Raw genomic sequence first — 58,811 nt, 5'->3', positions numbered from 1 at the left:
TGCTCTGTGGAAGATCTGAACAACTAATGTGTTTCTAAGATCTGAAGAACTTATCTGTCCTCACTGAGGAAAACCTGAGTTGCTGCAGAGGCTAGTAAGAATTTGTCTTTATTACTAAAGAAAACATTCTCACGACTCTTTAACAGTTGAAAATTTGCCTAGTCACTTCTTTCTTACACAAAGTCATACAGAAGTAATTTCAAGGTAAGCTTATCACACCTTTATTCTAACTCTGAAAGTGACTGTGATTTAAGCCACATACATGTTGGTGGGAATAAAGTACTGTTCCTTACCCGATAAATGCTTCAAACTTCATGTTTTGTGCTTTTTGGAAATGCTTTATTAACCAGTTTCTTGCAATATGAAGTAGGCCTTTTAATCCAATCTGAATACTTTTAATTAATACCTACCTGGAATATTCTAGGCATATGCAGCTTCAGAGGCTGAAGAGGAGCTCCCTGTTCTGCTTCTCTATTTGCAAGCATGTTTTATGAGCAGGAAGAAACGATGCAAGTCCATCTCTCTTGGCTTTTAATCTGTTTCATTTTTGTTTAATGTGCTTATATTCAGTGGTGTTGACTTCAAATTAGCTGCAGGCCATTTTAGAATTGAAGATTGTTCAGGAGAAAGTAAGCCAGCTGGTCAAGAGACACATTTCTAATGTGAATTTGTAGAATGAGAGAATCCAGCAGTTACTGCAGGCAAGGGAACTTGGAGTAATGATACCTGAATACTGTGCCTCCTCTTAGGCCGTAAGTAGAGGTCTTGACTGGACACAGTTTCCCTTTTTGGATGAACTTATTTCTGATGTTGCTGAAAGCAAAAAACAATTTTATTAGGGATGTGATACTAAAGACAGGCTTTTATTAAACAAGATAGTTTTAATTTCTTGTTCAATAAAATCACAGTATAAAGCAAGTTTGAAGGGATGGTTTCATTTATTCAGACTAGTAAGTTTTTTTTCCTAGGTAGGTGTTGAGCACATACAGAAGAACAGTGATACCTAGCAATATAAAAGTGATATACACTTTCTCTATTTGCTGTGTTAATTAAAAGATAAGCATTGGAGTCTTTTCTTGTTCATAGTATATCTTCATAACTTTAACTGACAGTTTCTAGAATATTGTATAAACTCTTGAAGTACTAAGGTAAGGCTTCTGTAAAAGTCTGTCTCAGAGAAGTGTCTCTAGTATCCTCTTACCTTTCTGTCTTCGTTTTTTTGTTTGCTCCTGGTCTCTTAGGAATGTCTGTGAGTGGAATGTATGTAAGAAGTTTCTTTAGGCAAGACAGAAGGGAGCTGCCTTCCCAGGCTGAGAGCTGCTAGCTGTTTCTGCATAGACTATCCAAATGTACACTTATGTGAGCAGTCTGATACAGTGTTATAGAGGGATTAAAGCAAAGAGGCTTTTTGGTCAAATCATAGACCCAAATGTTGCAGCTGCTGCAGTGAAAATCTCTCTGTGTAAACAATAGGCGCTGTTGGAAGAAAGATGGTATCCTCTGTGCTCTGAGGTGGGGGGCTCCTGCCTGTGTTTCTGTAGCACTTTCCTTACTGATCTTCTGCACTCTTGGGGCTTGTCTACCCCATGTCGTTTCTGAAGTTCCAGTGACACAATGAAGACAGCAAGGGATTTAATGCTCACTCTTCAGCTAGTATTAAGTTAGATGTCCTACAGGTTTTTTTCAGTGGTAAACTATGTCAAAAACAATATTAGACAGTGATCACAGGGCAAGTTGCTGTGAAAGATCAACCAGTATGGAACAGAAAATGCAAAAATTATCTCAAGTTAATTGCCTTTTGTTTGCAGAGTATTACCACTTTTTAGATTAAATGCTTAGTTTTGCTGTTCTTTTGAATGTTATACAAAGATACCCCCACTTTCTGAACTGATTTGTTTGCAGCTAGGCTTTTGTCCTTTTTCTTTCTGCTTCCTTAGTTTCTTGTATCCTGGGATCCCAGCCTGTATCCTAGGTATGCTATTCCTATTTTGTTATCTTAGAACTGCCCTTGAGAGTTAATATTTTATTTTAAAGAATAATATTGGTGAGAAAAGCAATCTGAAAAAAAAAACCCAAACAAACACCAAAAACTTCACCCCAGAACCAAATCCTCATCCAAAAAACTTGTAGTAGAGAAGGAATAAAACAAAGTCTGCAAAGACAGAATGCATTTTACTGATCTGTACTTCCAGGTGTGATCAGGATATAGCTTATCAGTGTTTCACAAGCAGCCGATTTCAAAGGCTTATGCATACCAGATCTACTGAAGAATATTTGTTAGTACTGATGGAGTTTTTGTAGTGAACCTTTCTGAAGTTTATTCATAACAGAAATGTTATTAGTTATTTGAGGTGACTAAGAGCCCTTTGTTCATTCCAGCTAAAAGCTCGAGCTGCTGTCCTAGAAGAGAAGTTCAATTCTGCTTACTGTCAAGGCTATTTAAAATTTAAGGACTTGACCTGTGAAGAAGAGTCCTAGCTCAAAAAAAAAGAAAAAAAAAAAAAGTTGAAGTTATCAAATCACTTTTTTAAAAGACATTTTATCAGCCTTCCCAAATTATGGTTTCTACTTCTCTAATGGGAAGCAGGTTTCTTTGAAAAGATTTATCTGCCCCATTTAATTTTCAAAACATATGGAATACGATCCTCTTTCTGTGACTCTGGGAACTGCTGCCACCAACAGTAGGACAGGAAACTCGAAGTGACTCATCAACCTGGAAGGTGTTGTTGTCCTTGCTACTGTGATACAGCAGTTGTATTTCTGAGACAGTGGCACCAAGCAAATTGACCTTGTGAATCCCTGTCCTTTGAAAAAGAGCACTGCTGGATGGCTGAAGCACCGTACTGCTGAAGTGCTAGCTACTAAAGAGGAAGGCATGCATTTATTATGGGAATGTCATGCTATGAACCTTTTGTGGGTATTTCCTTTGTGCTGTCTGCCGCTGTCAGCTGTCCAAGAGAAGCTGTTGTGGTACAAGGTCAGGAAACTTTAATACATGGCTGAAACAGATGAATCTGTGGCATAACACAAGAGCTCATTCTAATACAACGAAGCCCTTTCCATAGGGAAAATGTTTTAAAGGTGTGTCCAGTTTTTTGGTGGCTTTTCCATTTTTAGTGCTATAAAGCATACTTTCATTGTAATGCAGCAGCTCTGCATCAGAAAGTCCAGCATTACAAAAACATTTTACCTCAGAAGAATGAACTGTAACAAAGAACAGTAATCACTCTGTGAGGGTCATTAATCATTCTTATCAACAGATGTTTAGACAGGGAAGCTATTATAAAAGCTGCCATGAACATAACTGATGTGTGTTAGCTGTTGGTCTGTATGCTCATGGATAGTGAGGCATGCACCATGGTTTTCATTGGCCTGCTTCTCTCTGAAAGAGCTAGCCTGCTGCAGGTGAACTATAATGCAGGCATGTGTGAGTCTGTGCACATCAGGATTGTCAGACCTGGGGGTAAGTTGTTCTTCCATCTGAGCCTAGCATCTCTTGAATGAAACACCTTAGAGAAGTCAGAAAGATTATTCTTATGAGAAGTAGGTGCTTATGTTGCTTTATTGCCTCTTTCAAGAGTCTGGGGGAAATACAGAAGAGCCAGTACATCAGGTTGTCTGTGGAGATCTTGGATACTCTTCTAGTAACTTAGTGTAGTGATAATATAATTTTCCTTGTATTTTTATTTAATGACTTGCACTAGTCAACTTCTGACTTAATGTGTGCTAAGAGTCTTGACATAGAACAGTTAATTGCATAGTCTTATGTCTGCTTGCAGAAATAAGTTGACCAATGCTCTTGGTTATTTTTTTCTCTTGGATTTTAGTATTTTGGGAAGAAATGGGGAGGTACTTGGTTCAGACAGAAGTAAGTCATGGAGGAAAGGTAAATCTCATCTGGGTCTGCAGAGGAGTAACACTCTAGGTACTGCTTTTCAGTGTAAAGCATCTTGTGTTCTAATATGTTGAGATATGATTACTATTACCATTCTAAAAATATAGTGATAATGGTTGATTGCAATGCTTAGAGTTTCTAGGAGTTGAGAGGCTTTGCACTGTAAATCAGTAAATCTGTACATTGCAGAACTGCAGTCCAGGTGTGACTAGAGCTGGTAGAACAAGCTCTAAAGAATGGTAGTGTAACACTGAGAATTACTGCTTTCCTTAGTATTTTCTTATTATTACCATCTAAATGTCTATGCCCATACTGCTGAAAAGCTCATTTTCCTGTAAGGAGGAATGCTTATTGGTTTCTCCCTGGTGTCAACTTGGCGAGAACTGCCAGCTCCCTCTCATTCCAGAGAAACTGCCGTTTGCTGCAGAGATGCTGTGGATCAGGGAGCACTTTCCTCTTTGGCATGCTTTGTGCTGGGGTTCTGCTGAATCTGTGCTGGTCTTTTCTGACATGAGAAAGCATGAGGTGAGTGTCAGGATGTGCTACCAACTCCTGGTGCAGGTGTAGGAAGGTCTGCTGCCTGCTAAGCAAAGGGAGGCAGTAGTTGTATATACAATGACTAGGTCTGCTTTCTGGTCAGTGAAATCTATTCAAACTTTTTTGGGATGGCAGTACTTTTTCTCAAAGGATCTGACAAAGCAACTTCAGAATCCAGAGCTGGTTATATCTTGGTGCGTGTAGTTGGGGAGGAAGTAAATGCAGCCAGTAAAATAAACTTATATTCTTATAACTAATAGATTGATTGGCGATTCTTACTTGTTTTGTAGATTTGCAGTATTCTGTGAGTGAAGCAATGACCTTTATTCCACTAATGAAATGTTGAATTTCTGAAGTTCCTGTAGTTCTGGAATAATTCTATCCCTTGTGAAGCACAACAGTTCATGTAACAGGTTTACATTGGTGTTTTTTTATTATTTATTTAAAACCTGTATTTTGCCTTTGTGGTATTTATTCTGTGATCTTTTGGATTTGTCAGATTCGCATTTTATAGATATTCAAAACGACCATAAACTTAGACCTAATTTTCGATGCACATATTGTGGTGTCCAGGAGCCAAAATCCTTTTCTTGAGAAACGCTTTCTGCTTTCCATGCCCATGTACTATTTAGCATAAGTGGGAAAGATCTGTCTCTAAGCTGTAGCTAATACTTGGATCAAATGTAAATGGCTAGTGAAGAGGGAAATGTTTATTCCAAAACCATACCATTTTCTTTTTTATAGTATTTTGCAAATGATTGTAAAAAATGTAAATATGGTTGGGACTGATGCCTCTGTCCAGGGAAAGGCTAGAAGGTTTTCCATTGTTAACAATGCACTTAGTAAGCTGAGTTTTGTAGTATTGTGATTTTTTTAAAATTTATTTTCCAATTCTTAAAGTTAGTAAGGCAAAAGTTCTTAGGCTTGTAATTGTTTTCCCCTCTTCTGCTTTTGAAAAAGGCATCCAGAGTAGGTGAATAGACAGACTTTGGCACCGTGATGTTATTAAATTTTGTATGTTTCTCTTGGTCTTTCCTTCCCTACAAGTTGAATACTTCCAGATTTTTCAGAGTAACTTTATTTCCCTGCTACATTTGGAGAACCTGGTATTTGTGTCTATTCTTTTATGAGACACAAGTGTATCTTACCTTTCCAGTCTAGTCACTACTGTGGGTTGTTTTCCTGAAGGCTGGTCAAGTCTGCCCTTGTCCTGGTGAACTTTCATTCTATAAGTAAAAGCAAAAGCTTAACACTGTGGTCTACTACTTGAAGAAGGCTAAGAAGGCTCCCTGGTTAAGAAAGCTGCTTTCCCTGTCATTGAGATGCTTGACATATGAGCATTGTTACAATCACATGCAACATATTAACATATTAACATATTAATGTTAACAATATGTAACATATTAATAACCTATTGTAAAAAGCACACACTCAACACCTTCATCCACTGCTGTTGAGGAGAGAGGCCTGGAGGGTGGCACTCTTTACACACCTTAAAATACTGTGTTTCTAAAGGTTTGCTGCTTCAGTTCACTTCTTAAGGGAAGTAAGGCAGGGTTGTTTTTTTTTTTGTTTGTATGGAGGCCTGATATTCTGCTGGAAGGAAAGCACTTAGTGTTATTAGTGAAAACTGTTTTCTCTTCATCTTGGTTTTACATGGCATAATCTGAAAGTGCAGAAAGCCTCAGTTCTAAGGGAAAAGCTTTCATGCCAAGGAAGCATTCCAAGTGCTTGGGATTTTTCAGCCATGTTGTGCTTCTAGAAGCAGAGAAGATCAAGTGCTTGATTTGTTGTGCACATCATTCAGTATTAGCATTGCCAGCTGAACTACAACTCAGCTTTTTTTTTTCTCTGCTTTGTTTACACTGAAGTAAAGTATCTTTTGACTAGCCATAAGTATTTTCACATGATACTTATGAAATGAAAATGTGGAAAGTTTTATGTTTTTTCTGGTTTTATGTCTGAAGAAGGGATCATAACTTTCAGTTTTGAGACAGGCAAGGCTTGATTATGAATGTCTGTCCTCTGGTATTTTTTTTCCCTGTCACATAACTTGCTTTCAACAGAAATAATTATTTTACTATAATCTTTATGGAAGCAACAATTAGGTCTGGGGTTTGTTTTCTTTCCCCTGACCTACAAGCACAAGAAGGACCTCATTGCTATACACAGTGTCTAATGTTCTTAGTTACACCATTATTAAATTATTTTTCTTGAATTTAGGTTTTTAACTTGCAGAAACAAATCCTACTTCTGTATGAGCTGAGTTAACTAAAGCATGCCTTACTGGTGAGAATGAGACTTTATCTTTGCCTCTTTCAGGATGTGCTAGAGAAGTTTTTGGTTCCTGATACAAAGTTTCTGCTGCTCTTTATGAGCTGGAGAAATAAGGTCTATGATGTAATCTTATCTTGAGTATTGATATTCTTTGTATAACTGTCAGTACTGTCTGTTAAAGTATGTATTTTCTCTGTTTTCCTGACCTTTAGTCTAGCCTTCCCTTTGGCTGCTCTTTGATACTTCAGCAATGGTATTAATCAGATAAAATAATGTATTAGTCCTTTCTGGGACACCTGGCTAATATAAAGACTTGAGGTGTGCATAATAAGCCTTATCTTTTTTAAGTTCTAGTGCCATGCTCATTTTTTTTAAGGATTGAAAAAGAGATTTTTGTGGTCAAATTTAAAGTTATCTAATATATCACTTGAAATGGAAAGCTAAAATTTCTACTCTAGATCTTACTCTTGAGAGTCTAGATGAAATACACTTGGTTTTTCTCTGCATCCTTTTCAACAGTTTGAGAGAAAATAGTCACCTTGTAGTTTCTGAAAGCTTTCTCTACTTTTAGATCAGAAAATAATTTAATAGAAGACAATGAAAAGATGTTTGGGAATACAATTCTTAGGCCATGTCACAATTCTTTGTATAAAGAAGCAGAACGAGTCTTTAAATGTTAGACAACTTTGTCAGTTTGTCAAACATAACGTTTCTCCATGTAGCATAATAGCAGAGTCAGTACACAGCAAAGCCTTTGTGTGTCTAAACACTTAAAAATTGTGTTGGTTTTGTTTTTCCTTGCCTTCCCATGCCAATATGTAACAGGCCTGCTCTCACTGTGCGTTTGTATAGTTCCTTCTGCATACAAAGAGTCTTAAAGCATAATTTCACATGTTGCAGCAGTGGTTACTTACATCTGCAATTACTTGTTTTTCTTTTTCTGAATTGCCTGCTCTGTGAAATGGTTCCCTTTACCCAAACTGGAGTTGGAATCCTTTCCTTCTTCCCTTGGAAGAAGTGGTACAGTCAATAGCTGGTCTTAAACTGTGAATCCTCCTGGAAAATAATCCTAATATCTAAAAAGCTCTGCAAGAGGGGTTTCTTATCTTTTAAAGTTTGTGTTAAGTGTTCAGTTTGGAATTCAAATATAGGAAGTGTTAGCTTCCTACATGCTGAGTTGCTTTTTGTTCAGCCAGCCTTACCCAACTTACTATTTCTGCTAGTTAAGAATAAGTTGTGCTGATACTTCCTTCATTAACTCTTCTGAATAAGCTGGAAAGCTCACTGCAATATATATTATTTTTTTCCCCACATACAGGCTCGTGTTATGTATGATTTTGCTGCTGAGCCTGGAAACAATGAGCTGACTGTCACTGAAGGGGAGATCATTGTAATTACGAACCCGGTAAGAAAACAGATGGAATCAAGGCTTTTGTGCACTCTCCTGACCTACTTCTAGCAGATGGAAGAAAAAAGGTGCTAGGTGACATCTGAAAGCCATGGCTACATTCTCCTGAAGAATTAGTGAATAAACTAAACACAAAGAATTTTCTAATAGCTTTGTGGAAACAAATACAATGAGCAGTTTTGGATGACAGAGGCCCTCTCAGGTTGTGCCTACACACTAAAGAATTTACTCAGCTTTATTTTTCTCTAAACAGAGCTCAGTGCCAAGGCAGAGGAAGGAGCTATAGATGGTGATACCATCTACATCTGAATGTGTTGCATTTAAATCTGGTGTGCCAGCTCTCTTCTCTATTCAGTTCCTTAATCAGTGAATTCAGCAGTCTGAGTTTGTTCAAGTAACCTGTTAGAAAATTTTGTTTCCAAATGTTCGTGTCCTTTTATAATTAAATCAATATGGACAAGATACAGGGAGTGGTGAAAATTCTATGGTAATAATATCAGGGAGTTCTTAAGTTAATGGTACTTCTGAGCACTGACATTTGATTTGTGTGTACAATTTGTATTTGAGTGTGGTTTTATTGTCCTGTAAAATTCTTACCCTTGGTAACAAGGTGTAAGTATTATTTGATTCTGCTTTTGTTTTTTGTGTAGTGATATGTCTTAGTAAGTAGACTTTCCTTTTAAAAATGCCTTCAGACAAAAAAATGCCTGATCTTGATGCCAGGTTTTATTTATCTGGTTGTATAGGAAACAAGGGCTCTGCAGAATGAACTAATTATTTGAAGAGCCTAGTAATTAACAAACCTGATAATTTTTAGTTCCACTGACCCTAAATATTCAAAGCCAATATTTAATAGAACTGGCACCCTCTTGGACTGAACACTCTGCTGTAGCAGAGGTAACATTTTAAATGAGTTCAGGAGATTAATGTTGTTTCACAAAAGTAGGACTAAATAAATAGTTTACCACTTGTAAGATGGTTCTTGCCAAACAAGACATCTGTGTGTTAAGGCAAGATGTTTAAATCCAAGTGAAACTTTATTTTATATTGTCTGTAATTAAACTGTGGGATAAATTGCCACAAAGGCTCTTGATTATTTATGATAAGTTCAGACAATGCCAGCATAAGTCTTGAAAGTCCATTCATGATTACTCTTAAGTGCAGTGGTGCAAATTTAGACAACCTGGAATTCAATAGTCGCTGTCTAGCATATGTAGTTCAAATTTTCAGGGGTGTGTTAGTTTGACATGTAGTTGTGTTCAAGGAACAACTTGATTTAAACCAGATCTGGCTTATTCCAGATAATGTCCTAGAATTGACTTTGCTTAACTGCAAAGGTCTGCAGAAGTTTCTTAGTATATGTAGTTTTTAAACTAGTATAGTTTAAAAGGTATATGTGTTATGTGTCTTAGTATATGTGTTTTTAAAAAAACAATAACAGGATGCTCCACTGAGATCAGAACTGAACTGTTTTTTGTTTCCCAACCAGTAGCATGAGACCTGCCTCTAAAACGAAATGTAACATAGAGTGTCTCCAAATCTTTCGTGTGCCTCTCTTAATCTTGAGACTATCCTTTGTATTCTTGTGGGTTATAGCTCCCACTCATCACACATTTCTGCACCTTCAATAAATGAAGCAGAGATTTTACAGATATTACCAATAACTTAATTCCTTAAGTCTTGTTTCTTTATAATCTGTTGATTAAAATTAATGATTTGGAACTGGCATACTACTGCTTTGATGCAGTCCAGATAATTGACTGTAGTTTCATAAATGATCAAAAGTACTGAAAATCAAACTTTCCTCCACCCCCACCCTGTGCTTGTTAAAATTGAAGTCCACAATTGCTGTGTGAAACAAGCACAGTCTGTGTTCTGTTTAAATGAGTAGCTGCTGCTTCAGCAGATTTAAGCACATTTCTTTGTGGTGATACATTCATAACTGTATTTCAAACATTGCATTTGACAGCAAGGCAGTACTTCCTCCTGAGCTGTTTAAAGCATATTGTGGGCTCCATCTAGCAAAACTATTTCTATATTATTACTTTTAGGATGTTGGTGGAGGCTGGTTAGAAGGAAGAAACAGCCAAGGCGAGAGGGGACTAGTTCCAACAGATTATGTTGAGGTAAGTGACCGTCCCCTGGCTGATGAGACTGTAATGCTCAGAATATATAATCTTACTCTAGCAACTGTAACTGGCTTGGGAGACCAGTGCAAATGTGCCATACAAAACTACTCTGCTTCTTCGTGCTTTCCCAGAAGATGCAGCAGGAGGTTGTCTATACTAAGTACTGGTGATCTGCAGCACATGGGCTGTTTTGAGGGTCTCATAATCCAATAATTGTTTTCTTGTCTGAAGATACAGATACAGAAATGAAATGAGTAGTGCAAGTTTACACTGGTGTTGCAGAGGCTGATAAACCACATGATTACATATTTCTGGAATGGAGCTCCATTTCTGGGGCTCAGGATATAGGATCCCAAAACCAGGGGCTTCTCAGCTCCCTAACAGTCTTTGCTGTCTCTTCAGTTTGTGTTGATCTGCTCTTTATTTAAAGACTGGTGGTGGTGGGGTGGGGATTTAATAGGCATCTCAATGCAAAGACTGGCATACAATTCACTCTTGGGGAGCCCAGTGTCCATATGTCTGCAGGTTGTCAGCTAGCTGAAGACTTGTTCTGTAATTCCTTCAGCCTCCTCTTAAAACATATGACTCCCTTCCTTCACCAGTGCTGTTTTTAATAAAAAAAAATCTAAATGTCAAAACTTTGGGTGGATGTGGGGGGATAGGTGGTTATTTGTATAACCTTGGTTTTGTCTTCAGTTGGCTAGCTCATGGTCTAGCAGCTTTTGGCTCTCCAGGATTGCTGTCCCAAACTGATTCTCTGAGTACTGAGTTCCAAGTTTTCAAGCAGTAATGTTAACAACCTTGTTAATCCCTAAAGAATTTATAGTTAGGTGTCTACTGCCACAACAGTCTTGCATGTTATGCTGTGATAAAGCAAACCAGTTCCCTCTGTTGTGGAAGTAAATCCTCCAGAATCTCACGTCAGCTTCTTGTAAAAGATACTACTCCATTTGAATTAAAAAACAGTATATGCATCTATCTTAACATCTAGTGACATGATATCATTATATATGATAAACAGCATAATTTGATTAATGGAAGTATGAAAAATCTTTTGCAACTTTTTCCATTTCAGATTATAACTGAAGATAGAACTAGCTGTGGGAACTCATTAGCTGACCAAGCCTTCTTTGATTCCCTTTCTTCAAATACGGCTCAGACCACCAGTGTTGCAAAAAGCAGTGATCAGGTATGTCTCTAGGCTTTTCAGGCACAGTTGGAGCATGGCAGGTTCTGTAGACATAACCTTATAAAGATACTAGTTAAAGTAGTTTGTGTTTTCATTAGGGAACACTTCTATGGAATATTAATGATATGGGTGCCTGTTCAGCTACTGTCCTTGCTGGAAAAACTAATAATCTAACACTATCAAAATGGAGCATTATTATTTTTTCCAGCCTGCAGTCATATAAGCCCGTGACTACCTCAATATGTTTGTACCTCAGTTCTGTATAAATGTACTTTTAGCAAATTTACTTTATTTTCAAGTCACTTGTGTTAGTATACTAACCTTTTTAAGGTACTATAACTTTTTTTAAAATGTCTGTTACAATTGGGTGGTCCATGCATCTTCAACCAGAGAGAATGGATATATTTCTTTTACAGAATTTGAGTAGGAGTTGTTTCTGTGATTGAAAAAGGTGAAGCAAGTTCATGCATTGTCCTAGTCAGTTAGAGAAGTGGCTGACTTTGTTTTTGATGGAAGAATGTTTTTCTTTTTTTCTTATCCCCCCACCCCACCTTAATGATCTGACACACCAGACAAAAAGCAATTAAGTGGGAAGTATTTGCTCTCAGATTAGGTATCTGAAGGTGTACATTGCCTTAAATGCAGGCTGTACATTATGGACTACAGACTGCTGCATGTCCCCCATACAGGAACAGTTAGACTTTTCAAAGTTCGTGGGTCAACAGAAGGAAAATCTGCTTTTCCCAACAGCAGCATGCAAAGGTCTCACATGTTGACAAGTAAATGCTTTACTCATGGTAGCAGCTGGGGGGACATACCTGGTGTGTGGATCAGTTAATATAAGTTACTAGTTTGCTTAATTGTAACTTACAGCACCTTGACATGAAGTGAGATCTCTTGAAAACTGTACATGGAGCGTTTTTGTATTACAGTGAATGTAACAGTTCATTGACTGTATGGTGTTTGATTTGTTCTTCCCAGTGTTCAGCCAGATGCCAGTATTGTCATTCTGTGGTCACACACAGGATGAGAACTACAGACCCAACTGTGACTGTTTAACTGTTTATCACTTCTTAATTGATGTCCAGTTAATAGTCAGGTTAAACACAAAATTCTTGAAATACCGTAATAATTTCTCATATCAGGCTGAGCCAAAAGCATTGACTGTAGGTTCATTTTCCCTTAGTAAAACTTATTTTTAATGTAGAGTGGGAACCACATTTCTTCTGCTTTGCAAGTTACCCTTGCCGTTTTTTTTCCTCCTATAAAGTTTCCAACGAAACCTGATTTCTGGGTAAGCTTGAAATATTTGCAAGAGCTACTTCTGTTAAATCTGACTTAGTCTGACATACCACTTAATTTGACCTAGGAAGGATCACTTATTAACAAAATGATTATTCAGTATTTTGAATAGTGGTAGAGGCATCTGTCAGAAATTGATCGTGCTTAACACAAGGTACTTCTGCATAGACAAGGGAAGAAAAAAGCCCTTGCTTATATAGAAGTAGAGGTTAAAATAAAGGTATCTAGTATATCCTAAATAACAGAGAATTACTATGGCAATCTAGTTTGGGAAGTTGCATTTCCAAAGAAGGGAAAAGCTTGAAAATATGGTCTCTTTTATAAAAGTTTACATAGGAGGAGCATTATGCTGGCCCTGTAATACATATAATCACAGTTTCTTCTTCATAAATTTTGCGAAGGAGTAACTTCAGGCAAACTGCTTGTCATCTATTTGAGTGCCTTCTTGTTGGAAGTGTCTTGTTCTTCTCCATTATTCTTCAGATGCTGTGTAATTCAGTTGAGAATCAGGGGTACCCAAGTGTGTTATAGTATAACTATACTGGTAACATTAATAGGAGAGAGAGGGAGGAGGAGACTGTGCACCTGGATGCAGCCAAGGCCATTCAAGATGCAGGGGAAGTAAAATCCCTCACGCTGTTATATTTGGGTCTTTTTGTTTTCCTTTTTTTTCATAGCAGGAGCCATCTTGCGTGGTCAGGCTTTTATGACACAAGCTATTTCTGTTTTCTGAAGTTTTTTTCTGTTACCTGAGTTCAGTTTAGTTTTCTCTTTGCAAAATTCTGAGGCTGATTGCCCTCTTGATTAAGAAATTGTTTGTTCTGTCTGGTGTAAGACACTCTTCCTGCCCTCAAAACCCAAAGGTTTTCTTCTTCTGATCTTGTGAATTGTGTCTGAAGTGTGTGTATTGCTGCTGTGTACATCACATGATGTCAAACAGGTTTGACGTTGCTGCTCCAGTGTAGGAAACCTGATGTAGTGAAAGACTGTGTTGACACCTGTGCTGTTGCATCAGGAGGTTATGCTACATTGTTCATCCTCTGCATATTAGCTTTTCTTTTTTAGAGCCACTGCTCATAAGAATATGGTATCTGCTTTGTGGGTGTGACGCTTCTTCCCAGATATCTTGCTCTGCTTTTGGTTATGGTAACATTTACATTGTTCAAATAGATTCACTCAGACACTTTGAATTGGTCTGTGTTCAGATGCACAGTCACAAGCAATTGATTCACTCTTTTCAAGTGCCTTAATAAGTGACTATGTCAATATACAAAGCACTTTGTCTTAAATGAACTTGTGTGTTGAGGCTAGGGAGAGAGAAAAAAAAGATCAATTAGATGTCAGTGTCAAGAGAATCAATGCTGGAAGAAGCACAGTAGTGGGAACTAAAGTGTTCATAGACATAATCTGGTGGGTTGAATAAGAAGTTGCAACATTCCTAAATGCTGACACTTTTGCTATTATATGTTACTGTAACATGGAAGGTACAGGTTTATTACAAGAAGATTTTATAAAAGTGCTTCTTAATAAACAGGGTGTTTTGAGATTTATTTTTTTTTTTCCCTACTATTGCTCTGTTGAAGAAATTGCTTTCTGAAAATGTCACTAACATCCCACCCCCTAATTTCAGTAAGTCAATACTTGGTGGCATTTTGGAGCCTTCATAATAAAAATATATATGGAAATACAAACATTAATGTAAATTCAGATTTGTCTCCTCCAACTGCAGGGCCTTTTTTGTGTGATAAGACTAGTGCTTCTCAAGTCACGCATGCACCTACATTTATTTTGCACATTTTCCAAGTTCAAAAACTGCTGTTTTAACAGTATCTCTCTTTCCATTCTAAGCCACAACTTTGGTGGTTTTTCATGTATCAAAATGTTTTAAAAGCTGTGAACAAATACCAGCTTGCTGTAAACAAACTATATGTACAATTAGCCATAATGCAGTCCAGCTGTTTAGTCTGTGTAGCCTGCATGTTTGTGTGTAGAACAGAAATGCCATGAATTTCAGTGCACTGTATACTTTAGTCTGTATAGTGTCTCCTCCCATTCCCCCACAGCTTAAAGTCTAGCCTTTTTTTTTTGTGTGTTCTCTGGAGAACAGAAAACTAGTATTAAAAATGCATAAGTGAAGGTAAAGTGGAGTAGAGCCTGTCAGTTTCAGAGTGGAAGTGGATCACCAGCTACATTGACGTAGGGAGCAGTATGTTTGGCTTCACAGCTTTGAGTTGTAAAAATAGTTCTTGCAGCTAACCATTTGTAGAGGAGCTTGTTCCCTTTTCTTGACACTGGCTCTGTAAGTGTTGCCGAGTCTAGTTCTGTATGAAGATGACTGTACAGCTCTTAGTTCTGGACAAAATAATGTCCTGAGAGTTTGTATTTTTGTGAATTACAGATTTATCAGTGTGACCTTAATTCCAGTGTGACCTTAGTGAAGCCACATGTTTTGTGTCTTTAGTCATGTTGTGGGCAGAGTAGCAAGGCCACATGAGTAAGTATAGGAAACAACTAACAGAAACCTCTCATGTTTGCATGGTTTTATCCACTGGTAGGTGTGAAATCACTTGGAGTAGTTTCTCTTGGTAGAAGAAAGAGAAGCTGCTACACAGCTGTTGCAGGATGTGAAAATAAATTGACTCTCTTATGCATAGAAAACAGTTTCCTTTCAGAAATCTGTGAGACTTTTGTATAGCCAGGATGAGAAAATAGTAGTGGAAACACGTAGTTTGACGTGCAGGATGTGAGACATCTCAAGTTAGCTGGTGTGTGGGCATAAGTTGTTAAATACGCATAAGGAAGACCCTAAATAAGCTATTTCCAGAACTGTACTTCAGATCTTTCCACTCTTTGCAACTTAGTGCTGGCAAGGCAAATGATGATTATGTTTTCATGCTATTAACTTCCCCTGCCCCTAACTGCTATGAGCAGCAATAAGTACTAAGATTGAAGAAAATACAGTGCTCTCATTGAGAGAACATTATTCTACTTCTGTGGAAATTTTGACATGCATGTTGTTGCATTTCTGTAACAGTATTTCCATGCTCTGACATTTGTATGTATATGGTAAAGTAGAAGTATTGTCATGTGAAATGTTACTCACTCATGTTAACATAGAATCATAGAATGTGTGGGGTTGGAAAGGACTTCTAAAAGGCACCTAGTCCAGTCCCTCCTGCAGTGCCCAGGGACCTTTTTAACTATATTAGGTTGAGTCCAGCTTGTCTTGTTAAACTAGTATGCTAACTTACCTTATAAAATAGGCAGCTAGGTTCACCATGGAAATTAGAATTGCAGTTCTTGCTTATGGATATTGGAAATTATTGCTTTCTTGAGTAATAAGTCTTAACTATGCATAAATGCTTGTGTTTGTAATGTAACTGTAAAGGTACCTCTATGTATGCATGTCATCTCTAGAATATTATAGTGCAAAAGATATCTATAAAGAGTACAAGCAGAACTGGTGGGTTAGAACTGGTCAGAAGGAAAAAACAAACCCAAACCATAGCATACCCAGAGTGTTTTGAACGAGTTTGGCTTTCATGATGAGTGACTTCTGGTTCCTGTTACAGATAATGATACTATCACATCCTCCATTGCTACATATAATTTGAAAACAACTCTATTTTACATTCATGCCAGTAACAGCAATTTGTGACCAGTTCTTGTTTAATCAAAGTACCAGGCAGTGACTTCCTTACAGTACTGGAAAGATTTTTTTTTATTCACATATTGAAAAATAATTGCTTAGCATATGACAATGGTTGTACAAATTCCGATTATGGAGTTGTCTTGAGCTTTTCTTTGTGGGTGTCCCAGTGGAATGCAAAGGCTCAGGTAGCAAGTTGTTAAACTGTAGTACTGTGATGACTCCTCACCTTCATCTGCACCCATAACCTCAGGCAAAATCTGACTACTGAAATAGTTTTTCACAATTTGCAGTGTTTGCATGCTCTTTTTCTTGTAGCTTTGTTTTCATTTGACTTGTTTCATGAGGCAGCCTTGTATTCTAGTAGTTTGGCATTGACTATGTAAACAATATTTTAACTTGATATGGTGACAATCTTGTCAGCCCTCCTATGAATGTTTCTGCTTGCCTGCACACTTACAGTGGCATGTGGCATGTATGCATTGCACAGTCCCTTTCACCACAGCAGGGGGCTTACTGTGGTGTATAGTCTCCTTCCTGATTTTATCTTTCCTTCATTGTTCACTGAACACTTATTTTAAGGTAGAAACATGGGCATTTGTAATTGCAAGTAGTAAGCTGAAAAGTCTTTGTCAAACTCTCCAACTTCTCAAAAAAAAAAAAGGCAACAAGGGATACCCCTATCCTCTGTTCCTAATCAAAGATATAAAGTACTTGTCCCAAAGAGGATCTTCTTAGCCTGGTGCTGGGATGTCTAGACAACATCAGAGAGGAACAGGGAGTCTTTATTCTGTTTCTGGCATTACTGTGACTGCTACTTGGAAAACTGTCTGAAATGTCTCATCTGTGTTTCAAGAAGAAACCATTAGGGATTGAAACCAGCTAAAGAGAAGACAAGGAAAATAAAGAGGTGACTAGATTGCCATTTTCATGTGCAGGTGTGGGTAACAAAAACAGGAGCCTGAGAGTTCCATTGGATAAATGTATACTGGATTTTTAGTGGCTGAAAATTGAAACTAAGCAGATTTTTTTAAAGTAATAATTTCCTTTCAGCAGTGAGGGAGATACTATGTGTGTTTTCCCCTCCTTGTCCCATTGCCAAATTGTGTATCTTTCTGAAAGTCCATTTGGTACCTCAGACATGGCTTTTTGTGAACTGAATCAGGAGTTTAATAGGTGGAAATCTTGTGCCAGCACTGTGCAGGAACAGTGTAGCCTCAAGCCCACTTTGGCTGTGAATAAATTCACAGTTAAGGAAATGGGATTGGAAGTGGGAAAAGAACAAAAAAGTAACTTCTCTGCTCTTTATGGTAGTGACTCCTTTTTCCCACTGGTTGGTTGTTAGGCATTTTCCTTCTGAAAGCAAGGAGTATCCAGTGAGTGTGCCATGGCTACACGTGGTTTGTGAACAGGCAAAGCCCAGCTCCTTTTCAGGGGACTGCTTTATGAAGGGGGCAGTGGGGCTAGGAGTGGAGGTGCTGAATGATGGTTTTCTCTGGAAGGAAGTGGGATGGGAGCAGCTGAGCAACAAACAGGCTTCTTGGACAGCATTGCTACTGCTTCCTTGTCAGTTGTTTCTGGTAGTCCTCCCTTGTTGCTTTCATGTGTTCATAACCAGGAATATTTTAGTATGCGAGTCTGTAAGGCTGGTTGTCTATCTTAAAGTCTACCCTGTCTCCACTCCCACTTTTCCTAGAGGATTTATTCCAAGGAGAAAACATATTTAAATTGTACAGTAGAAAAGAAGGCCTTCTTTAAGGAGTGAAAGAAGTGCCCAGGACCACAATGCTAAGGTAATGATTTACCAAGAAGAAAGCTTGGAAATGAAATGTCATGGGTATTGCAGCTACTTCAATGTCTGCTAATGTGCACACTTGCCCTATGGTAAATAGAGCACAGTGAATGCAGTTCTGTGGTTGCTACAGAGTAGACTTTTAGCCTTCACATTTCTTGCTGGAGTAAAAAGTTAATTTTTAGAGTGACTGTCTATAATAACTTTTTTTTTAGTGCCTCTCTTCAGAGGCTCTTATTCAAAGAGCTTGAGTTTAATGTGATTTCTGAGTGTGCCTAAGGCCTGGCCTCCATGCAAGGCAAGGTGAGCAAGGCAGCTCTAAAACTGGAAAAGTATGCTCATTTCTGTAAGCTGTTCAGCTGAATCACCGTGACTTTTCTTGTGTATCTTACCATTCCTCTGTGCTGTCTCTTCTAGCCCCTCTTTAAGAATTTAACACTTCTCATTGCCACTTTGGCTATCCTGGTCTTTCCTTTGTCTGATCAGGCTTACTTTTTCTACTCACTGCTTCAGCATGGCTTCTGTTTCCAAGTAGTTTTCAAGATGTATTTCTTACAGTTAGAGGTCCTCATTTTTGATGGCACAGTTACCTAGCTTCTTTTTAGGTACTCTACTTAGTTTTATCTTCTGAACATCAGGGGTATCTTGGCTTTTGTCCCTCAGGAATAGAAAGGATCTATCTATTCATGCATCAGGAGCATCCATTAGTATGAGGAAGGAGTCTGCCAGGAACAACTTAGTTGGCCAAGAGGTTAGAGAATGATTTATGGCCAGGACAGAGAGATGAGTCGGTGACTTATTGGATTATATGGAAAACAGCTATTTTAATTTTTCCTATTTGATTCATTATTAATTTGGTAAAGATACTGACATTCTACCTCCAAGCCGAGGATTTTTCTTTCATTACAGATTTTTTTTTCTCATTCAGCTGTATCTTTAAAAACATAGTAGACTTCTCTTGTACCTCCTTGCCCCATAATGATCTGTTTTATACTGTGTTTGAATCTGCCCTTAACAGCAGTGTCACAGTTTGACTCAGGTCTGACAACAATGCTCTCGATCCCCCCTCCCCCCAACCCAGGTAGGGAAGGAGAGAGAGAAAAAGAGAGAGACTTGGCTGGATTGAAAACTAAACTACACAGCTTTAATTAAAACACTAATGAATCATACAAGAAAATATATACAATTATATACAGATAGATTCAGGTATGGGCAAAAGCCTCTCGCCTCCCCCCACCCCAGCAACTCCCACAGCACTTCCCTGAACTGGGAAGAGTCCCGAGGAATCCCGGAGCTGCTGCTGGGAAAGAGCAGAGAGTTATGGGGGTCACAAGAGATCAAGCCTGAGGATCGACGGTGATGGATGAACAGAGTCCTCCCTGGACGCCGGCCATGGACGGGAGAGAAGGGAAGAAAAAAAAAGGAAGGAAGTTGTCTTCTGTGATCTCTGACCTTCCTCTGAGCTTACGTAGATATATGGAATGGAATATCTTTGGCCAATTTTGCTGTCTGTCTAACTCAGCCTCCTACGGGGGGGGTCACAGATCTCCCCATAGTGTCTGAGCTGGCAGAGTGCAGGTGCAGCCTTGAAGCCTCAGTAGTTAGAAAAACATTCCACTGTCTTATCAGCCTAGCAGAACACACTGTTGCTAGCTACAAGAAAGCTTACTGAAGGAAAAAAAAAAAAAATCAGTAATAAGAAAAATTGGCTTCATCCTGGCTCAAACCAGGACAAGAAGGCTCTTAATTATTTAGTAATGTGTTCCCTATGTCTGTTCCCCAAATAGCCTTTTTTTGGTGGTGGTTGTTGTTTTGTTGTTTTTTCTCCTAGAGCAGTGGGAATGAGCAAGTCAGTGGTATTCTACAAAAGGGGAAATCAACTGCCCTAAGGAGTTAATTCTTTTAAATTTCTTTAAATTCTAATCTCAGTGTACTTGTCTGATGTTACCTTGAGGACCAAGCAGATGCAATGTTTCTTTTGCATGTGGTTTAGTTTCTTAGCTAGGTGTGGTGTGGCATTTGTTTTTGTGTGTTGGTATTTGAGATTGCTAGTGTACTTGAATGTTACGTGTGCTGTATCAAGTTATAATGATTAAATAACAGCTTCTTGCAAGGACTCCCCATCTTTTTTGTGCTGACTAAAGACACATCAGGGGATTATCAGTCTCAGTTACAGAAAACTAAAGGTGTGAGAACATATATTTTTAACCACTTACTTAATACTTGCTGGCTTAATTAGGGTTCATTCAACCAGAGCTAAGCCACATTAATGGCTTCTCATATGGAATTTGGCAACTGCCAAGATACACAAAACTGTGGACTGGAGCTTAGATTATGCTGAGATTACGTTTGCTGATTTTTTTTGTTTGCCACTTAAGTGCCCACAGTGTGTGTGTGTGTGTATGTAGACAAACACTTGGATAAAATTGAAAGCAGACTTGCCGATGCTTTTTGAGAGGTGTTGTCTATATATACATTCCTAACCCATCTCTTACCTTCTCCAGTGCCTTGGAAAGAAACATGGACCCTTTAGCAGAAAGGGGCTGAGTGGGAATATCACATCCCATCCCTTTCATAGTCTGTGGGTGATACATTTAGGGGCACAAGCTAACCCCAAGAGCTTTCTTGGACACCTCAGAAGTAAAATATTCTGTTTTGAATAATGCTTCCATATAGGTACATAGAGATAAGACATCTGAGAGGGCAATGAAAGTAATCCCTTTTCCCATGCTGTATAGTGTCTAGTGTATATCAGCAACTGTCTGCAAGCTTGGTGATGATATCTCTTGACAGTCATTCTTCAGTAGTGTATCCAGAGTTAATATTACTGCCTCCCCCTTGTTTTGCAGCAGATTCTAAGGTTTCTTTGCCACTCACTCACATGAACTACAAAGAAGACGAAAACTTGGATGCTTGCCAAAAGGCTGAGACAACTTCTGGGTTTTCATTTGCCAATGATCAGCACAGCATATATTGTAGAAGTATATGCAAATTAATATTATGCAAACTGATAATTTCTAGGTGCTCTAAGTTATGTTAGGAGCAGATGTGCTTTCCTATGTGGATGGGCCCCAGCATATGTGTTTTCCTTGAGCAAAGATGATAAACTCTGATGCTATGTTTGGGTTTTTTTGTCTTTACATAAACTTTTGTCAGGTGAACATCATAGGAAGAGCAGTCTGATATAAGCTACCAGCAACTTTGTAATTGTTGAGAATAGCATTTTGTATCAGCTGTCCAAGAATTACATAGCCCCCAACAATATTGTTCCCTGAGGGAGTTGTTTTTCCATCAGTTTAATCCTAAAAAAAGAAAAATGGAGTGTGCAGTAGCTGTACCTTTTTTGTGTGTTTTGTGTAAGAAATAAACATATTCCTCCTTTTTACAGTGAATAATTTGGCTTTTAGTGGGAGTTTTATTAAACAATGGAGTCAGGCTTTTTTCAGTGATGTCTAGTGATAGGACAAGGGGCAATGGGTGCCAACTGGAGCATAGGAGGTTCCATGTAAACATCAGAAAAAACTTCTTCACTGTGAGCATGACAGAGCACTGGAACAGGCTGCCCAGAGAGGTTGTGGAGTCTCCTTCTCTGCAGACATCCAAAACCTACCTGGACACATTCCTGTGTGATGTGCTCTGGGTGATCCTGCTCTGGCAGGGGGGTTGGACTAGGTGATCTCTGACTCTGTGATTTTCAGTACTGGAAAATGTTATAACAATCATGTAAATGTTACAATCTAATAGCAATTAATTTATATTAGGCATCCCTTCTTTGATGTGCTTCTTCATGGCAAAGATAATGCACTAGCTTAAGTATGTGTTGAGGCTTTCTTTTACAAAACAGTTTTTCACTCTGCTGAACAAGACAAGCTTTGTAGGCTTTGTTTGCTTTCCTTCCCCTTCTTCTTCCTCCTACACTTTGAAGTGTGTGGGTTTTGATTTGTGTGGGGCTTCTTTTTTTTTCTGCCAGTTAGTCTCTGCACTAAGTGTCTGGAGTAGACTGCACTTAACTAGTCCATGCTTTTTCACAGCATAACTGTGAAAGGAGCTCAAGGAGCTGAGCAGGTTGCTAGGCTTTTAATCCAATTTACTGCCAGATGAACTTGACAAATTTATGCAGTAGTTAGAGATGTGTCTTTTCTACCCTCTCACTGAGGCTTCCATCCCTGCAGCAGCATCAACAGAAGGGTGTGTGCGATTACCTTCACCAGAAGCTTATTTTGGGCAACTAGGTTTACAGGGAAATGCCAAACTTTTCCCTGGCAAATGTTAGTTTCCTTCCCTTGTCTTGGCTGTGGGTGAGGTGAGCTCTGACAGGGAACGGGTTGTTGGCCCTGACTCACTAATTGTCACACCAACAGTGATGGTGTGGGTGGGCAATTTGCTTTTAGTAATGCCACTGAGTTTGATAAAATAAGCATTTAAAAAAACTTAACCCTTGACTCTTGAGTTTGTGATTTAAATATGCTAATTAGTTCATGGCTTTATGTAATTAATCGTTCACATGCACCATACTTACAGTGCTGGTGTGAAATAATTACCATGGGTAAGAGTGCTTCTGAACACTGTTGGAACAAACAGTTTAATTTCCCTGAGGAGATGCAATACTCTTATTAGTATGTATTGGTGTCACATTGCTGGAAAGCTGAGCAGTTCTTCCAGGTGTTTCTTGCGTGTAAGAGCCGTGTAGCTGGAATCTTGGGATTTGGCAGCTGCTCCCAAATCAAACAAGTGCTAAATGCAGACTTGTAGCCTACCAGTAGGAGATCAAAGACTTCAAGAAGAAAGTACATGATCATTGCTCATTTCTTCAGCAATTTCTTATTTTCTTTTGTTTTTATATAAACATAGGCAAACAGTGCTGGTGATCCTTGGTCCAGTTGGAATGTTGGGAAGTCTGGGAACTGGGACAATGGAAATGCTGTTGACAGCTGGGCGACGAAGCCTGAAAGTACAGCTGGCCAGAGAAACAGTGCTTCAAATAACTGGGAGGCAGGACCAGCATTTGGTCATCCACAGGCATATCAAGGACCAGGTGTGCTAATAATGCTGTTATTTTTTAATACATTAAAGTAAGTGGACAGTAGAAGTAAGAACTGCTTAATATCTTAGAACGTGGCTTCTTTAAAAAACAAAACAAAGCCAGCTTCCTTGTAGCACATTGCTGTGTGAGTAAACTGGACACTTAAATAATGGGATTTGTAAATAAAATGGAAAAAAACCCTCAGATCTACAGTAAGAGACACCTCAAACTTGTATGGAAGTCTGACAAGCTAAAGTCTTGGGCATACATGATCTACCCTCAGGTCTGTTGTTCAGCTTGTGTAACTGGAACTTTAGCACCCTTGAATTTGTGTCCTCATGCCTGTGAAGTAGTACTCTCTTAAATCCTTAATTTTAGGAAGTGGCTTGCCAGAAGGCTTCTCTAGCTTTCTGTAGTAAAAGCCTAAATTAAGAGGAGAATTCATAACTGGGGAATGCTAACATGGAATGTATGAATATGGAACACTATTGAATTAATCTTAACAACTAGCATCTCTTTCTTTTTTTCACTCTCTGCCGAAGGCTTTCTGCTGTAGTGTTTTGCAGGTTGTATTTGGTGGGAATGGTGGTAATTGAGGTGGAATCATAAAATAGAAGGCTGAACTAGCTCTTACTTACGTTGTTGACTATTTGTGTATGAGTGATGAGGCAAATGCTTCTGCTTTTAAAGAGAAGATTTAACTTTCTCATTTCCCTACCCCTCTGCCCCCTCCTGTACTTTGGCAGCTGCTGATGATGATGATTGGGATGATGACTGGGATGACCCAAAATCAGCTTCACCATCTTACCTTGGTTACAAAGAGACTGAGACATCAGAGGCTGGGGGGGTCCAGCGTGGAAATTCTCGTTCAGCTGCTATGAAGTTACCACTTAACAAGTAATGGAAAATGCAGGGCAGATGTGTATATATTGAAGAGAATTGGAGTTTGTCAAGATGTGTAAATGTGTGACCATTCAACCTTCTTGAAAAATGCAATGTAAATATTATAGTTTTGGGACAAATGTAGCAATGGAGTTGTAGCCCAGCATTCTCCCTTTGTGATGAGAGAACAGATCCATGAAAGTCAGAAAGTACAGGACAAAGCTGTACAATTTGTGGAAGTGTTATACAGGCAAACGGTCCTTCTGCAAGATCTGAGCTTCAGGACCTATGGGTTTTATAATTTATGTCCTTAACACTACGTGTGCTTAGTGAAAATGAAAAATGAATGCTGGCTCACCCATGCAGCAGGTGATCAGACATGCTGCCCAGAGCTCATGAGCAGTTCTAAGTTGCTAGGAGTGGGGAAGACTTCTGCTCTCCTGTATGTGCATCACACAGATTGTTTCTTGAGCCGCAAAAAGCTCAATTTTTAGACAAAAATCTTACAATAGCATGAAGCTGTGTCAGGGTTATGCTAGCATTCTATCATGTTACAACTTAATGTTTGTTTATTATAAAATTACTGTTACTCTGAGAAGCTACTATGTGGTAATCTGTAAGTGGATGGAAGCAGAGTGGGAAAGGATTATAGAAGAATAGTGTCCTCAGGAAGTTAACTACTAGACATGCAGAGACAGCTGGTTTTGTTCATTAGTGGAGGTTTTGTCCTATTTTGCAACTGAACCTTTGCATCATTGTGACATCTACGTGTTGCAGACCCATTTAGCAGAATCAGTATAAACACTTCTTATTTAACAGCATTATTTGTCTGTGAAGTCAGTCCTACTTTACTCCTTGTATTTCTGCAAGCAGGCAGTAGGTTTGCAGTACTTGAAATATCTTCCTAATCAGGAAGAGAACTGCTGTTGCTTTTTGTAGGACTTCTTACATTTTTTTTTTCCAATTGATGGAGAAATTATGGAATATGACTCATGTTTCGAAGCAGTTCCTGAATCTGGAGTCTGTCATTCTTTCAGATTGAATTCTCATAATCTGAAATGGCAGGACAGTGTGCATGAGTGTGTGTATTTCCAGAGAGAGTGGCCTGCAATGGAGTGGCAGATGTTAACTTTGTGTGCTGCTTTTACACTTGTTCTGATTGGCTGCAGAGCACAAATAGCTACTTTGACTTGGAAGAAGGGGTGTATATTCCACAGTAAAAGCTGGAAGTCAGTAGCTAAAATTTTTCTGCTTTTTCAGGGCAAATTGTTGGGTTTTTTTAAAGTAATTTACGTAAGTTCTGTTACATATTTGAGAAATACTAAGGGTTTTTTTTTCTATAGTTCAAGCTAATTCTGCTTATGTCAAAGGAAGGAAAATACAGAATAAACCTATAACTTGATTTTATTGCTAGATTTCCTGGATTTGCAAAACCTGGGATGGAACAGTATCTGTTGTCAAAGCAGCTAGCAAAACCCAAAGAGAAAATTCCCATAATAGTAAGTTGGGGATGTGTGTGTAGTTTTTGTGTGTGGGAGATGTGTTTTGTTTTGGGGTTGGGGTTTTTTGTTTTGTTTTTTTGTGGCCTGTTCATTATTTTTTTTTTAATCTTCACACCCCTCCCTTTTCCCCCAACTCAACTGTTATCCTCAGGGCTGCTATATGTATTTGGGTCAGAAAAAACTGATACTGAATGTTTAATTAGAAATAGAACTGTCATAATAAAACTGTGTACTATTTAAGTGCTTTAATTTTATGTTAGACTACATTTCAGAGTCATATAATCATTGAGGCATTTTTCAGGGTCAGGTCTTAACTCCTCCTTTCTTCAAAGTGTGCTGAATTGTTATTTATTAATTTTTTGGTACTTTTTTCTCATGCTGGATCTGCATTACTTGTGATCACGAAGATAAGCCTATTTGGGGTTCAGAGGCAGAGCAAATACATTACCCTGTCTCTTAGTTATCTAGATAGATATCTAATACATAGGAACTACATCAATAAAATTTTGCAAGATCTAGTCATGATGATCAGGTCATCTTCTGATCTAAGGAACAAACTCTTCTAGATATATGCTGTTCTACTGAAATGTGGTTGAAGCAGCAATCCCTAGAATTTACCACTCATTTGCTATTTGGGAAAAATTGTAAAATACAGAATAAGAAACAAATGTGGTCCATCTCTGGTTGTGAGAAACCATTTTTTTCCCTGACTATCAAGCTCTCACTGAAATCAGTGGAAACTCAAATGAAGAGGAAGTATTTGTCTCATTGTTTGCAGCTGGAACAACATGATATATTTGTGATTTCTTACAGATTGGTGATTATGGCCCAATGTGGGTTTATCCTACCTCTACATTTGACTGTGTGGTGGCAGATCCCAAAAAAGGTTCTAAAATGTATGGTCTCAAGAGCTACATTGAATATCAGCTGACCTGCACTGTAAGTGTGTCCAAAACAGGATCTTCTCCCTGCAAATATGGGTCGTTAGGAAATGTAATGTGGTTTATGTGACATTGTGACAGGGTTTTAAGAGTGTTAGTTGTTAGACTTGTTTTTCCTCAAAGAGAGAATTTGTTCTCACATTTCAAGTTCTCCTATAATTACAGATTCAGGGCTCTAAACCATATGTTTTATTTACATGCCATGTATTTATCCTTCTGGTAACACTTGTTGAATGTCACTATCTGTAGATGCCTGTCAGAATTCAGTGTGGTGTTTCTCTTGCAGAACACTAATCGGTCTGTCAACCACAGATACAAGCACTTTGACTGGTTGTATGAGCGTCTTCTTGTTAAATTTGGATTAGCCATTCCAATCCCATCTCTTCCAGACAAGCAAGTAACAGGTAAGTATTCCCCATTGTGCATTCATGGGATATGAAATAAGGCAATCACTTTTTTACTGGGTTCAGTTATTTCTTACTGTTTGTTTTTCTCATTATTTTAAAAGAAAATATTTTTTAAAAACCCAAGCTTTTACCATTAAAAACTTATGAAGAGTTGGGTTTACTATCTAGTCCAGTGATTCTAAAAAAGAAATAAAAATTTAAAACAAACAAAATCCCTAGTGACTTATTATTGGAGGGAACTACTTACATACCATATTTGCTGGTTGTCTGGATAAATGGCTTTTGAGGGGTTATTTGTGTGTGGCAGGTTTCCTTTCTTTTGCATTTGATTGTAAATGTGTGCAGGAGCTTTGAAGCAAAGCTACTGGAAGAAAGGGAGCAGCCATTCACAAACTGCTTTTTCCTTTTTCTTTTTGTGACTAGTAAAATGTTGCAGCTGTTTCTCTTGTTGCTCGATTTCACACTTGTTTTAAAGAGCAGCTTTCATTTGTGTAACATTCTGCACAGGTTTGATGTCAGTTCAGCTTGACCCTAGTCTCTGAAGCTTGTGGAAATATAGAACTTATAGAAGCTGGCATGTTGCCAGCCATGTGGCTGTGGGCATCACTGAAAATGCAGCAGCTCTGCTCTGTTTGAAGAAATCTAAGCATTGATGCAGATGCTGGGTTAAAGGTTGAGACAAGTGACAAAGTGATTTCCCTTCCCCTGAGTCTCCTGTTTAGCATTCACCAGTGTTTTTGCTTAAACATGTATGTGTGGACTAAAAGGAAACCAGAAGACTTGATGGGATCTCTAGATTTTTTTTCTAACTGTGTTTTAAAACACTCAAAAGTTTGTCATCACTGTAAAACACCTTGCCTGTGGATTTCAGACTTCTCAAGTCTGTGGGAGAGGAGAACATGTCTTGTGCAAAAAAAAGGGGAAAAAACCCAAACAAACAAACAAAAAAAACCCAATAGAACAAACAGCCTCTTTCTCTCTTTTTGGAAACACAGGAAAGTCCAAAAAAAATGGTGTTTATTTTACATTGTGTTTAGGAGGCTTCTTTCTGAAAACTGTCTAGAAAAGTACTTATTTCTGTCCACTAGTCTTGGAGAAGCAGGACTCTTGACAAATAGACTGACTTTGCTCAGGATCATGATTTTGCTGGTGGTGATACACCTAACAACCAGCACATAACTTCTGAATGTCTCTGTTCTTTTTGTCTTGTGTTCCTTATGCTGATGGGAATGCTCTGGAGATTTCAGTCTAGATTAAAGGTGGCACAAGGTATTACTGCAGCTTATGTAACATCTCCTCCATAGTAGTTGATTTTATTTCCCACCTCATCTCCCCAGCTAGTTTGCAGGAAAGGTACTCATACCCGAATCTCGTTCACTAGTTGTGTTCTTTACCTGCTGGTCTCCATATTTCCAATTTTAAAAACAGACCAAAAAAAAAACACACAAAAAAACTCAGTCTTGTGGAGCTGCTGCCACAGTAACCATGCAGTGAAAGTATATTGAAAGTACATGTGTTCAAGGTTTGTCATCTGCACTGCTATGGAAATGAGAAGAGTTGGGTGCTGGAGGAATCTCATTCCTTACAAATACATCCTATTCCCTTTATGCTGTAGAAGTCTGATGTACATATTTTTAATTGGATAAGAATCTCTCAAGACACAGTTTGTACTAAAAAGATTCTTGTAAATACACGGAGATGATGTGCTACCAGTTTAAATCAGTCTTATGTGTATGTGTTCTAACTGGTTTATACATAGGATTTATTGAGATTTTTCTGAGATTTTTTTTCCCAACACATTAATTTGCCAAAGGCACCTCTGCTGGATTAAAAGGCATTTTATTTAGTTTTATGTGGGTGAAAGTAGATGGGCCATTCTCCACACCGGGATAAAAATATTTATGGGAGGTACTGCTTTGTTTAATCTGCTGTTAATAACTGAGCAGTGTGGTTTCAAATGCTTTGTGGGACACAACAGCTTGGAAAGTAAGTAGTGCTTTTTTTTCTAACGTTTTTAAGCCTTACATTGACTGAAGATCTACTAGACTGTGTTAATAATTCACTAGATTAATTACCAATTTTTTTCTTTTTTCCTTTTTTCAAAAATTAAAAATGCTGGGGGTACTGGGGTAGAAATGTAACAATTACTCTTCAATGTGTAACAGGGCGCTTTGAAGAAGAGTTTATCAAAATGCGTATGGAGAGACTGCAAGCTTGGATGACGAGAATGTGTCGCCATCCTGTTGTCTCAGAAAGCGAAGTTTTCCAGCAGTTTCTCAATTTTCGAGATGAGAAGGTAGGAAATAAAGTTCACGCGGAGACTGAGAAATTTCTACCCACCCCCATCCCAACCAAGAGTTCACCTTTGTAGCCTTTTCATTTGTCTGCCCCCCTGTGGGCAGTAGTGATGAGCTGAAAACAACTGTGTTTACAAAGTAACTTAGCTGATTGCTCAAAACGAGGCATGAAGTTGCTTGTGTGAATTAGGCTCCAGCAGAGGTGTGCTCTTCAAAGTAGCTTTGTTGCCAGTCTTTGAAGGGCTGTTTGTATCCTCCAGCAGAGCTGGAGCATGTATGACAACTCTTGACAGTTGCTGTGCTCTGTCTGCTGGACTTACTTATCACTTCGGTCCTCTAATTGATACTGTTTTGCTAACAGAAGCTACTTTATAGCAGATCTTGAATGTGTCTGATCCTGTATTACATTTAAAAATACCCCCTTCCCAACAGTTTTCACTGGAATGGGTTATGATAGCATTATGCTGCAGTTTTACCTGATGTAACCAGCCTGTTTTTATCCTATACTTCCCTGCCCTAGCATGTTCTTACACTTTTTTTAAAAGAGGCTTTAATAGCTGCCTTAAGTAAAATATGGTTTATTCATGACTGAACTCCAGCTCTATTACTAATTTGGGTATCTACCAATGAGGAGATAAACAGGAAAACTGCTGCTTTCTCTTTAAAGTAGTCATGCTTGTAAATACACAGACTTTGCTCAAGAAGTAAATCATTCTTGGAGATTTTTAAGACCAGACTGGATAAAGACCTGACTCACTAAGATCACAACTGATCCTTTTTCAGTAGGAGGCTGGACTTAAAAAACAACCATAATTATTCTGTGATCCTGTAAGTAGAGTTTTAATAAAAGTAGTAAGTAGCAGTCCTAGTGAAATACTATTTGAATGGCCAATGGAGGGTCGTATAATTGTGCTGGCTAGTTGGCAGTCCTTAGTATCTAAGTTACAGACAGCTAAACAGAACAAATGTTGCAATACATGTGGAATTTTTAGCCTATCTGTTCCCTCTAAGAGCTCAGTATGGCAACTGCATGATATCTTCATATGATCTTGACTAGCTTCTGCTATCAGTGCTATCACATGTGCAGATGCAGTTGAATATAATTGCTCTTACACTGTATTTCAGGAATATATGGGAAGGGTCTGTTTAACCCCAGAGTCTAGAAGATGAATTGCACAATGAGAAAGGAGGGAAGTATAAGAAACCTTGGCCTCACTGAAACTTTAAGAGCTTTAATGTATGGATGACTTGTTGGTTAACTTTATCCTAGACGTTTCATTCACTGCTTAAGTACATGTCCTTAAAGATGGATAAGCAGTGGTGGTGAAATGCTTTTTCTTAAGGAGTGGAAAACTGGAAAACGGAAGGCAGAAAAAGATGAAACTGTAGGAGTCATGATATTTTCTACAATGGAACCAGAAGCTCCTGACTTGGACATGGTAGAAATGTAAGATGGTTTCTTTTGGGGTGGACATGTTATACTTATTCATTGTTGTATGAATTTTGTTACTTTTGTTACTCTAACATCTAATTTCCTGTTGATGTGGGGTCTGTGTCTGTTAAGTGCTTTGGGTAGCCTTTTTTTTTTTTTTTTGAAGGTAACTAAAATGCCTATATTTAAACAGATAAATTCTTACCTCAATGAAATGGCAGAGATTTCAAGCAATGTTTTTTCTCTAATATTTTTAAGACCTAATTGACACTACTAAACATTTCAATATTGCATTTAAAGTTGGTGTCATGCAGCTGTTAATCTGCTTTTTGTTTTTGCTTTTTCTAAATGGCTCAGAGAACAGAAATGTGATGCAGTGGGTAGGTTCACCAAAGCAATGGATGATGGAGTTAAAGAGCTGCTGACAGTGGGACAAGAGCACTGGAAGAGGTGTACAGGGCGTAAGTGTCACTTCGGAACTCAGGAGTCCTTTCTGTGTTGCTTTTCTGTTTTTTCATTATTTTTGTTGTTTATAATTCAAGGCACATTTTAAAACTAAAGGAAATCCTAGACTATCACAAGGATGGTATGGCATTCTATCTTCTTTTAGTGTCTGACACTATCAATTGTGCAAGTTTTTAAATTTTTGGTTTTGGGGTGTTTTTTTCTTTCTCTCATAACAGAAATATCTGGTCCCTGCCCATAGGTTTAAAAATATTAAAGATTAAATAATTCTAGTAATCCAGCTAAAGCCCTTGTTGGACCTGTTTTCACATATTTATCATTTATCTACATTTTAGTGACATGGGCAAAGTAGACCTGCCTATTCGACAAAACCATAAATGATTGCATTTTATTAACCCCTTATTTAGGATTCGTGCATGCCAGGAGAAGTGATTTAAAGATAAAATGAGTTGAAAAAGAAAAGAAAGCAACTTGATTCTAACTTAATCTTTAGCCCAATTCTTTTTCTCCTATCTTGTCTCTTCCTTCCCACAGATATTTAGGGTTGCAGAACTTCACACCAAGTCCCTATGACTTTGCCTGGGCTCTAATTTCCTAGTCCACAGCAGTGTTCAGTGTTTGTGGCCACCACAAGGCAGCTATTGAAAGGAAGCAGGTACTACAGTTGAGGATCATAATTAAAAACACTTCAGGGCAGACTAGTGTCTGGCATCCAAAGACCTATCACACAAATCTCCTCAAATTTCCTCCATTTTTTCTTTCCTTCCCCCCCCTTTTTTTAACTCCTGCCAAAAAAACCAACAAAACCACAAACAAAACATTGTCCCCAGACTTGGGAGGAAATACATTACCTTGAATTATCTCTTTGCTGCTTTCTAATCTAACACTGTTGGTTATCTGGGGCTGACCAGAGGGAATGGGACATAGAGAAGCCCATTCTTGTCTGGTAGTGATTGTGATAGACCTTAGTATCTCTAGGATGTTACTCCACTTTGAATAAAAGGGTTTCCTTCTACACATCACTGACCCTCTGCTGGTCAAAAGTAGTCTAGTACAGGACAGAGCTCTGACATTGTACAGATCTCTCTTCACTAGAAAATGATACCAAGGGGGAGGCAGAGTGCCTGGGAAGGAATAAGGTCCTTCAGATGAGACTAGAAAAACAGTGTTGCTCTGCAGTTACAGGGCCAGTGATTAAAAGACTTGTGCTTACAGTAGAAATTCAGTATTTTGTTCACTGCTAAAACCTCCCTAAACTTACCACACCAGTGCTTTACGTACAGAATGACTCTTCTGATACTTACAGCTGTTAGAGTGAATGTAGTAAGTCAGATATTACTGTGTTAGAATGTTCAACTTTTCAGGTACACTGAATAGAAAAAGGAAAGTGGTGAACAGGGACATGCAAAACTGAAGAATTTCAATAGTCTCTTATGTTTTAAGTTCCCTGTCAGCTCTAGTCCCAACTCCTAGTAAGGAGTATTTTTATCATTTCCTGAGCAATAGTTCTGTACATTCCATTATACTTAAAATGACTGTGAGACCTTCCTAAATACCAATGTGAAAAGAAACCAGACATTTTTCACTGAAGTTTCCAATGAGGATTCAGTAACAAGTTAATGGCTGATAACAGATCTCTAGTACTCTGAATGGTACTTGCATAAGAAATACCAATTGTTATAAATAATCTAACTTCTGAGCAAGAACTAGGTCAAAGATAATCAATAAAATTGTGGTTGGGAGGTTTGGTTTTTGGTTTTTTGTGTTGTGTACATTTTTTTAACCACACAAAGGAGCGCCTCTGTGAAAACTGGACTGTGTGGGATGCTAGAGCAACTAAGAATCTGCTTATTTACTGGACAGTGCATGCCCTGAATACAAACGTTTGACAACAAGAGCAGGTCTACTTGTTTTTCTCCTAAAATAGATAGCTGGTAAACAATTGCTTTTACTTTCCAGATTGCATTTTAGACCTCTGCAGTCATCGTTTTCAAAGTGTTAATAACAAATGCACTCATAGGTCACAGCTTACTGACTCTGTTGTGAGGAAGCAGTTTATGCATGTTTTCAGTAAATATATTCTAAAAACCAATTTTGTAATTCAAATAGATGCATAAATTTTTGTCTGTAGATAATCTGGTTTTCTAGTGCCTTTAAATATTAGGTCCATGATTTGAAGACAGTGTAGGTATTATAGGTCTGTATAATAATTCCTTCCCTTAAAATATGAAGGAGATCTATTCTCATAACATTAGAGCACTTCTCCCACTCCCCCTTGAGCCCCCAGAACAACTAAGTTCCACTTGTGAAGGGGAGAAATAAGAGCTGGGAGTGTAGTGAGATTTTTTCTTTGTAGCAGGCACACACTGTTTCCCCAACTGTTTTTGGCTTTTAAGAATCCGGATTGCAATGGTTTTGTGCAGTTTTGGAACATCTGTAGCAGGGGAGGGGGGTAAGAAAGAGACTGTAAATGCTTCAAGAGAGGAAATGTAAAACATAGTTGTTTTTGACATCTGCTTCTATCAAGTTTTGGAAATGCTGCATATATAGTCTCATCCTTATGGGTTTTTGCTTCTGTTTCCCTCTTTTCCCCATCCTTTTCCCCCCTTTCAGCACTACCCAAGGAATACCAGAAGATAGGAAAAGCATTGCAGAGCCTAGCACTGGTCTTCAGCACAAGTGGATACCAAGGTACTTCTATATCTTCATTTGTACTTTACTTAACAAAAAATATTTTAATTACATCATGCTACCTTTTTTGCTAAGTATCCTAATGCTGTCCTCTTTGAACTTTCATTGTCAAATATATTTCTGGAAAAAATACTAAGAACTTGTTTCTCTGTGGGTATTATGGGTTTTATATTATGGAGTTCTAGTCTGCAATCTTGTTTTCTCTCACTGTATAATCATGTAGTGGTGGTGTTTAGCTTGATCTCATTAATATATAATCTGGTCACTGACAAAACATGCTGTAGCATGTCAGAAATGGAAGAAAATATGGCCTTGAAATACAGTTCTGTCACAGAACTAGTGAGTGACTTCATGAAACAACAACTCCGCATGAGGATGAAAAGCTTACTACAAGACTTTCATATACTGTTATGTGGGCTGGCAGGCTGGCTGCTGAGGTCCTTTCTTGTCCTTTACCTTTCCTCCTTCTTCAGGAGCCCTAAAATAGAGCTTATTACGTTGAGTATGAAAGTTGCGTGAGAGAAAAGCAAGGACAACAGTTGCTGAAAATTCTAATGTCAGTCTTTTGGCCAAACTGTAAATCCTGCTTTGATGTGTTAAGTTCTGCTGATGTTTTCCAGATAACTGGAAAATATTTCTTCATATCTCACAGTCCATTTTCTAATTGAGTCCATTTTTGTGGCATTCTCTTGTGAAACAGTGGAGTTTTTTTGTTTATTTGGGTTTTTTTTTCCTAGACTAAATAGCGAAATTGCTCTTTTCTAGAACCTTGTAACATTGTAGCATAGAGGCTTCCTGAAATCTTTCCATCTTAGGACTTGCAGTTGACCAGTACTTTCTCTGGCTACTTATCTATCCCTTGTTTTGTACTTTTAAAGCCTTTTTGTCCCATAAACATGTATTACAATGCGACCACTTCTGGAGCTCTGGCTCTCTGCTACTGGAAACATTGGAAATAGGCATCTAGTCCCTGTTGTTTGTTCTTATCTTTGTCCTGTACTTCAACAGGATCACTGCTTGCTTAGGCAATATGCTATGCTCCAATTCTAAGAGGTTAATTTTGGATGCAAGAACCAAGTTTGCATATGTACTCTTAGCATGGGTTAGAAAACTGTAAATCCCAGCCAGATACAATCTGTGGGTTTTCTGATACCAGTATTTAAAAGAAGGCACAGACCTTTTCCTTCAAACGAAGAAGTACTACTGTAAGATTGCACCAGGCAAGATGCACTTGTTAATCTGACTCACTTAGGCTCCTTTTCTTATGCTGCAGAATGAGCCTCATCAATTAGTTGCCAGTCACAGTGCATATTAGGAATCTGTCCCTAGTATTTGCAGAGGCAAGGGTATCTTTAAAGTAATAAGGATACATTGAGAGGTTCTTATTTAACTTGGCCACAGGCATATGTACTGTCTGATCGTTTTTAAGAACACATGCTTTGAAAGTATGATCCTGGTCTAAAAATGCATGTTGGATAGCTTCAGAATGTGCCTGGAAGTGTCTTGCAGGCTGGCACTTTGTTGCCTTTCCTATTGCATCACACAGTGCTCAAGTTAACGCAGCCTTAAATAGCATGGCTTCTCTTTTGCGGCACCAAATCTGGCTGAGTCTTTCTCCTAAATTAAGAAAATGTGAATGGTTGTGGTATGCCATTCAGCCATAGTAAGCTCTCCTAATCCAACTTCACCCCTCAGGAATTCTGTTAGGCAGTTACATGCAAGCTTCATTATCTTGCCAGCTAGCAACAGGCACATCTTCCAACCTGCTTGTGTGCACTGAACACTGTCAGCATGAGATGTGCTTGTCAAGAAAAATCTTGCTACAAGTAGTTCCCTAGTACATCAAACTTGATCTGTTTCCTTCTCTGTGATTCTGTTAAAACATGCTTCGAAAGCCATTTTAACTAGTCTTTTTACAACTACCTTTATTCAAAGCTTCTAAGCTGTCTCTGATTCTCATATGTAATGCACTCTGCCCTGATTTTGTTGTAAATGTCAGCAGCATGTGGGCCTTCCTGGTTTTCTCTTGATCAAAGAACCCCTGACACCCTGGTATATCCTTGCACTGGAACACAGCTTGGCTTTCATGGCTTGAGTTAAGAAGCCCATTCCCACCTTCACGTTGGTTCAGAAACTGAGAATGCTAGAAACTTGGCCCTGTCCATGTGGCAAAACTCTGACAAAAACCTGCACTGATAATAGTGATTGGGAGGAATCTGCTGCTGGAATTCAAGTTACTCCGATGGGTGACCATGTGGGTTGCATGCAAGATCTCTGACAAGGTGGCCTGATGTAGGGAGTGACTGGCTGAGCATGCCATGACGCTGCTGATAATGTGTATTAGAACTTGGAGGGTGCAGCAGGTGAGGCATGACATCTGACTCTGTAAAGCTGCCCTGGCACTACTAGAAAAGAGATTGTAGAAGAAAAGGATGGTGTGTTGAGGAGCTGCAGCCATTCTTCTACTACTTGTGTGCCTGCCTTTTGTTGGAATCCACTGTCTGGAACAACTATGTATGCTTTCCCTCAGCCCTACTTCTGGAGGAGTGGGAATGCTAGTAGTAGAAACTCTTACTGCCTGTGCCTTCTACAAGTTGGCTTTTTGCCCTGCTGCCCCAAATGAAAGAGGATCAGTGTTGGAAGGGCTTGTCTAGATTCTTTGAAGCTCCACTCTACAAAGGTCATTTGAGTGAGCTCTGCACAGAACGGGGGGATTTTCTCTTTCTACTCAAATATACATGGACTTCCTCTTTCTTTTTGCTCAGATAGGACAAGTCAGCATCTCTTATGGTATTATGAAATGAACAGCAACATCTAGGCTAACTTAGCTTCTAACTAATTACAAAGTCATGCCATGTTTTGTCCCAAAATCTAGGAGTCAGCTGCCTATGCAGCAGACCTGAGGAATTCTGAAATAATTAAATTATTTAAGTCTACATGACATCATGAAATTGATCTCCCTGAATTTTTTGTATTGTTTTATAACAATGGGAGAATATCTTTTGAATTATGTACGTCTTAGATCTCACAATGGGATTTCATGCTGCTTTTATATTTATTTTATCTAGACAGGCTCAAATAGGACAAAAATAACTTTTTTTTTAGCATTTGTGTTGCTTGCCTTACTAGTTCTTAGGATCAATAGCTTTCCGTCAAAGTTTTTGACTTTGTGAAACCAGTCTAATGTAAAGTGGGAATTGATGGATAGAACCAAAGCAACATTTGGTCATTACCTTGTTTCCTTTAGGAGGTACTAAAATGAAAGAATCCTATCTAATAAATCTGTGACATAGATAAGTCCATATGTTGTAGTGAAAGAAGGTAATTTTAATGTTCAAATCAATCATTAATTAAATTAATAATAGGTAGTTTTCCGTTAAATCACTGATTAATATCTATAGAATAAAAACAAAATGTTTGTAAAAGACTTAACTGCTGATTAATATCAAGACATCTGAAAGGATGAGAAAAATCTTTTCTTAAACTGATATTTGGTATCTACAAATCATACCTTCCCCTTTCTCTGCCTCAACTTGCTTTCCATACTGTTGTTTACATGCTTTGGACAAGCTAACAAGGATGGAAAAAACCTGTGGTGTTTTGGGAAGGTGAAGTGGCATGAAAAACAAGAATGTAAGGCTTATTTCCACCTTTGTCCCACATAGCCATGTCCTGCTTAGTAGTACAGTGTTTAAGCACTTGTGGTGGTGTTGTCTAGCTTAGGATTTGTGGTGATGTCTGTATTTTGAAGTGTACTTTATGAGGGCCTTTCACTTTCATCATCATATGAAATAGATCCAAAACTCACTCTAAAAAGCAGTGATTCTTACAGAGCTTGAAATTACTGTCTGAAAGTTCCTTAAAGGGTCAGAGTTGGCAAGGAAAAAAAGTTAGCTAAGCCTCCTGCTTCTCTGACCTCCTAATAATAATGGTCCAGCACTGTTGGAGAGCTTAGGGCAAAAATCACTGTGCCACAGGGCATTATGGAGGATTTACTACTTCTCAGGTCTGAAAACCATGTATTAAAAATCAGAACAGTGGGTCTCTTCAGCTTTGTTAGTTTATTTTCTAGTGTCACCTTCCTCATTCTCCCTTCCCTCCTATTCTGGTCACCTTCCTGTTGCCCTTGTTGGGGAATGAATACCTGTGTATCTTAACTACATATCATTATGGAATGTAGAAGTGAATAGTGCTAGTACTATGGTGGAAGAGTGTTTGTGTCGTCCCTTTAGTACTCATTTTCTACAAGGTTTTCAGAGTTTTTGTTCTTTAATGGTATAAAAAAAATACTAATATTTTCCTAATTTCTTTATTACTACTGGTTATAAAATAGGCATTTATTACAGTAAAATAAGCTATTTTAGAAATTTGTCTTGAATCAAGCAAATTTCTTACTGTAATTGACTTATTGTAATTTCAGTGCTGTTGTTTACTTTTAGGAGAATCTGATCTCAATGGAGCAATAACAGAAGCAGGAAAAACCTATGAAGAAATTGCCAGTCTTGTAGCAGATCAGGTTAGTAGTATTATGAATGTATTGGCATAACATGTACAAATATGTTGCCTATTTGGATCATTTCTGACTTTTTTGCTTTTCTGTTAAAACATACCTGCTGGTCCTGCAGACCAGTTAAATGAAATTACTATTAATACTTTTAAGTACACTTTCATCCTCTTTTCTACTGTATGTCAACTTAGGGGTAATGTGATGGGAGTGTATTTCTCTCAGATCAGAAAGATAAAATTCTGGTCTCTAAATTAATGAAATTATTATTTTCTCTTTAAATGTGTGTTTTCTGATGACAGTGAGGTGTCTTTTAGTACTGATACAAAAGAATGAGATAATCAAGAATAGGGTTTCTACCTTCCCCCTGCATTTCCCAAATGTCTACAGGATCCAGATCTTGCTGCATTTCACTATCTTGACATGCAATTGCCTAGTTCAGTAAAAACCTAGTTTTAAAAAAAATCCTTATTTGTGTCAGAATTCAAGTCATAAATTGATGTTTAGTGTATTAAGCCTGAAGTCTCCGAAGCGTAGATTCTCTTGACCACAAGGCTGAGTCTGGAAGTTCTTAAAGCAGCTTTGCAAGTCAGTTGACTAAGAAGATGTACCTGTGCATATTCATATCTGTGTATGTAACAAGATTGTTGCTTATTAGTGCTATTGCTAGAACTGGTAACTCCTTTTCAGTGAAAATTTGAGGCAAACCTCCTCACTTGGTAAGTTAGTGTTGAGTAAAACAAATAATAGAGGCGTCTGTTCAGTGATGCTCAGTTTCTTACTCTAAAGAGCTTGTATTTTAATAAGAACCTATTGAAATATTAAAAACTTGCAACAAACAGTTAAGATTTTGTTTTGGATTTTTCCCTATTCTTTCCTTCCCTTTTTTCCTTTACTCTTTTTTGATGTCACAGTTCCTTTTTTGTGATGATAATATGCCACAAATACTTTCACTAATGCTTACCCTTTATTTATCAGCCCAAGAAAGACCTTCACTTTTTGATGGAAACAAATCATGAATATAAGGGATTTCTTGGTTGCTTCCCTGATATCATAGGAGCTCATAAGGTATGTGAGGGGCCATTCCTTTTAAGGGTTGGGCAGTAGGAAGATGTACATCAACAAAAGGGGTGGTATGGTACACTTGATTAGTGCAACAGCCTGGTCCTTCCAGAAACACTGAATGTTGCTGTGAAACTGGGATGTTGATTTTTCAAACAGAAAATACTTAAATGGGAGGGAATTCAGAACTTGTCACTAGAAGCTTCATTATTTTCTTAAGGGTAACTTCATATCCCAATGTGGTGAATAGCAGTAGTGTAAATTTGTAGTATTTGAGTCTTACATAGTAGCTGATACTAAACCATTCCAGTATTGTAGGAAAAATTGTGTATCCTTACATGGCTACCTTACTTATGTGTGATAAATAATCATGCACTGTCTAGACATTTCTTTAATATTAAAAAATATACAATAGGAGTAACTTTTCAGGGGAGGGGGAATGACAGACAACAAACAACCCATCAACCACCTTTCACTCTGCAATATGGAAGCCATCAAATAATAAAACAATAAATTTGGCCATTGTGTCTAGTTTGGGATATTCTACTCTATTTTCTTGCTAGAGTTTTCCTTATGTTCCTGTGCCTGCTGTAACATTTTTCAGAAAACAAAAAATTTTGAAGTATTAAACAAATACACAAGTTGTTGGTGTTGGTTTTTTTTAATACTTGAAGTGTTAAATGTATAAAACAAGAACATCCTTCTGAGAGCAGCAAAGATAAAAGCATATCAGATGTGTGTGTTCTTTCTTCATGACACTTATGGTCCCTCATCCTACAGAATCCTTGGGGAAATATGCCATAAAAGGAGAAGAAATGTTTTTAAAACTTGAAATATAAGCATACTGCCAAGAGATGTGTAAATAGATTCTCTGAATGTTGTTTGGCACAAATTCATTGTGAAGGGGGAGGCATTTCTTTACATGCTTGTTTACGTGGCACAGGGATTTTTTTGAATCAAAAGTTATAAATTACAATGAGTTGTAGTTTCTTGGAAAGTAGTTTGTTGTCTCATGTTGCATAATGTGCAAATAAGGTTCTGCAGGCATTTGGTAGTTTGAGGCTTTTGGATTGTTTTTGTTGTTTTGTTGTTTTGTTGTTCAGCTTAATTTGAAAGAAATATAAGCATACTGCCAAGAGATGTGTAAATAGATTCTCTGAATGTTGTTTGGCACAAATTCATTGTGAAGGGGGAGGCATTTCTTTACATGCTTGTTTACGTGGCACAGGGATTTTTTTGAATCAAAAGTTATAAATTACAATGAGTTGTAGTTTCTTGGAAAGTAGTTTGTTGTCTCATGTTGCATAATGTGCAAATAAGGTTCTGCAGGCATTTGGTAGTTTGAGGCTTTTGGATTGTTTTTGTTGTTTTGTTGTTCAGCTGTATTTTGAAACTTGATCCTTTTGTCCTTTCTGTATATATCCTGGTGTATTTTTGCTTTCACCAAACTCAGTTTGCTAGTGGCTGTGTTCATGTCTGTGTCTGAAGTCACTTCTTGCCACCTGTTAGGACTCTTGAAGGCAATAGAGTGAAATAACCACCTTTAGGTGAAGATGTGGGAAGGCAGAATCTGTCATTGGGCGTGTATATATGTGTTGTGTTGTGCAAACTGAGAGTGTGTGGCATTTTAAATTACTATAAAGACCTTTAAGTTGATTACTCTTGTAATCTACACTTTGATCTTTCTGCATTTGGTTTCTACAGGGAGCAATAGAAAGAGTGAAGGAAAGTGATAAATTAGTTGCAACCAGTAAAATAACGCCGCAAGACAAACAGAACATGGTGAAGCGTGTGAGCACCATGGCTTATGCACTACAAGGTAAACCCAGTCTTGGGCTAAATGGCAATGTTGTAGACCTTTGAAGGACACATTAAAGTAACAAACTTTGAAAGATAATATTTGTTCTAACAGGAATGGAAATTAGAGCTAGGTAAGCACACTGCAGTTGAAAAACTGGGAAAGTGAGGAGTCAAGCCTCAGTCCCACAGGGTATTAAACACTTAAGTGCATCCTGACTAACAGGATAACATCTGACTTGAGTAGGATTATTCATTGCTGAGGGAGTTGCATCTTTTTTTAGCTGACTTAAAGCCGAGAGTGTTCAGTATTTTACAGGACAATGTCAGAGTGGCATACAAAATTGGTTTTAAAAACAAAGAGGGAAAGACCTTGTACCCCTCCCTTGATCCACAATGATGCAAGAGTACTGGGCTGTATAAATGGTGATCATGGAGGAGACTTCCCAGATGACTTTGGCAATCTAGAATATTTCATCTCCCTCTATTGGTTTCTCAATATGTTTAACTTTTTATTTCAGACATAAGCTATTATCTGATAGGAGATGCAGAAAGTAGTGGAAGGTGTTATGGATTAAGTAATGATTTTTTTTCTCAGGTTTCTACTGAAACAGCCTCAGTCAAGAATGGGTCAAACACTACTGGCTGTATCTTTTTTAGCTAAATATATACAGCTGTGGCTTGTGACTCGATATCTGTACCCTTGGAAATCTGAATGTCTTGGCCAAATTCTGTTTGAAACACTTTAGGGAAGAGCAATTGCCTCAGTAGAAGAAAATTCTGGTTGTATTCTTTATCAAATCTTTATACACCTGAGTATTGTAACAAGGCTGTAACACCTGGCTTTATCCAGGAAGTGTCTGTATTTTAGCAGTGAGTAACAGATACTACCAATTTTATTAACAGTTCCATGATAACTTGAGTGCTGCAGGTAAAACGGGTTGTGGGAGCCTGAGGATGGTAACTGTGCTGGCAGGGCTGGGCACGGAACTTGTTGCACAGTAACTAATCTGAATTGAGTGAAGCTGTTCCTCATTGCAAATGCTTCTCTTAAGTCATTTGCCTCCTGGGTCTAATTGCAGCTGAGATGAATCACTTCCACAGTAACCGGATTTATGACTACAACAGTGTCATTCGCCTGTATCTGGAGCAGCAAGCACAGTTCTATGAAACGGTAAGTGCAGCATTGCAGTGCTGCTTTCCTGGCACGTGCTGAGCTGTTAGTTTTATAAGAAATACAGTACTTAATCCTCTTTTAGTATGAGCCCCTCCAAGAGAGCAGATATTTGAAGGACTGTACATGTAAAATAAGAAACAAAGAATGAGTTTAAATATTATTTTCCTATAGATACTGTCCTATGTATATTACTGTGCCATATTAGACCTGTTAGACCTAAAATCCAGTGTTGAGTGACACTATTGTTGCTAGCTTGATCGGTTTGGTTTTTTCAATGGCAGTACTAAGGTTACCAAGAACTTTACTTCTGTGGCATGCATTAAGTAAGACCTGCTGCACTGAATAAAATAATAAACCATTTTAATGAAACTTCCCTCCTATAGGATGGGAGGATGAAGAGAAGCTTCTGTGATTTAAAGCCTGATGCATATACAAGTGTTGGATAGGGGGAAGTGGAGTGGTTTAGGTGACTTACTAATTAAGTGGACTCTGAGCACTTGACCTACAAGCTCAGTTCTCATTTAACATTGTTCTCATGCATATGTTCCTTGTGGTTTTTTAGATGAAAGCTGAGAACAAGCTTTCTACTGTGGTATGCTGGTAAAAAGTGATTTTTGTACTGGAGCCTGACTTCTGTCATTTAAAGGAGTAATACAGGCAACTGGTTGCCCCTTACAGGAGTAAAAGGTGCCAGTGAGTCTTCGGAGTATCTTCAGTGGATGAGAACTAAAGGTCCCCCATCAGGTCACCTTGCTTAGTTTCTCTGACACATATGATGGGATTAGGCAAGGGTTCCTCCTTACCTTCTTTCAGCCTCATCTAGTTTATCTCAATTCTTCAGGTTGCAGCCCCACTAATCTACTTTTACCAGGCCTCTTGCCCCTATTACAGGAACCAGATCCATGTTCACATGTGGGGTGCTGGTTACCTGGAGAGCACAGGAGCTCTGTTCTGAAGTGTCTTGTTTCAGCAGGGAAATGGATTTAATGAAAAGTCTGCCTTTGTTTGTGTAGGCCTCGAGCATAGTGCAGGGCTCAACAACCTAGTGAGCAGGATGGCAGCCCTGCCTACAATACTTTCTCCAACACAACCTGAGTGGTGAAAGCACAAGATGAACATGGCAGAAAGTGTATCTATATGAGAAGAAAAGCCTGTACAGTGGGGTGCTTTGAGAGTCCGACATAAATTGTAGTTTTTTGAAAAATGAAAGAACAATCCATTTAATTTCTTAGCCTGCAGTCTTGTTTCTGCACAGTATGAAGTGACTAGAGGTTGAATCTATTCTGTTTCTTTGTTTCAGATTGCACAGAAGCTGAGGCAGGCACTCAGCCGCTTTCCGGTGATGTAGAGATGAAGGAGCAGTCAACATTAAAGAACAATTCTGAAGTGCTTTTCTGATTTGGGGGCAATGCCAATAAAAACTTGCTAGACTTTGCCAGCCAAAAATAAACCCACCAAAAAAAACCCATAACAACGACAAAAATCAGTTGTAGAAAAAAAATTATTTAAAGTTTTACTTTATCAGCCTAAATCATAAGGATCTCTTACCTTGAATGCTCTCCCATTCATAAAACCAGCTAGATAATGCTGTCAGCTTAGAGATCTAAATTAACAAACTGATACATTGCCATGGACTTCATGCGGACTTGGGTCTATCAGATGTTCTTCCAAAAACTCTTAATCAACATCAGAGTTACTAATGTGTAACTTTTTATGTGGGAAAGCAGGCAAGCTTGAGAAAATCACTTTAATACTGTTATATTCAGTTCTAGTGATTCAGTAGCCAGGAGGAATTATATTCATGTATGTTTCTGGTACATGTTCATTATAATCTCCTGAATGAACACTCTTAAGTTTTGCTTCCCAAATCCAGCCATAGTATACAGCTCCCAGTATGGCTTCTGGTAAATATCATTCACTCTTCCCTTTTTTTTCCTTCTGAGTCTTGTACTTGCGGCACAACACCTCAGAGCTTATGTCAGGCTCATTCTTTCTTGCTATGCACTGTGTAAAAAGACAAAGTACCAAGAAGGAAAAAGCCATTCAGAAAGGTGTGAAATACAGTTTTCCATATCAGCACTTTGACACATTTTGCCACAGGGTGCTGTTGTTCCTCAGTGCTGTACAGGGACAGCTTTCCTTTTACCTCTCTGAGAGTTTTAGGTGTTTCAGCAGAGGGGACACAGCGACATCTAACCCAGACTAGTAGAAATCCCCAAATTCCAACTAAGCTCGGGCCTTTATGTAGTAGTATGATATGCTATAGGGTTGGGTTTACTTTTTGTTACCTTCTGATCCAAAATAAAAGGTGACAAAAGCACTGAGTAACACTATTAGTTACACAAACCCTTTGTTTTGATCATCATCTCTTATCAAGTAGCTCTGTGTCCTCTTTCATACTACTGAAATACCATTTAAGGCCTGGGCTTTTCAGAGCAAAAAGGCCACAACCAGCCCTGTTCATAATAGGCAGCAGCTACAGTAATTCATTTAATGCAATAAGCAGGAAAGCCAAAATGCAGTTTTTAGCTAAAATGTGCCTGGAACATATACATTTTAGCAAAAAAAAAAAGATGCAAAGGCAGACATTCTAAGTGATGGGTACAGTCTGCTGGTTGAATAGTTGCCTTATTCTGTTATGTATTGGTGTTACTTTTTTGTGCTAGAAGGAAAAGCTGGGTCTGCCTGACTAACAAGAAACCAAACACAAGATTAAGCTGAAGTCTAGATGCTTTTCAGTGTCACGGGTTTTGTTCACGTTTTATAAACCTTGTCTTTTTCTCCTCCCAGTTTCAGTAGTTTGCTTCCAAAATTCCATATTGCAGTGTTGTTTGATACAGCCATTTAAATATGTACAAATTGTAAAGAATGTGTATAAATATTTTACACCAAATGTAAGATCTGCTTGCATGTAGAAGCAGCTTATATAATAAATTGTTACAATATGTACAGTAAATTCTGAAATCACTTTTCAAGCCAGCATTTTTTTTAGCATTTGTATATTCACTTTTTTGGTAATGAAATCTCTTTGTAACAGACTCTTAATTTGGAAAGGGGAAGAGGGGTCTTTTTACCAATCTTTAAATAGCTCTGTCTGCACTGAAGTTGAATATTCTTTATTTTGAATAGATGGTTTTGGAATCTAAGTGTAAGCTGTGCATTCCCAGTGCAGGGAAGCTATGACAGTAGCAACTGTATCAGAGATGCAACATTTTGACAAAAAAAAACACAACTGTTTAAAGACTTCCAGTAAAATGAAGTTAAACTGATAATAAATATTTATGTATATCCACAAGACTATTTTATTTTTTTCTTAGAAATAATCATGTTGCTTTTTTACAGGCTGATGCAGTGTGAGGCAAATCCTCAGTAGAGCTTTTCATCAACTTAGACACTGGCCAGCTGAGGACTGAGAAAGCATCCATGTGTCTTCCATAAAGCAGGCACCACAACTGAATGGCATAATAGTGCTAGTGAGTGCAAACCAGTAAAGGCTATGCATATGTTGTAAGCTTTCATTATTCAGGTCAGTCCAGCTCATGGTTGACAGAACCCTCCTGACTGCAAATAAGTAGTAGAGCACAGTGCTACTGTGTATTCCTGGCTTTGTGTCGATGTGGTGTTGACCCAGAATAGGAATTAGATTGTCTTTGGTACTTGTTTAAGTTGGACATGAATAGTGGCATAGTCAGGTTGGGTGAGTTGGAAACAGCAGAAAAACTTCACATTGAAGATGCAGTTATAAAACAGAAATAGCAACTTTAGAGTAAGACCTGGACAGTACCCTCCTGAATTTTGTTTGTCACAGCTAAGTAATTAATCTCTGGAGCATCAGAAGGCCCTAGCTTTTTCTTAGAGGGTATGATGTAACCAGTGGTGTTATCCCAGTGACTTTGTAAAAGATAACAAATGTCCTGCCTACTGAGTTTAATTTTAAATTTTAATTGTTTATTCCATTATTGTAAAAATACTAAATTCATCCTTTAACAGTCAAAATAGTTATGAAGTAGTTATACAAAGATGAATGTGAACTGTATTTCTTGTCTGTTGTTACCAGACTGCAGCAACAGACTTCTTTGTTGTTCATAGAACTGTTTGGGTTGGAAGGGACCTTAAAGATCATCTAGTTCAAACCCCCCTGTGTGGGCAGGGATGCCAGGCTGCTCGCCTCATGCAGCCTGACCTTGAACACTTCCAGGGATGGGGCATCCACAGCTTCCATGGGCAACCCGTGGCAGTCTCATCACCTTCAGTGAGGAATTTCTTCCTGATATCTAACCTAAATCTACCCTTTTTCAGTTTTAAACTGTTCCCCTTTGTCCTACATGTAAGAAGTCCCTCCCCAGCTTTCATTAGGCCCCCTTGAGGTCTCCCCAGAGCCTTCTCTTCCCCAGGCTGAACAACCCCACCTCCCTCAGCCTGTCTTTGTAGGAGAGGTGCTCCAGCCCTCGGATTCACATTGCCTTCTGTTGCAATGAAGTCTCAGTAGATCCAAATCTAAGATGTTACTCTTAACTGATTTCTCTTATCTTCTGGCATGTCTTTCCCCAAAAAAACCAAATTAATTGATGAACTATTATTCTAAGAGACAGTTTTCCTAAAAATATGTAATAGAGTAGAATTTTAAAGATGCAGTTAAGTTGCTAGATCCAAGAGGTTTGTTAGGGGAAAATCCCAGCAGAATAATGACAGAGTATAAAAATAATAGAAAATATAGAAAGATTGTGGACACTTAAATTTTTTTTTTTAAGTATTTAGTGGTTTGATTTCTTTTGAATTGTTAGTTATTTGACCTTACTTATTAGCCTGTCCCTAAAGACACTCTCCAAGAGCAAGGAATAGGGGGCAAGTGATACATGTGTTTGCACATACATAGGAACATGCAGTGTTTGTGTTAGTTCAGGTTGCTGAGCCAGTCCCTGTGGGCTAACAAGTCTGCCAGGAGAGGTGCTTAACTGAGAAAATGAACCTGTCAAGTGGGTTGGTAACCAGGCTGTGGCTTTGACCATCTCACAGAACTGATAAAGGGGAGCAAGTGTTTGTCATCAGCCAGCTTGAAAGAGACTTGGCTGGGGCAGTGGAAGAGCTTGTCTGAAGAGCTGGAAAGGCACAGAAAGTCTGTGACTCTGAAGGGGGGGAAAAAAAACAACAAACCATCACAGACAAAAAAGGTAAAGGTCGCCTTTAAGGTTCCTAATTCCTTTTCATGGCTTCTGGAAAAGATTAGCCCAAAGGTGAGAAGCTATGAGAGAAGGGGCAATGGTTAAGTTAATTTTGTTAGCTGTTGTGTCCCTGCCAGAAATAACTACACTTTGAAGCCCTTACGCACTTTCAACCATAACATATTTCTTAGGAATAAAGCCTCTCTGCTGGACTACCTAGAAAGGATGAGCTTAAGGTGTTAGGATCAGAGAAAGGCTGGCCTGGGTGCTGGTATGGTGGAGTTGGTGGGCGGTGCAGTCCCATTTACACGAAGACAGCCTGTGAACTGGCACGGAGCTCAGGGGAGGAAAAGCACCGACACATTATCTAAACCAGGGCAGGTCAAGTGCCCTGGGACTGAGGCACAGCTGCCCGGGGGCGTCTGGCCAAGGGAGCATCCTGCAGTCTGATGTTTCAGTGTCTCACTGCATTCCTTCAGGCTCCCTTCTGCCCACAAACAATGCCTTCCTTGAACTAGAAAAGATGGGAGCAGCATAAAAGCAAGCACCAGGTGAGCTCTCCAGTTACTGATTTTGGTAAATTAACCTGTTCTGAATGTACCTGTTTTTTCCAATGGGTTTCTCTTACAGGAAATACTAGTGTTGGGATTAACAGAAAGACAAGTATTTTGAATTTTAGCTGTCCCAACACCTGTACCAGGAGGTGTGTTGTCTGTATCTCACTGATGGGAAAACAGGGACAAACGAATTGTCATGTGCTGAGAAGGTAGGAGGACTGAGAATAGAACCCAACTGCTAATTCTGATGAAGGAATTTGATTCTGAAATTCAAATCTGAAATCCTCAATCCCTACACAGCTTCATTCTCCTCCCTTGGGCACCCCCTCACCAGCCCCTTAAGCTGATGCCTACCTCCAGAGCTCCTCCCTGTTTGCAAGGGTAAAATTTCTGGTATATGCAAGAAGTGCCTATTAAATTGCTTGTCATAACATCCACCCACATCTGCCTGCAATTAGATGATGCCTCAGTGACTAATGAATTTGGTCACTCTCAGGAAACTCGAAAATAGTGGGACAGCAGACTGGAGTTTACAGAATGGGAACTGTGAGGAGTGTTTTCTCATCCTTTCAGTATCAAAGGAGGATTAAGGGAATGAAAAACAAACTACTGATAAATTGAGAGGCAAGCTTTTTATTGTGACTATTTGTGGTAGAATGTCTGAAGAAAAACAGTCTGTTAAAATAATTGACAGTTGTGGATGAAACTGGATGCTAAACACAATGGTATTTCTAATGCAGAAGTTAAATATTTATTAGGCTTCTTTCAGATCAAGATGGTTAGGTTAGTTAGGGTACTAGCTGTTGTACTCTATGGCCCTTGGTATACAAAAGTGGTAGCAGCCTCTAGGACTATTAATTATCTGTGAACAATAATAAGCAAGTATTGCTGTTTCAGACAGAGCTCAACAAAACACAAAGTCTTTGTAGAGTTTGTAAATCTAGACAGAAGTTAATATCTTAATCCTATTAGATTAAAATCTTAAATGCATCCCTTTATTATGCCTACTTCTCTGCTTTATGTTTTGGGGGAAGAGTATGTCCCTGCTCCCATGTGATTTGCTTATCTATACCTTTCACTCCTAACATAAGCTGTGCTGTATTAATTTTGTTGGCATCTCTGAGAGTGTGCATCTCCTGTTAGGGCAAGAGAATGTCATGTTAGTATGTTCTTGGCATTCTGTAAGTCTGGAGGGCTTTGGCTACGATTGGATCCCCTTACAAAACTTCCAGCAGTTGCAACTGTGCTAGGGATCTGAAATAGTGACTGGTATTTCTTAAAGTCTCTTAGAATGTTTATGTAAAAAATTATTTTTTAACCTGCCACTATAATGTCCAATGACATGCTGAAAACACAAACCTTCAGAAGCCTGAAAAAGGGAGCACCACTGTTTAGCCAATGTTCATCTATTTATTTTATTATTTTAAATAAAATTCTTCCTAAGCCAGGCACAGGATCTTGTCAGGTTTGGTGCATCCAGTAATACAAAGTTTCACCAAGTTCAACTATTGCCAAAGCAGGGATACAAGCCTCAGAAGGGAGGGCCATACAGGATTGAGGGACAGTTTTTAAATTGTTGACTAGTTCCTGACTAGTTCCCTAATAGTTTTAAGGCAATAGTTTAACAGCTGGAAGAGAAGTGAAAAGATAAATATAGCATGTGGTGAAATATAGCAGCAAAATATAAAACAGGCTGCTTGCTGGTAGGATGGAGTTGCTGAGCCTGAGGCTGCCCCAGAAGTCTCCCCTCTGCAATCACCAGAGCTGCTCAGGAGTCGTTCTGTCTGCAAAGTTGAGAAGAAAGGAAACTCCTAATTTGTCTTCCTTGTTTAAGTAGTGATACTTTTCTGGCAGATTCCAAATTGCACCTACCAATCTTACAGCGAGGACTATTTTTGGGTTTTTTCCCACAAGACAGAACTTTGGGAAGGAGGTAGGTACAAAATATTTCTTCCCTAGTATGGACATTTTAATGCTTATTTGGCAATAGATAAACTTCACTGGGGTAAGAACTAGTCCTGTCTATCTGCTGTTTATAAACAGTCTTAGTGCTTGCAGAAAGGAGACAACAACAAAACCAAACAAACAAAACCAAAAAACACAGTAAAATTGTTTATGAAAGTCTTCCAGAACCTAAACCAAATTTGCAATCAGTAAGAGAAGGTTGCTATCCAAAAACTGCTATACTGTTAAGTAAGTCTGCAGGATGGCTGCAGGAGTTGGGATCTATTCAAATGTGGTGTAAAACCAGCACGTGAAAAGGGCAACTTGCAGGGACTGCACTGGTTTTGGAGTGGATTGAGGGTCTGCTCCTAGTACAAGAGGCGAGTTCAGAAAAGCTGTGGCTGTAGGTGCTGCCTGGCACAGCTCCCTCTGAGTCAGCTGCTAGGTCAATATTGGCATTATCTAGTGTTTAGTATGTAATACAAATTATTAGTGACCTTAAGTAATTTTTAATAGTAAAATAATGCAGCCTTTCCTGAAGGGGATTGTGGGCCACAGGGAAAAAAAAACAAAAAACAAACCAAAACCCACCAAACCAACAAGTAAAGATTGCCTTGGGTGGGTGCAAGGAGCCTGTGCAGCTGTGCAGCCAGCACTGCAGAGCTGTGCACGGTCACTGGGCTGTTTCTCGCTGCTCAGGAGCCAGAGAGCAGTGATCAGCTCAGGTCCACTGCTGAGCCCTGGCTGACCCCAAGTTGTTTGTGTGGCACACAGGTCTGGTGATAAGCTCTTCTACAGCATGGAGAAAGACAAGGTAGATGTGCACCATCACTGCCCACTTCTCCTTCAATCCCAGGATGGGGTAACACCTCGGCTGGCCCTGTGTGACACCAGCTAAGGACTTACAAATCATACTGGTTCTGGTCTGTGCCTTGTCAAAGAGGCTGTGCAAGAGAGCTGATGGTCCTGAAGGCAGGAGAGAGGGTGTGAGACTGGCTTCTGTCACAGTGAGTAAACAGCCCTGGAAATCTGCCCCCAGTACACCTTAGAGTTTTCTCCTCTGGGAATCCAGCCACCTCTAAATTAAACTCAATAGCCAGCACTAGGCAATAGTTCAAGTGCAGATTATCATTAAAATATATTAATCTAATAACTCCAGTCAACATACATAGAGATCTGTCTCTTAAGGCAGCAGATTGTTTAAATGTAGTAATTTTTTAGAGTTTCTCTACAGTATGTTGTACCCTGGCCCATCTTGGACTTTGGTTCCTTTAGCAGGGCAACCTTTCAAGCAGCAGCTTCTAGGTTTAAACTGAGTTTAGTTACTCTGTCTTCTAGGAGGCACTTTTAAGCTCAGAGCCTCTCTCCTTTTATTCAGGCATGCTATGAACTCTGTGCCTAAGTGTTTCCATGTGGAAAATATCTGCACTGGTTCTGGCCCTTCCATGTAATTTGCAATAAATCTCCAGGACCAGACAAAGTCTATTTCAAATTTCTGGAAGGAGTAAAGAAAGAATCCAGCTGAACTCTGAACAAAAATGCAGGGAATATTACTCAGGATGGCTACTCTGTAAGAAGAGCACAGGAAAGTTGTCATTGCACCCATCTTTTTAAGAGACACAGGGAGCAATTGCTGGGATAACCAAGCAGGAGCTCTCCTTGTGCATCAGGCCATCAGCAGAGCAGTTGGGCAAAAAGAATTAGAGAATGAAGCAAAAAGAAGGGAGGGGTAAGGAAAAAAGAGGAAGAAGGGTAATGGCAGTGTAAGGAACAGAAAATAAAGTTGGTGATGAGGGCAGCAAGAAAGGCAGTCCAAAGAGCTAATGAAGTAGAGATAGTGGCAACAGCTGCCAACAGACATTGCACAAGGTAAACAATAGTGGACTGGGTGCCTGACAGAAGTAGGGCTGTTACTTTCGGCTTGTGTTTTGAATGGAGGGGAAGACTTGAACATGGGTATCACACTCCAGTGGCTCCTTCAAAGCCCCTTCATAGAATCATAGAATCTTAGGGGCTGGAAGGGACCTCGAGAGATCATCTAGTCCAACCCCCCTGCCAGAGCAGGGTCACCTAGAGTACATCACACAGGAACTCATCCAGGTGGGTTTTGAATGTCTCCAGTGAGGGAGACTCCACAACCTCCCTGGGCAGTCTGTTCCAGTGCTCTGTCACAGTAAAAAAAAAAGTTTGTTTTACATGGCACTGTAGTTCTCACACCAGAGGAGCTGGCTTTCCCCCAGATCCACAGCTTTGCTGAGCTTTTCCAGCCACACCCCCCAGCAGCCTTTCCACCCCACACTCCTGCTGTACCAATCTGCTGAGATGATTTTGGCCTCTGCAGCTCACTCCTTCCCATGCACAACAGCCTGCCCAGGTCACTGGTACCACTGAGGTACCTGTAATGGTGGCTGGTACTAAAAGCAAGAAAATGTCCTGAGAATAGAATGCAGACTACAGAGAAAGATGGTTTCTCACCCCCTTTCCACCCAGATAATTTTTGAGGGCCCCACACTTTAGCTCTAGTTCCTGAAACTTTCCATCAGCAGGGCCAGCGAGCCCTAGACTAGCCTACTCATCTGTGTGGATTGATTATGTTTCCTGTGTGTGCTGTGACTGATCCCCAGGCTAGCAGGGATTCCATGAAGGCTACAGACATGGTGAAAACTAAACCACCTGCATCCTGGGGTGGGAATGTATCATTCTTAAGCAACCTCAAACTCCCATAATGGTTTAAAAGTTAACAGAGGACACATCCCGAGTTAGAAGTACAGACAGTTCTTTTTTTTAAAGCAATGCAAAATCTTTTTTAAGTGAAGCAGAACGGCACACCTAAATAAACAAGACAAATTGTTGAAAAACAAATACTGACTAGCAAGCAGAATGAAAGGCTACCTGTGTTTACATGTGCATAGTCCATGGACTTAATTGGTGCACTAGGAATAATACAACACACAAAAATGGTTGTTCAAATAACTTCAAGCTATATTATTTCCTCAGCCCTTCTCTTTCCTGGTGTGTTCCCTTCTTTCAAACACTGCTATTTTGTCAGCTCTCCCTTTATGGCAACACAGAGAGATAACACCTTGTTCTACAGTCATCCTGTCCTTTAAAGAAAAACATATGTTATTCACTCCACATTCACCAGAAACTATGGAGCCAGGAAATAGCTTGACTCCTTATACAGTTTGCTGCATTTTACTTTTTAGTTTTCCTTTACCCTTCTGGCACAGAGCACTGCTGCCACATGCTGTTTTTAAAGCAGTTTTAAAGACCTGTGAGATCTATCTGAAGAAAAGTATGAAAAAGTAAAATGCTGAAAAGAATGATTTACAAAAGATGGAATAAGAGTCAGAGAATAGCAATAGATTTTTGGCCCTTGTGTTCTCCAAAATTACTCACTTTTTTTCTCTTGGAAAGCAGGGGTTTCATGTGCTTTTATACATTCACATTTCTGAAAGTAAGCACTTAGCTTCTAAAAATCCATTGATGTTTTCAGTTGATTGTATTAAAGTGGTGCTCTCCAAATAGAACACTTGCTTTTTTTATCTCCCTTTTTGTTCAAATATTTGAGAATATATGAAACTTTTACATGGACAGTTTGTGTCCAACATTAACTTCTGTTCACAAAAATCTTTAGTTTTGCTTTAACTTTGTGTTAGGTGTGCAAGAGAAAAACAGAACTGGAGTATGAGATTACTTCAAAATACCAGTCTCCATTGCTTTTATATATGCATTTCTGTGAACATAGAACATGTGCTCATCTAACTTATAAAATCCTATTAGAAACTGCTACAACTGTATATAGCTAGCACTGAAAATAATCCAAATTAACATGCTCTATTATCTTTATGAGTGTTCAAACAACTCCCACTAATGCTTACAAACTGGAATTCCATAGAAGGTATTATCCCTTGAATGCATGATCACACTGAGGGCAGACTCTAGTGCAATAACCTTTAAATAAATTAACATTAATTAGAGTTATGTATTGAGCATGGACACACTGTTCTTTTTGCCCTCTCTTCCCACCCTTTCATTTTTAAAAGCCTTGTTATCAGTCTCATCTGCTCTGTATGCTCCATTTTTCTGATGTGTAGTCTGTATTATCCAATAGGACAAAAGAACTAAAGATTCTTGTGTTAGCAGAATTAATTTACAAGTTAATTATAGCCAGAGGGATCATAAGCTAAGATTTTTCTCAAGAAATATTCTACTGCACCAAGAAAGTTACCCAGGTATAAACGAAACCCTGCTGTGACTTGACTGACTGCATTTTTCCTTCAGCTTTTCTCATTTTTGTGTGGCTTGGTTAGTCCAAAAATTACAAGGTTGTTTTGTATTGGCTTTAATTATTTAGCTTCCAGGTTCATCTTCTGTATCATAATCAGCTTTCTGTTGTATTCTTGCATTTTCTGCTCCTGTATTCAGCTGTTTGTCTCTCTAGCTGTAACATCTCAACAGACAAAGAAACTCTCAGATTCTGAATAACCAGGAAATCTCTATTCTTCTGTCTTACAAATACGGAGCATCAACAGAATACTTCAATTCTTATTTGAAAAAGAAGTTAGGAATTACTTTTGCAGGCAGTCTCTTCCAGTACCCCGTCTGTGAAAAAGGTAGCCACTATATCCTAAAGAAATGCCACATCAGGCAATCTTGAATCTCTTCGCCTAGAGTTTTCTTCGTAACCAACTCACAGACAAGAGGAAGTCCCCTTTAACCTCATGAAAACCATATCCCTTGACATGGGGTAACTGTGAAATTATTTCACTGAGAAACACTGCCAATTTACATGCTGCATCTCTGTGTAGATATTAAGCAGCTCACTTTACATTTGAACTTTATATTTTATTAAGCATTTTGGTTTTCCTATCAGGAGTTTCAGAAAATCAGAAAAGAAGCACTGGAAAACTCTGTGGCCTCCTAGTCCTTTGAAAATGAGACAGGAATACCCACAACTAACCATAAGCATGTCAGTCTGGAAGAAAGAATAAACATTTTATCTGGTTTTCTAGTCACTATTACTGACTAAATAAACACCATCTGACTAATGCTGCTCATCTGCTCATAGTTTTGAGATGAAGAAAGTTAAGCTTTAAAACAGCTGCTGTTACTGAAAATAGTCTCTTCTTAAGAAAAGGCCAGTATCTGTGAATGCAGTCAGTCTGTCTCTCTAGATAGATATCTTTCATTTAGCATGCACACAGTTAAAATCTAAGTGGAAGAGGAGGTGAGAATTTCCACTGACCTCCCAACAACACTTTTAACACAATTTTTCATTAGCAGCTTCTATAAAACAGTGCTCCATCCAAGCATTTCTCAGCCACTTCTGGTACATGCTCAGAGCTTGAATTCACAGCCCTGTCTGTCTTCTCCCAGTCTGGAGCTACTGCCTGCAGCCAGATAGGCCCTGATTGGGTCTGAACCTGAAGCCAGTTGAACCTGTACTGCTTATTCACCTGAGAAGTCTCACCTTGGCATGGAGCTGTAAAACTTAGGCTACTTACATACTTAAAGTTAGGCATGTTTTAGTGTTCTGCTGAAATGGAAGCTTAGGTCAGCTTTATTAACCCACCCCTCTTCCTTCCAAATAATTGGTTAAAGTGTAATACTGATACAGAAATATTAGTATTAAAATATTCTTTTTCCTGCTGTAAGGATCACAGACCCCCAGGGGCAAGGAATTAAGGGGAGCTTGTCAGGAAAGGTTTTAAACAGGAGTGGAAAGTTGAACAGACCGTCACTGGCTTCAGCCCAGAAGAAGTATCTGCATCACTCTTCTTACATTCATGGTGAGGTCAAATGTTGTCAAGCTCTAAACACACAAATAAAGCATACTAATGTATCACTTTGACTTCTCACACTCTTCAGGGTTATTTTTAAGGAAATGCTGTTGACTTTGTTGAGAAACAGTGACCTAGCTCAAAGTATTTCATACTGTCTCTGTAACAAAGTACCAGATGTCTTTTGCACATAAAGTTTTTTACACAGTCAAGACAAATGTAACCAACTAGAATAGCTCTTCTCTCAACACTTGAGAGTGTAAGAAGTGACATTAAAAACCCGCAGCTACTTTCAGAGCACCATTTTGAACACACAGCCTGCAAGTGTTGCAAGTGCATCTCTGTAGCAAATTCAGCTTTAAATAAAAGTTTTTTCTAGTATTAACTAGAAAATGTGAAAACAATAAAAGGTTTTGCATATTAGCAGCTGTTACTAGTTGTTTTGAATGTCATGGTCCAGAAAAGCTGTGCTGAGGTATTTGCCCTATTTCTTCTTCACTTACTGAAGTCGAAAGTTTCTCATAAAAGACAAACCCCAAACTCTTTTCCATGACCTTGTAGACACATTATTTCCTGAGGAATTTGTGGCCACTGAGGTTGTGTGCAAGTGGCCAGAAATCTCCAGGAAATGCCATCATAAGTAATCTTTTATATTTAGTCTCAGAGCTTTAAAAAAATTACCATTGCTTCCAGTAATATATTATGGGAGCACACAGATATTTTTTTTGTTTGTTTCCACTATGTAACAACAAAGTTTTTTTTACAAAAGACTGATTGAAAAGATCACTCAATAGCACATAAAGGTAGACAAATAAATACACCTACAGGAACATTCACCCCTTCTATGCTCCAAAGTCTAGGATATGGGGTTCACACTGCTCTTCCAGACAGCAAGCAGACAGCTAAGCCAAATAAATAATTCTCTCCCCAGTTCTGCTAAACTCTGTTTTGTAACACCCCATTGTTCATGTTCACATGGGTCTCCAGGCAAACATACAATGCCACCTGCTAAGATCAGTATGCAGGGCTCTTTTTCATTAAGGCAGTTAATTAGACCCTGTAAACATGCATTACTGTAGAGAGCTGGGAGCAGGAGTCATTATAATGCTCAGCATGCTTCAGAGGTAAGCAAGGGGCTGGGGAGAGGAAGGGATTTGAAATGTGAACCAAAGTGAATAATGACTTGGAAGAAGACAGTAGTATTCAGTAATTATACTGAGGTAATTTCTGCAGCTGAGGTAAAATTTCTAATGATAGCAAAAGAACTGTGCTTAAAAATCTGTATAAATACAGTGTGGACATTATCTTCAACACATTTTATGCCATAGATGAGCCAGCAGGAACTAAACTTTATTTATTAGCTGAAGGCTGTGTCATTCTACTATGGAGGCTGGTCCTTTAACATACCAGTGCTGCAATTTTGTCTGAACTGCATTTCACAGAGTTCTGCACTCAGCAAACATGAGTGCCTAAGGATTCCTTCTCCCCTTCTGATAGGGAGCAAGAAGGATCTCCATCCTCCTCCTCTAAAGACAGGAGCTGAAAAAGGAGTTGGATATAAAAAAAGAAAGCAAAGGAGCACTAGTGCTGACAACAGATATTCCACCCCCCAAAATATGGCCACTATTCTGTGCCTGCAGAGTGGTACGGGTGGCCCAGCAACTTGTGTCTCAGCTGAAGGCAGCAGAGGCAGCAGCAGATCAGCTCCCATTATCTAGCTGCGGGAACATTCGGAAAGCAGTGCAAAGTGTCTGTGGCTGCTCAGAGGTAGAGTGGTAAAGAACCAAAGATGAGAGTATGAAAAAAAGGTCAAAGAAACTAATATAATGAAACTATCAAGGCAGAAGATTAAAGGAAAGGAAAAATCCACTGAGAAAGGAGGATGAAATGAAAAAATGCTGGAGAATTAATGAGGGTGTACGGCCTGTGTGAAAACAGATGGTGTGGGAGGAATGCATTCACCTGAGAGACTCCTCAAATGACACAGGAATTAATCAGTTTTCCATGATACTCACAAATGCTGCAGCACAAGACAACTTAACTCCAAATGTCAATCTCAGCATTTTCCCTTAGAAATGGACTTTCAGGCATTGAATCTTAGTCAGTTTGGTTAGATGAAAAGATCTTGAGTCCCATAAAACAAGGCAAGGGAAACCTTTGCATACCCCTTAATGTATCAAGCAAAGTTCCTATCTAAACCCTTACTCTGGACATCATTCTCTGTGAAATTTGTAAATTTGATGGCATTACTCACCACTCCTCTTCACCATTTTCTCATAGTTGCTTTCTCAGTCTTACATTTCTAAGGTAACTGACCTGTGAGATAAAGTCAAATGAACTGACTGCTTTTTTCAGCATTCACAACATGGCACCTTGAAAAATGTGTATTTCCATGCTGTGGATGTTTTGCAACCATAACCCTGTGGAAGTATCTGTTTGGAACAGATTAAAAAGAACTCACTCACAGAGCTACTGGTGGAAGCAGTGCTTTGTCGTACACACTGCCAAAGGTTCCCAGTTTTCCATCTTCATCTGAGTTTGCCTCTCACATCTTCATCTCCTCATTATTGATAAAAGGTGCTGAAAAAAACATGATCCCAGGTGTACCAGTCCTTTATCTAGTATTTTGCTCAAGAAATCTGAGGGTAAGGTGTTGTTTTTATAACAATCCTAATTGCATGTTCTCAGAATTTGCAGTGAAAAGCATTAAAAAAAATTATTACTGAGTTTCAAGCATGGGCAATAGGAAGTGACATGTAAGTGTCCTCCGACTGACAATTTACTTTCATGATGGAGTTTAAAGAGGACTTTGAAGAATCATTCCTCAAAAGCAAAGACATACACAGAAAAAGAGAAGGTTGTTGTTCTTTTTAAATACATAACTGCATGCTCCAGAAAAAAAACCTTTTTAAAAATAATAGGTGATACAAGTGTCTTAGGCAACTCTGATTGTTTAAGTAATACTTTCAGTATTTCATCTCAAGCAAGCACTTTTTTCTAGGGAAAG

The 58,811-nt window shown here is 38.7% G+C and overlaps 1 protein-coding gene across 1 annotated transcript; it reads left to right on the top strand.

Moving 5' to 3' along the window:
- The first annotated feature begins 8,033 nt into the window (after positions 1–8,033).
- SNX9 (sorting nexin 9) lies at positions 8,034–43,804 on the top strand. The gene is made up of 17 exons (XM_009998539.1): positions 8,034–8,114; positions 10,169–10,243; positions 11,322–11,435; positions 23,030–23,213; positions 23,948–24,098; positions 25,498–25,582; positions 26,399–26,524; positions 26,813–26,930; positions 29,099–29,229; positions 30,574–30,677; positions 31,020–31,123; positions 33,741–33,818; positions 38,258–38,334; positions 39,301–39,390; positions 41,089–41,203; positions 42,264–42,355; positions 43,659–43,804. Exons 1-17 carry the CDS (start codon positions 8,037–8,039, stop codon positions 43,704–43,706), a joined length of 1,770 nt encoding a protein of 589 aa, XP_009996841.1. The 5' UTR covers positions 8,034–8,036; the 3' UTR covers positions 43,707–43,804.
- Positions 43,805–58,811: the final 15,007 nt, after the last annotated feature.

Source organism: Chaetura pelagica, unplaced genomic scaffold, assembly GCF_000747805.2.
Source record: "Chaetura pelagica isolate M959 unplaced genomic scaffold, ChaPel_1.0 scaffold455, whole genome shotgun sequence".
In the NCBI taxonomy this organism is placed as follows: domain Eukaryota; kingdom Metazoa; phylum Chordata; class Aves; order Apodiformes; family Apodidae; genus Chaetura; species Chaetura pelagica.
Note: the sequence above shows the minus strand (reverse complement) of the source record. Positions and strands in the feature narration are given on the sequence as shown.

Bases quoted from the DNA above. Each gene is read 5' to 3' on its own strand.
- SNX9 (XM_009998539.1), top strand. From the start codon at position 8,037: ATGTATGATTTTGCTGCTGAGCCTGGAAACAATGAGCTGACTGTCACT. The intron at 29,230-30,573 runs GTAGGAAATAAA...CTTTTTCTTAAG, and splicing joins TCAATTTTCGAGATGAGAAG to GAGTGGAAAACTGGAAAACG. The intron at 41,204-42,263 runs GTAAACCCAGTC...GTCTAATTGCAG, and splicing joins CATGGCTTATGCACTACAAG to CTGAGATGAATCACTTCCAC.